The sequence below is a fragment of the Colossoma macropomum genome, unplaced genomic scaffold, assembly GCF_904425465.1.
Source record: "Colossoma macropomum unplaced genomic scaffold, Colossoma_macropomum, whole genome shotgun sequence".
Lineage (NCBI taxonomy): Eukaryota > Metazoa > Chordata > Actinopteri > Characiformes > Serrasalmidae > Colossoma > Colossoma macropomum.
The window spans coordinates 3,959,915-4,032,003 of NW_023494785.1; the positions used below are offsets into that span (position 1 = coordinate 3,959,915).

The 72,089-nt window shown below is 39.2% G+C and overlaps 2 protein-coding genes and 1 long non-coding RNA gene across 3 annotated transcripts in view; 1 reads left to right on the plus strand and 2 right to left on the minus strand.

Annotated features, from left to right (window-relative positions):
• Positions 1-6,623: 6,623 nt before the first annotated feature.
• LOC118815426 lies at positions 6,624-11,164 on the minus strand. The gene is made up of 5 exons (XM_036581539.1): positions 10,239-11,164; positions 9,991-10,041; positions 9,086-9,178; positions 8,844-8,936; positions 6,624-7,195 (listed from the first exon to the last, which is right to left on the minus strand). The coding sequence occupies exons 1-5, from the start codon at positions 11,134-11,136 to the stop codon at positions 6,987-6,989; spliced, it is 1,344 nt and encodes a 447-aa protein (XP_036437432.1). The 5' UTR covers positions 11,137-11,164; the 3' UTR covers positions 6,624-6,986.
• Positions 11,165-20,266: 9,102 nt separating this feature from the next.
• LOC118815436 lies at positions 20,267-23,859 on the minus strand. The gene is made up of 4 exons (XR_005007805.1): positions 23,450-23,859; positions 22,929-23,080; positions 20,946-21,081; positions 20,267-20,292 (listed from the first exon to the last, which is right to left on the minus strand). It is a non-coding gene; the product is annotated as an uncharacterized LOC118815436 (long non-coding RNA).
• A 41,149-nt stretch (positions 23,860-65,008) lies between these two features.
• Positions 65,009-72,089, plus strand: part of olfm3a (olfactomedin 3a) — a 9,846-nt gene continuing 2,765 nt past the window's right edge. The window contains exons 1-3 of the mRNA XM_036578589.1: positions 65,009-65,164; positions 67,526-67,745; positions 71,298-71,404. Coding sequence (XP_036434482.1) covers positions 65,018-65,164; positions 67,526-67,745; positions 71,298-71,404 — 474 coding nt within the window. The 5' untranslated portion in view covers positions 65,009-65,017. The remainder of the gene's footprint in view (positions 65,165-67,525; positions 67,746-71,297; positions 71,405-72,089) is intronic.

Here is a 72,089-nt window from a genome sequence, read left to right on the forward strand (position 1 = left end):
TTGCAAACCCCGGGCCATGAAAGAGGCAGGCAGCTCGCTGTAATTAACCAGTGGAAGAGATTGCAGCCTCAAAGTGTCAGAACAAAGTGAAGCTTCTCAGCCAATCAGAGCAGAGCTGCAGACTCCAGGACAACTGCTAATGCAGGGCACTGCTATTAAGATAAATGCTGAGAGACGGAGAGCGAGAAAGAGAGAGAGAGCGAGAGAGCTTTACTAATAGTTTTACTTATTCTGCTGTTGTTACACCTATTTGTACACAAATTGGGCACTTTATCAGAGACCCCTCTCTGGTAGCTCCACATTGCAGGTGTATAGTGAAAGACCGTAGCTCATCTGTAAGGCACGGTTTGTGTTAGTCCTCCTCAGTTTATTAGAAACATCTAACTTGTACCTCACTCACTGGCCATTTTATTGGAAACACCTACTTTGTACTTCCACTCACTGGCCACTTTATTGGAAACACCTGCCTTGTACTTCCACTCACTGCACTGTCCACTTTATTGGAAACACCTACTTGGTACTTCCACTCATTGGCCACTTTAATAGAAACACCTACCTTGTACTTCCACTCACTGGCCACTTTATTGGAAACAACTACCTTGTACCTCCGCTCACTGGACACTTAAGTAGAAACATCTACCTTGTACCCCACTCACTGGACACTTTATCAGAAACACCTACCTTGTTAATCCATTCACTGGCCACTTTATTAGAAACACCTACTTTGTACCCCACTTACTGGACACTTTATTGGAAACACTGCTTTGTACTTCCACTCATTGGACACATTTTTCGAAACACCTACCTTGTACCTCCACACACTGGCCACTTTATTAGAAACATCTACTTATACCGCCACTCACTGGCCACTTTAATAGAAACACCTACCGTGTTCTTCCACTCACTGGTTTTAATTTTACTGTTTATTTGCTCTGAACAACTAAAAGTAGTTGTAGACTGTACAGCTGAAAAAGCCAGCTTGGTGATACAGTAGCAAACACTAACGTATGTACTAGAACATCTGTCTCATGCTCATCAGTAATATGATCATTATCTGATTTCAGCAGTTATCCGATTACTGTGGTTATGTAATTGCATATGATTTCTTGTATTAGATTAAAGCTGTTATCAGATTTCAAGAAATGAGATAAAGAGACTTGGATTTTTGTTGAAAATCAGGTTTTTCAGCACAGGCATAACCTTTCTTTGATTTCTTTCATTTTTCTACATTTCCACATGCATAGAAACAGAAGCAGACTGAGAAGAGCTGCCGGCAGAAACAGCCATAACCATGAAATGGCAACAAATGGCCACATTATGCGCAATCTGGAGCCACATTAACTCCCAAATACATATTTACTCTGGGTTAAAAGACAACTGCAGCAAGAAGTTAGAATTTGGCAAAGCTTTCTTTTCTAGGTGTTTGAGGTGTTAACAAGTGTGATGTACAAACTCCAAAGTGCTAGATAATTTTATTTGAGTAACATGATAGTGTGTTTCAAGATTACTTAACCAAATTTGTAATGTGCAACAGGTTCTAGATATTACCTGGGAAAGTCAGTAGTACAATTTCTAAAGTGTTGTGCAGTTATTTTGAGTAAAGGAGCTGATAAAGTCCATAGTAAAATACTTCAAAATTATTTGAAGTAATAAGGTGTTAAATACAAAAATACTCTAATAACTGCTTTTGTCACACCTCAGTTAAACTCTGCTGCTACTTCTCAGACTCTTGTGCTCCCGAACTCCAACTCCCAGAGTTCAGAGGAGGATTACATGACTCAGAACTCTCGGGCACGAACCTGTCCTAGGTCAGCTTTGCTTGATTACTTATTCTCCTCACCTGCATCTAGCCCTATACACCACATATTCTGACCACCTCCTTGTTTCTACGCTCATTGTCCATTTAATCAGCTCCACTTACTATATAGGTGCACTTTGTAGTTCTACAGTTACAGACTGTAGTCCATCTGTTTCTCTGATACTTTGTTAGCCCCCTTTTACCCTGTTCTTCAGTGGTCAGGACCCCCATGGACCCTCACAGAGCAGGTACTATTTGGGTGGTGGATCATTCTCAGCACTGCAGTAACACTGACGTGGTGGTGGTGTGTTAGTGTGTGTTGCGCTGGTCTGAGTGGATCAGACACAGCAGTGCTGCTGGAGATTTTAAACACTGTGTCCACTCACTGTCCACTCTATTAGACACTCCTACCTTGTCGGTCCACCTTGTAGATGTAAAGTCAGAGACGATAGCTCGTCTGCTGCTGCACAGTTTGTGTTGGTCATCTTCTAGTCCTTCATCAGTGGTCACAGGACGCTGCCCACAGGACGCTGTTGGCTGGATATTTTTGGTTGGTGGACTATTCTCAGTCCAGCAGTGACACTGAGGTGTTTATAAACTCCAGCAGCACTGCTGTGTCTGATCCACTCAGACCAGCGCAACACACACTAACACACCACCACCACATCAGTGTTTCTGACCTCACTATTACATTAAAACCTAAAACGTAACTGTAATAGAAAGCATTAGCTTGAATTTTGCATCACGTGCTGCTCTTCGTTGAGTTTATTGTACTGTTAAAAAATCTCTAAGGTTAAATTAGTCACTGAGCTGCCTTAAAATGTTTAGTTCATTGGTCTTTATAGAATAAATATAATATAAATGTAATTTTTGTTGTGTTATTTGAAGTTAAAAAAAAAAAAAACAGTACACTGTTAGAAATAAAGGTTCTGTTCAGGTACATTTTTCGTTCATCGAGGTACAAACAGTGTAAATGTTACCTCAAAGGTACAACAGTGGTTTTAAGGTCTGATTGTGAACCTTAAATAAGTTTCTCCAGGTGAAAAGTTCATATTTATACCTTTTCATAACCGAATGTTTTAAAACAGAACAGTAAAATAAAAGCCTGGAGGCGAGACGGGGTGTGTGGAGTCAGTACAGCTTAGAACATATCATTTCAGTGGATTATGGTTCAGTTATGTTCCCTGACTAAAGGTACTGAGATGGACCCTTGTGGGTACCACCCCAGTGACAGTTTAGTATCTTTTAAGTTTACCATATTCTTTTTACAGTGTGGCGAGTTGCTAAGCAACAGTGGAGATGCAATTTAGGCATGAATTTCGACATGAAATCTGATTAGTGAATGACTCGGTTGGACATGGAGTTTCTCCTTATCAGATTACTGAGGTGGTTGTGAATGTGTTGAACACATATTTGGCAAAATCAGATTTTCTGCAGCCATCAGATGTAAAATACTGATATTTATATGATTTATGGGGAATTTTGGTCTCTTCTATTCAGTTCCCACACTCTATTTTACCCTTGCTGGGTTCTACACACTTAGAACCATACACAGCACATTCTCCATCAGTCTGGAGAACGCTTTCATGATGCAAAGAGTTATTTGAGTGTTCTTACTTCTATATAACACCATGTTGCTTACTGAAGAACCCTTAAAGAACCAAATTTGATGGAGAAGTGTTTTGATGGAGAATGTGCTGTAGATGGTCCTATGTAAAAGCTTTTTGAAAAGGGTTCTATGTTGCACCAAAAACGGTTCTTCTACTGTTATGATGTCAAGGGGTTCTATATAGAAACATTGGTAAGACTTTCTATGAATGTCACCTTTGTAAGCATCTATAAACACATTCATAACATGTTATAATGCATTCATAAGGCATTATAAACATAGCTGTAAATATTTATAAAAATGCGTTATACCTTATAGCCATGTTTATTATGCATTATGAATTGTTAACATAATGCGTTATAAAAATACTGATCATAACAAATTATAAGAGCTCATAAGTCGTATTAGTCCGCTCTAAGTAAAGTGAAGCGTACTGTACTAAAGCCTCCTCCAGTGTTCAGAGTGAGGCTTCAAGTTGAAGTGTTTACTGAAGGATTTACTGAAACACTAAAACATACACAGTAAAGCTCATTACAGGCTTCAAATATCAGAGTTTAAACTAGAGCTGCCATCAGTGTTTTACCCAATGTGGGAAAGGTAATGTTCACCACCGTTAGCTTGGTATTTGTCTTTACTTTACGCTCTCCAAGCTGGGACTGACTTCTTTGGCACTGACAGTATAACATGTTATTAACACTATTTATAATGCATTATATTAACGATTCATAGTGTATCATAAACATGGCTATAAAGTGTAATTCAGTGTAATTCTTTTTTATAAATATTCATAACCATGTGTATAATGCCTTATGAATACATTATAACATGTTATAAATGTGTTTATAGATGCTTACAAAGGTGACATTCATAGAAAGTGTTACCGAAACATTTACAGCACATTCTCCTTCTATGTGAAGAAGTATTTCATGATGCAAAGACCTCTTTAATCATGCAAATGGTTCATGGTGTTTATGGTTCTATATGGAACCATTTTCTTTAGTAAAGAACCCTTGGAGAACCATTTTTTTCTGAGTTAGCTAGCTTAGATAAGCTTCTAGTGAAGCCAAACACCTGAAAAACATGCCTCTGTCTCTTTCACATGATGTATTCTTGGAAAATAAGCATCAGCTGAGTAAACCTGGATTTCACTTGTTGATAAATGATGAAATGAAACAGTTCTTTTGAACTCGGGCTGCTGGTCTGTTCAGGCAGAGCTCTCTGAAAGCGTTTCCACTCTGAGGCCCCTGCAGGCTCCGTGCGAGCGCAGGGTTTAATTAGTCCGCTGTGGCTATGCAATTAACTGAGAGTGCTTTAGAGCACTGCTACACCTCGCCAGGAACACAGGGGACTGGAAACAGCCTGAGTTCAAACACGTTCACCAGAAAAGTTCTGAGGCGGTCAGATCACAGGTCTGTTACAGGCTAGTTAGCAGTGCTGTGAATGGCTTCATTCAATTTAGTTCATTTTTAATGATATTGTTCTTTTATATATAAGAATGGCACACTGAAAAAGCTGTTCTCTGCAGTCCTGCGAAGGGCAACAGGTTGTCAGTGTAGTCAATCAATCCCTCCTGACTGTACACTGCAGATTCACACTGGATTAAAATCACTCCACAATTATTACTGTCAGACTGTAAAACTACACACACTGCAGATTCACACTGGATTAAAATCACTCCACAATTATTACAGTCAGACTGTAAAACTACACACACTGCAGATTCACACTGGATTAAAATCACTCCACAATTATTACTGTCAGACTGTAAAACTACACACACTGCAGATTCATACTGGATTAAAATCACTCCACAATTATTACAGTCAGACTGTAAAACTACACACACTGCAGATTCATACTGGATTAAAATCACTCCACAATTATTACAGTCAGACTGTAAAACTACACACACTGCAGATTCATACTGGATTAAAATCGCTCCACAATTATTACCGTCAGACTGTAAAACTACACACTGCAGATTCATACTGGATTAAAATCGCTCCACAATTCAGTCAGACTGTAAAACTCATTTGAAGTTGAGACATACAATCTTGTTTTAGACAAATAAAAAACATCCATTTTGCCATGTTTTCTGCATCAAAATTGGTGGAAAAAGATTTCAAGTGTTTCTAATTCTGTTTAAAGGTAAAATAGGGGAATTCCATCGAATTTTCAAATGTCCTGCCTCACCTAATCATTAAGGTGTAAACAGAGTCATTCAAGTGGTTTGGTGTGAAATGCTCTGTTCTAGAGAAAATTGTTCACAGTGGTGGTGATAGGAACCAGACGTCCAGCTCTAAAAGCTCTTGCACAGAAAATTATTACATGAAACTATTATGAAGCCACTGCCTGATGCCTGATACATTGTTTTATCATAGTTTTAGGATTTTTTTTTTTTAGGTTTTGGCCTAAAATATTTCTAATTTTTAATCCACCAAACAGGTACATGCAGGATGTAATAAATAAAATTGTCCCCAAAGAAAACTCATTTTTTGGGGTTGTGGATAGTAAATAAAATGTCTATATTAGTGTTGTAGTCATTGTGACCCCTGGTTCCAATCACCACCACTATGAAGAAATCAGGGTCAGTACGTTTCTCTGCAGTGAACCATTTCACATCAAAACACTTCACATATCAGTGACTGAATTATGCAGAAATTTTAAAAATTTGTCTTTGAAAAGTATAGCCAAACTGTAATACCTATACATTTCTATGGGTTCATAGCTGAGATTTAGCAACATAATTCAACCATGAATTGACCATGAATGTGTAAATGACACAATAGCTTGAATCTCTATCTTGTTTCGCACTTGAATCTGCATGCAAGTGCCCTTCAAATGCTCCTCGTTTGAGTTCCCTCCTGAGCACACTTCTCTTCAACAGCATCTTCAGCTGAGTGCTGCCTCTGGGGGCTACTTGCCGCCAAACCTTCGGCCTTGTAAAGCAATCTGTCAGTGGTGATGTTTAACCGCAGAAAACCGCACACACACACATTCACACACATACTTGTTTTTGTGAATTGTGGGGGTCACCTGGAGGAATTGTCACATTGTGGGGACCACCCTTTCCAAAGGTCCTACAGACTTGAAAAAAATCATGCTTTGTCAAAATGCACTTGTGAATCATAATATCACTTCAAATTTCAAATATCTCACCATAATGGATTCTGACCTGACCTGGAGGTCACTTGTGGGGACATTTCAGGTATTGAGTATATCTGAGGACCATCATTACACACATCACCCGTTTTCATTCTTTGTGAGGACCAGTTCCATGCTGAGAAGGAACATTGCTTTTTTCTTCTTAATGCAAACAAAATTACTATTCCAGATAGATGCATTAGTTTAGAGACGTATTTATTAGTAGCAGAATAGGTATTAGATGTAGAAAAGTTAAGAACATACTGCAGCAACTCTAACAAATATGCATCTTGCAATAAACCTTTTACCTTGAACAACCTTGTCCACATGACCAGATTAACCAGACCAAAGAAAACCATCAAAATTAACAATTTAAGTTAAATAATAAAGCTCTGGAGATTCTCCATTCAAGATACAGTATGTGTTGACCAAGTCTTACACCTGTCTCTGCAATGCTGTGATGCGATTTTTTACGTAGAACTTAACAGCTAACCAGTCTCTGTTTTTAAGTGCCAGTGGTTCAGCTTCTATACAGCGAACACAGTCAGCTTTTCCTGGAACTTTCCAGCTTTGAATGAACCTCATCATGTGGTTCTCCACAGCATGGATTTCATTAACACTCCAGGGTGTTCTCTTACAGGGACCTAAGAGATAAAAAAACAAACAAATCAAAAGAAATTTTCGTATGCATAAAATGTCATCAAAGCTTTGATCTTTAATCAAACATGCATTTGGCACAAACGGCATAATTTATTTCAGAATTGATTGCGTTTGCTGTCATTTTACAGGAATTTTTAAAAAATGACCAAAAAATGAATGAGATGACAGTTTAGAATTTCAACTTTTATTTTCTGATATTTACATCTTGATGTGTTGAACAACTTAGAACAGGGCACCTTTGATGGCAGACCACCCAATTTTTAGGTCAGCAAATTTATAGTAACAGAGTCTTAAAGTAAATTAAAGCAGATAACACTTTATATTTTGTTGTGTATCCCTTGCTTGCAGTAACTGCATCAAGCTGGTGACCCACTGACATCACCAAACTGTTACATTCTTCTTTTGTGATGCTTTTCCAGGCTTTTTACCACAACTTCTTTCAGTTGTTAATTTTTTGGGGGGTTTCTCCCTTCGTTCTCCTTTTCAGGAGGTGAAATGCTGCTCAATTTGGTAAAGGTCCGGTTAATGCAAGAAACACCTGTTAGTCACATGTTCTAATATGTTTGCTAACTGGAAAAATGGGTGGGTTCAAACAAAAGTTGCCATATTCTGACATCTAGATGTAAATATCAGAAAATAAAAGCTGATCTATGAATGAAAAATGAAATTCTGATCTATCATCTCATATTAATCTTCTGAGCAAAAACACAAAAGAATTGGCCTTTACATTCCAAAACTTTTAGAGGAGACTGTATGTGGAATATAGCCGCAGTAAACAGTTAAACTGGATCAGGGTTGTAATTTATATGTATAAAGTGGAATCCAAAAGTCATACCACTAGTGAAAATGCTTCTATTTTGCATTGTTTTGTAACTTATTGCCAAGTTTTTAATTAAAAATTTTATCAGCATGACTGTGTGAAAAGTATTTTGTACAGTATGTCCCCATTTGCTTTAATGACAGCATGTGTTGTCAAGCTGGCATGGACTCTACAAGTTTGTGTAAAAGCATCTGATGAGTAGATCAAATGCACCTGAGAGTCATATGAACACAAGCTTCAAGAGATAAGACTACAAAACAATCTGACATTTTATACAAAGACCTTAACACTGTAATAGTGACCAAAAAAAGTGCCAAACCTTGCATATTTCTTCTTCATTTTACTTAGTCATAGCTTTGCTTTGTTTTAAAATTTTCAAAAATCTTTTGTTCATTTATAATTTTGACTAAATCCCAAATTTCTAACGTGGTCTCAGACTCTTTGCTTTATGTTTTTATTTTAAAAAAAGTATTCACAAGCATAACAATAATAACAATAAACAAAATAAGTAAAAAAAATAAGCTGAAGTTTAAGATTCGTAAAATTTTTACCATTTGAGGCCGCTTGCACAACCTTTATCTTTAAAGCTGTTTTACCTAAGGTTGTTTGCGTGACTGTTCAGTCATGTTCACATGTGGGAATATCACTGTCTTGCTGTGGTTTGTATGAAATAAATAAAAAAAAAAAACAAACAACAGATTTGGTAAATTAACTCTGTTAACCATCATTACGCATAGGTCTAACCGACAGACTGTACACGTTCTGTGTACAAACATAAACACTAAAGAATCATCTTTGGATAATGACCTTACCTCTCTTTCTTTTAATTGACCTCAGCAATTGGCCTGTCTCACCGTCATTTAGCCCTGCACTGACTTGTGGTAAGGACAAAGTTGCATCACACTCTGAAAATAAGAAAGGAAAGAGAAGATTAATACATTTTTGGCATTATATTTTCCTTCCTGCCTTCCCTATTCTAATATACCTGATAAGTCCAATTCATCACATATGTAAACAAATATAAAAGTTTAAAATCTTTGGTTAATGACCTTACCTCTCACTTTTTTGTTTGACCTCAGCACTTGGTCTCCCTCCTCGTCAAATTGCCCTGCATTGTCTTGTGGCAATGACATGGGTGCATCACACTCTGATAAAGCCATGTAAATGTAAACACCTAGCATCATTCTGCCATATCCTGCTCCTGTAATGCTCCTGCCCCGTCATTTTTCTTGTTTGCTGTTGTAATACATTTGATTCAACTAATACTGAGTAGAAGTTGGTGTGTTACAGCAAGGAAAACACTAAAATTAGCAGACCAAGAGAACTCCCATGACCATTCTGTTTGTCAAAACAACAGAACAGACACCACACACATTACTTATTTCTCCCCCTGTCATTAGGCAAACAGTACTGTAGAATTCAGTCCAGAAATACCTGAATGAAGTTTCTAAACTCTCCTAAACTGCTATCTTTGGCATATTCACTAACGTGAAGCTTTACCTCACTCGTGCTGTTGAAATACTACTGCTCTATTACAGCATTTACATAACACACATATACCGCACAATACAGCTACGCTGTAATATACCCCAAGTCCTGTAAAAAGTGTAAAAATGTGCATTTTGAAATATACATAAATACACTGACTGTATGCACTTCATCATGAATTTGCTGCATTTTTGGTCAATCAGAAAAATCCTGTAACAAATGCATTTTAAAATACCCCTTCTATGTAAGTACATTCACAAGTTTTTCTGACGAGTAGTTTTAGATCAAATGTATAAATTAGCTTAAAAACAAGATTACTAAATTCAGGGTCAAGATCTGTCAGGCAAAAGTACTGAGGACCTTGGAATGCAATAAATCCAGAACTGTACAGAAAGTCATAAACATTTACTACCTTAATTCTGAGGATAATATTAAAGAAAAAAAAAAGATTGGGGTATGTTAACCACTTACCGGTCGTACTGCTTTCAGGCTCTTCCAATTCACTGTCCACTGTAACTTGCTCTAAAGGCAGAAAAAGAGAGTACAAATAAAAAAAGTTGTAATAACCATACTCTGAGGTATGCAAGTTATAGCATGTGTTCGATTCAAAAGATATCACAAATTATTTTACACTCAGTGTTCTGAAACTCTGTATGGCAACAAAAAATCATAAAATCACTGTGTGTTGTAAGAACGACTAATTGTGTGGTGTATTGTACCATCAGGATCAATGTTGATTTCATCAAGATTCCTCCCCTTGAATTCTGTCAAGCGACCCTTCTCAAATGCTAGGAGAATTTTGCTCAGTTTAGCCAGTTGGAGGGTGCCCTCAGGTAAGCGGTAAAACTGACGATGCACACGAATGTCATGGCCTAGAAAATCAGCCAACTGATCCAGCTCTGTGTTGCTGAGGTTTAACACTTCCGAGAGGGTTCCAATCTGTTTTCTTAACTTTGTAGAGGTGAGTGTGCTGGGATTTTTCACACCAGAAGCCTTTGCAAAATCCCGGATACAGTCTGAGCCTCGAAAGCAGGTCATTGCAAAAGGGCGTGCAAAGAGGTAGATATTTTCCTGAAGTACTCCACATTTACTTCGATTCTTTACGAGCACGTCAAGTGATTCTTGCATTGTTGGAGTTACAAGAACAGCAACCTTCCTGCCTCTTTTGCCTCTGATCTCTATTCGTTTGAAGTGTTGACAGAGCTTCTTTTCCAATTCTGAGAGGGCCAGGCAAACATCTGGATGAGGATCTGATGCATCTCTGGAAGTGTATGCAGACAAGGGCATGTGAGAAACTTCTCCTTCACGTCTCCGATTAAACAGCATCATTTGCGTCAGTGTGACCTTTGCTAATTGTGACCAGTGCTGAGATGAAGGCTCCGCTGACAGCATTTTACGGTAATGGTGCTCTTGCTCATCAAGATACAAGTGAAGACGTTTAACATCTTCGGTGAATGGAAGCAACTGAGGAGAGTTCCATTTGGCTTCCTCCAGTGTTCGCCGAGCTGTGGCTGAAATATACTCATGCCATCTGGAGCTATAGATTTTCTGGAAGCTGCTGGCCTCTTTTGCTGTTGCTTTGTCTCCTTCTATGGTGGCATTGCTTTCAACAAGCATAGCAATTCTGTTCAGGCTATGCCCAAGTTTCACGGCTACACTTGCTGATTCATATTTATTTGTGTCTTTGTTGTAACCAGCTGTCTGCTTAACTGCAGTGACTGTATGCATGAAGTTTTCAGGACGGATAAGATCTTTAATACACTTAAGGGGTGTGACCTCTTGTGTGCATATTTGGAGTCTTCCAAGCTCTCTCATCTTCTGACGGATGTATTCGTGCATTTTAACCTGCGATCCATACTTATTATACAGATGCTTTCCAAAATCAATTATACACTGGTCATTCCGGACTGCAAGAGCCACTCTATCTTGATTCATGGCACTTATAAGCTTCCAAACACCATCAGTTACACCTGGTGGGGGAGGTGTCGCGAAAGAGCACAGAGCCTGGACACGGGTTTTTCCAGGTTTAGGTGTGGAGTCACCAGGCTTGAATTTGCAGACTTTAACATGTCGCCACAATGTTTTCTTTAAAAACAATCCCTGACAGTGAACACAAGGAATAAACTCTTCACCATCTGAGAGTTTTTTTGGTAACTTGCGAGGAACTAGTTTTCCTTTGCCTGTTTTCAATACAACAGAATTGTGCTCAAAATTACCTTTGTTACGCAGATACTCTAACTGCATTCTCCTTTTTTTGGATCCCTTTGGATGACTTAGTGCCTTCGCTACCTCCACCTCTTTGGAATGTTTACGCTCCAGGTGTCTTGCAAGTTTGGAAAAAGCTAAGCCACAGAACAAGCAGTGCTGTTTTTTGTCATACACTCTCCCACCATCACTCTTTTTGCTTACAGCAGGAATAATCACTGAGTGACTTGTGCTTTCTTGGTCAACAAATGATGTGCTGTCTGGATTAAGTGTTTTATCACAGCTGCGAGAGTTCTGAGTGTCACTACTGCTCTGAAGTTCACCGTTTCCGCTGCTGCTCTGAATCTGAGAGGTAGAGCTGCTGATAATGTTCTGACAAAGTGGGTTTGGGCTTGTACTAGTGCTCTGAAGTGGACAAGCAAGGGGCCTTCTTTTGCACTTTGACGATGGAAAAATTGTGCTACTGTCTGAACTATCTTCTGAGGTATCTGGAATATATTCTTCCTCACTCCCTTCACTGTGATCAGACAGCTCCTCATTGGTGTCAATACACTCATCCGAGTTATCAGGACTCTTCCCTCTGAACTTAAAAAACAGTGACAATTTAACTAATGAAATCCTGAACCACATATAATCCTGTCTGATGAAATGTAAAATATGAAATGAGAAATTTAAGACTTACTTGACTGCTTTGTCGTTTTCTTAGTGTGTTCCCAGCCCATGTGTGTTCCAATTTTCTGACCTTATCAGCACCTGCATGATTATTGTCCATACTGCTTTTACTGGAGTTGTAATTATCATCAGTGGAGTCAAAAAGGTCATCTGAATAATCAGAAGTCTTCTCTTGTATCTAAGAAAAACAATACTGTAATTCATTTAAGGCACTCGATACTTATTGTTCAACTAATAATCCTAGAAAATAAACAGAAGATTTACACCAAAATGAATAAATGCAAGAAATAGAATCCACTGCAATTATCAAAAGAATATTATTTTAAAACTATAATGTGCTTATTTTAAAGCAGTTTAATTATAACGCAAGGATATTCAATTTCAACCATGTTCAACCTCTAAATCAGAATAAACGTGGAGTAATGGGTAACGCCAATTTAACAGTCAACGTATTGTGGAAAATCTGATATTTAAAATTTATATTTGTTGAGTAATACTGCCAGATTATTGATCCATTAGACATTTAATTGTGTGGTACAAAAAGAGTCAGGCCTAACAGAATGCTTTTATTTTTCTGAGAGTTCATACAGACCCTTAAAAGAGAGGTTAAGGTCAGAAAAATAAAACAGAAGAAATTGCTTCTATTTTTTTTCCAGTGTTTAACTACAGCATGCTGTATTCCACCATTACGAAAACAATACAAATATTATTAACGATATGTAATAATTTAGTGGGTATTGCTTATTAAGCTGACACCAAAAAAACTGATGTCAGAATATGAAAACACTTTTAAATACCTTTAAGGAAGTTCGAGCATTGGTCACAGGACCTGAAGCTGAGTGGCTTGATTCAACTACGGTCATCACGTTAGCAGCGTCCTCATATTCAGGCTACAGGAGTTTCAAATATCACAGTTAAACATTTCAATACATCTCAAACACAAGTATATCATTATTTAAAAGGCACTACAGAATTTCACACCATGTTTTATCAGTGTCTGCTGCTTCAAGTTAACCAGACACAGAGATACAACGTTATAGAAAAGAGTGTGTAAATGACATCAATCTTAACATGAATCAAAAATTCATATTACACCCATAATGGGATTAATTATGAGAGTAAAAACTGCTATTGAGTACAACAGACCATATGTTCTTTTATGTGTTCACTGCTCTGCTGGTTCACATTGACTAGACGTGGTCCCCACTATACTAAACCTGACAGTGTGTGTAACCAATACCAAACTTTCAGACTCGTGTACAAAGAGGAAACTATTACAAATTCATTTCAGAGACTGAATGACATTGCTCATGAGGGCATTTAAACTGTAATTCAGAAATAAAGTCTACATATTGTCCTGTGAGTCTACTGCTATAGTGCAAGGTTCTACCTAGACGTGGTCCCCACTATGGCAGACCTGACAGTGTGTGTGACCAATATCAACCTTAAACACTTGTATAAAAACAGAAAACTATTACCAGATCATATGAGACCCTGAATGACATTAATCATAGGGTAACCTACACTGTAGTTCAGAAATGTTGTCTATATGTTGTCCTGAGAGTCCACTGCTATAGTGGAAGGTTCTCCTTAGATGTGGTCCCCACTATGCTAAACATGACAGTGAGTGTAACCAAAACCATTCAAACATTTCTATCCTGAGATGGTCCCCACAATGCGAGACCTGAGAGCATGTGTAACTAATACAGAATTTCACACCATATTTTATCAGAGTCTGCTGCTTTAGTGGGTCAAGTTAACCAGACATGGAGCCACCATGTTATGAAAGACAGAGTGTTAATGACATCAATCTTAATATGAATCAAAAATTCATGACACCCTTAAAGGAATTAATTATAAAGAGGACAAACTTCTGTTGAGAACAATAGACCATATATTCTTCAGTGTTCACTGCTCTGCTGGTTCAGGTTGACTAGACGTGGTCCCCACTATACTAAACCTGACAGTGTGTGTAACCAATATCAACCTTAAACACTTGTTTAAAAACAGGAAACTATTACCAGTTCATATGAGACCCTGAATGACATTAATCATAAGGTAACCTTCACTGTAGTTCAGAAATGTCTATATGTTGTCCTGTGAGTCTACTGCTTTAGTGGAAGTCTCTACCTAGACGTGGTCCCCACTATACTAAACCTGACAGTGTGTGTAACCAATACCAACCTTACAGACTTGAGTACAAAGAGGAAACTATTACAAATTCATTTCAGACACAGAATGACCTTGCTCATAAGGGCATTTAAACTGTAATTCAGAAACAAAGTCTACATATTGTCCTCTGAGTCTACTGCTATAGTGCAAGGTTCTACCTAGACGTGGTCCCCACTATGGAAGACCTGACAGTGTGTGTGACTTATATCAACCTTAAACACTTGTTTAAAAACATGAACTGGTAATAGTTTCCTATGGGACCCTGAATGACACTAGTCATAAGGTAACCTACACTGTAATTCAGAAACAAAGTCTACATATTGTCCTGTGAGTCTACTGCTATAGTGCAAGGTTCTACCTAGACGTGGTCCCCACTATGGCAGACCTGACAGTGTGTGTAACCAATATCAACCTTACAGACTCGTGTACAAAGAGGAAACTATTACAAATTCATTTCAGACGTTGAATGACATTGCTCAGGAGGGCATTTAAACTGTAATTCAGAAACAAAGTATACATATTGTCCTGTGAGTCTAATGCTATAGTGCAAGGTTCTACCCCACTATGGCAGACCTGACAGTGTGTGTGACCAATATCAACCTTAAACAATTTTCAGTTCATATGAGACCCTGAATGACAGTCATAAGGTAACCTACACTGTAGTTCAAAAATGTTGTCTATATGTTGTCCTGTATGTCTACTCCTTTAGTGGAAGTCTTGACCTAGATGTGGTCCCCACTATGCTAAATCTGACAGTGAATGTAACTAAAACCATTCAAACATTTCTATCCTGAGAGGGTCCCCACAATGCGAAACCTGAGAGCACGTGTAACTAATACTATCCCTAAGGCCACACTTAAAAACAATTAACCCTCACAAATGTATACCAGACAACAAATGAAATCAGTCCTGAAGTAACTTCAATTGACCATAAATAGCTGCAGAACTACCAAGTAGTTCAATCACTACGTGCATACAAAAACATTTTTTTAAATACCTTTAAGCCAGAAGAAGTTCCAGAGTTGGTCACAGGACTTGAAGCTGAGCGGCTTGGTTCAACCACGTCCATCATGTTAGCAGAGTCCTTACATGCAGGCTACAGGGATTTCAAATAATACAGTTAAATATTTAGAATTGAACAGCATTTCATACAAAAGAAATGAGGCTGTCCCAGGCTACACCAAATAGTGTACATGTAATGCAAACTACACAGTCTACACATCATAACTACCTAATAAGACAATAACTTGCACCAAAAAATGCAGTATTACTAGGCCAGTAAAGTCATTCACTTGTCTAATAGTTCTAAAGAAACAATCTTCCGAACAACTGATACATGTGTAAACCAATGCAGTAATTACATGCTGTAACGCAAGTATGTCTACACTTTTTTAAATACCTTTAAGTCAGAAGAGGAAGCTCCAGCGTTGGTCAGAGGACTTGAAGCTGAGTGGCATGGTTCAACGTCGTCCATCATGTTAGTAGTGTCCTCACATGCAGGCTAAAGGGATTTCAAATATCACAGTTAAACATTTCAATAAACCTCACAAAACATGTACATCAGTATTTAAAATGCAATACAGAATTTCACACCATGTTGTATCAGTGCCTGCTGCTTTAGTGGGTCAAGTTAATCAGACATGGAGCCACCATGTCACAGAAGACAGAGTGTAAATGACATCAATCTTAATATGAATCAAAAATTCATATGACACCCTTAAAGAAATTAATTATAAAGAGGACAAACTGCTGTTGAGAACAAAAGACCATATATTCTTCTGTGTGTTCATTGCTCTGCTGGTTCACATTGACTAGACGTGGTCCCCACTATACTAAACCTGACAGTGTGTGTAACCAATATCAACCTTACAGACTCGTGTACAAAGAGGAAACTATAACAACTTCATTTCAGACGCTGAATGACATTGCTCAGGAGGGCATTTAAACTGTAATTCAGAAACAAAGTCTACATACTGTCCTGTGAGTCTAATGCTATAGTGCAAGGTTCTACCTAGACGTGGTCCCCTCTATGGCAGACCTGACAGTGTGTGTGACTTATATCAACCTTAAACACTTGTTTAAAAACATGAACTGGTAATAGTTTCCTATGAGACCCTGAATGACACTAGTCATAAGGTAACCTACACTGTAATTCAGAAACAAAGTCTACATATTGTCCTGTGAGTCTACTGCTATAGTGCAAGGTTCTACCTAGACGTGGTCCCCACTATGGCAGACCTGACAGTGTGTGTGACCAATATCAACCTTAAACACTTGTTTAAAAACAGAAAACTATTACCAGTTCATATGAGACCCTGAATGACATTAATCATAGGGTAACCTACACTGTAGTTCAGAAATGTTGTCTATATGTTGTCCTGAGAGTCCACTGCTATAGTGGAAGGTTCTCCTTAGATGTGGTCCCCACTATGCTAAACATGACAGTGGGTGTAACCAAAACCATTCAAACATTTCTATCCTGAGAGGGTCCCCACAATGCGAAACCCGAGAGCATGTGTAGCTAATACCATCCCTAAGGCCTCACTTAAAAACAATTAACTCTCACAAATTTATACCAGACAACAAATGAAATCAGTCCTGAAGTAACTTCAATTGACCATAATTAGCTACAGAACTACCAAGTTGTTCACTATATGGACATAACATTTTTTTAAATACCTTTAAGTCAGAAGAAGAAGCTCCAGAGTTGGTCACAGGACTTGAAGCTGAGCGGCTTGGTTCAACCACATCCATCATGTTAGCAGAGTCCTTACATGCAGGCTACAGGGATTTCAAATATCACAGTTAAACATTTAGAATTGAACAGCATTTCATACAAAAGAAATGAGGCTGTCCCAGGCTACACCACATAGTGTACATGTAATGCAAACTACACAGCCTACACATCACAACTCACAACTACCTAATAGGACAATAACCTACACCAAAAATGCCATATTACTAGGCTAGTAATGTCATTCACTTGTCTAATAGTTTTAAAGAAACAATCTTCTACACACTGTAATGCAAACATGTCAATCACTTTATGGATATAAAAACACTTTTTTTTTAAATACCTTTAGGTCAGAAGTGGAAGCTCCAGCATTGGTCACAGGACCTGAAGCTGAGCGGCTTGGTTCAACATTGTCCTTCATGTTAGCAGTATCCTTACATGCAGACTACAGAGATTTCAAAATATCACAGTTAAACATTTAGAACTGAAGAGCATTTGTTAACAACAAATACCCACACCAAAAAATGCCACACTATTAAGCTAATAATGTCATTCACCTGTCTTATAGTTGTAAACAGCATTTTTTGTTGTCCTGAGAGTCTGTGCTGTGTCGGTGCTACACTGTCCAGTCTGTTTACTGTGTCTGTCTGTTTAATTTATTGTATTCATTGTATTGTTTCTAGCTTAATTTTTGTTTGCACACTATGCACATTCACACTTTGTAATTTTGTACTTTTTGTTCCTTGTTGCACCGTGTTGTTCCTGGAGGAACGTAATTTTGCTCCACTGTGTACTTGTACATAGATGGAATGACAATAAAAGCCTCTTGACTTGACTTTATAAAAAAAAAAACCACAATCTTTAGAACAACTGATATTATCATACTAAAGACTCATACTAAACAGCTAATAATTTTTAATAGCATTAATAGTGTGGATGATTAATGTTTATGACCTCAACTGAATGTTTCCACTAAGATTCCATCAAAATCCTTATAAAATATGTAATTCAGGCTAAGCCATCATCTAAATGATTATCTAATCTATTTAATCTCTAGAAAATGTAACTTCCACTCCATTTCAAGGCAGCAATACACGTTGCAAGGGCTTTCAAAGTGTTACCTTTTGTTCAAATGCTGATAAGCACCCTGAAACCTCTTTCATTTCCAAAAGGCATGGTTTTAAAAGGACAATCATACTGCTAAGCTAGTAAAATCTATTTCAAATATTTTCCAAACACATCTTACAAACCTTTCTCCTCCAAGGCCAGTCACTTCCTCCATAGTCGTAGGTTATTTCCTCTCCAGGCATTATATCTCTAATTGCAAAAAGGCAGAGATGCGGTTTTCCCTGGACAATGATCTTTTTCATTTTACAGTTGGGGTCCTTGTGCTCATCGTTCACAAGTCGGCCAAGGGTGTCATCCTCTCTTGTTGCATCAACGCTTTAAAAATGAAAAAAACAAAACAAAAAAAAAAAAAATACATTTATTGTATTCTATGTATGAATTAGATTACTGCATATAGTTAGTAGTGCCACAACAATCAATAAGCATTAACAACACTACTGTTGAAATATACGGGTGGGCAACATAATACTAACACCGGTATATTTTTAAATGCGATAGGATTTTGCCATATCCCGCTATTGTGATGTAACCACACGTGACTTGTGCTCATGGTGCCTAAACAGGGCCAGTGATACAGAGAATAGTATCACTAGCACTGAGGACAACTTAGTTTTTAAAAGGGGAGATGTGTCAGTAGTGTGGAAGTTTTTTGGCTACATATGGTTAGACGCCAAACAAACAACAGTAATTTGCAAAACGTGCAAAAATACTGTGACCACAAAAGCTGGCAATTTATTCCATCACCTAAAGCAAAGACACTCACTTGAGTGTGAGGAGTGTCAGAAACTGCGTGAGTCTGAGAGCACATGAGCAAAGGTTTCTCAAACCAACAAACTAAAGATAGCCTCTCAGGCAACAATCGCTGGAGCATATGCAAATGCTGTGCTCTCAGAGTCACGCTCTGCCAAGCTAACTGCTATGTTAAAGTATGTTAACATTATAATGGTAAAAAGGTTTTACATGCACCTCGTCCATTCATTTTTATGGAGTGTTTTTTCTGCACTGAATTCAAATTTGCTGAACTTTGACCCATGCTGTGCTGACCTTGAAACACACAGCCAATGACACTAGACTATTTTTTGGCATAATGTCGCTGTAGAATAAAATAATCTGTTAAAACATTTGAGATGTTTGTTTGAACTCCTCTGACAGGTGGTTTGCTATCTTTATTTACCAAGAAAACAAGCATGTTCCCTGACGCTGGCTTCAAAAGCTACAATATTGCAAACAGTGCTAAATACTCTCTCAGCAGATGCATGGTGGCAGAGATATGCACAGATATTTACTGGCTAACTTGTTGACAATAAGAAGTTATGCAGCCTCCACCATGTAAGGGCATCACTCTCACTGTCAGTTTTTTGAAGGTTAATTTAGTGCACATTTATTGGAATTTGTATTTAAGAGTTCACTATCTGCAGCAGAATATAATAAAGTATTTCAAATGAACAGAAATAATTTCAGAGCTTTCTTTAGTTAATATTGTTACTGCAAAAATATCCCAAAATACTGACATTATTTCAAGGCCTTATCGCCCACCCCTACTGAAATCCAAACTATAATCTAGTATAGTTAATACTAATACTACAAAATTTTCATTTCATATAGTTAATAATAGTTTAAAACCACAAGCTAAATTTTTGACAAAAAAAATATTCTACAAAATACCTTCTATGATAATCACTAACATGTAATCTCTGAAACTTACCACCACTGTTTATTCTGCCAAAAGAAGTCAAACATAAATACAGTAATTCGGGAGACCTTCCTCCTTCTCTCTGATTCAAGGAAGTCTATCAGTTCCCCTCTGTATTCGACCACAAAATCTCCTTTATTCACAGAAGCCAGGGCAAATACACCACGACCTGTCAAAGAAGTAAAATAAAGATAAACAAATCATATGCATGTTGTAGCAGCTGTGATACAGAAGAACATCCTGCACTGTAAGACAGTGGATTAACTGTTTTAAAATGTATCGTGTCAGTATGGCAATTCATCTTTCTAATTGAATTTCTAATTTAATTAATACACCACCATTAAATTTAGTGTACATAATATTACATAAACCAGCTTCAGCACAGAGGACTGTGGAAATGGCAATCAAGCAAAATAGATGAAAAGAATTTTTTAACCTCACGCAAATGAAAAGTGAACTGTACCAGGGAGTGGCCAATTCAAATGTGGATAATATAATAAAACAAAAATATTCAAATGAATGTATCAAAAACATAACTAACATTTAGCAGCAGATAACCACATTTTATAAACACTATTAAGCTGAGTTTCACCTGCATTTCATTGGTACAAACAACTAGTCTACTACTATATACACTTGTGTTCTGGACAGCTGAACGGTTCGTATTTTAGTTGCATGCCCCCAAAACGACTAACATTTGGCAAGAGGAATTTTTTTCTTTATTTTAATGTAAATATGCAGGCAAAACCACAACAATAGAGAACTGATGCTTCTTACTGCTGCTTGAAGGCTTCACCACAAGAAAGGCTGCACCAGACCCACCTTTATAAGGGTTTACTAATTTACTCTCCAATACATCAGTCTTGTCAGTTGCACTGGTGACATGCTGAACTGCTTCATCAAGTGGTTTCACCCTCCTCCGTCTCATTTTATCTTCTCCTCCTGCAACTGAGAGTATCTGAAGCAGAAGGTTGACAAATCATACTCAAAGCAAGGCCACATGGAACAGCAAAAACATTTGTATGGCCAAGAATTTGCATTTTTCATATGAAATTTTAAAAAATGATTTTGAAAAGAAGCTAAATGGAATGACTCTTAAGACAAGATTAAACCAGTAAGAGGTCTTGATAATAGGCCAGTGCAAAGAAAAGAGTTCTAACCATAAAAAAAACAATGCTTGTAATATATTATTTTATTAAAACTTAATTCATTCATTTACTGTAAGTGTAGACCTAAATGCAACTGTGTGAATTAGCTCTTCTTATATTTAGAGCTCAAATGTAGATCAGTGCCTCACTCTCCCTCTTTCTTTCCACACGTCTTACTGTCTCCCTCTCCAAAACTGTCTGTCTCTCTCTACAACTAAACATATAGCGAGGCAGTGAGCCTTATAGTACACCTGAAAGATTAAATGATTTTCAAATCACAAAGAGTTACAATAATAATCATAGCCTACATGATGAACAACACTGTCTTAAGAATTTATAAGTGCAGAAATTGAACCTAACACAGAGCTTTTGAACCACCTCTACAGGACAACACAATCACCATTAACTGGCAGGTTGGCACACTACTTTCAGAGTTCAAGCCTCGGCCAAAAAAAATGGATGTGCTGGTCTTTTGGCCACAACACATGCCTTCCATTTACTGAAATCAGTAACAGATCAAATAGCAGATACAATCTTTTTCAGAACAACCTGCAATCAGATATTTTACCAAATATTTCAGCCCCACCTTGCAGTCAATTGTCATCCAGTTAAGCTCGACAGCTGTTTTCTCTCTCTCTCTGTGCACACACACGCACAAAACCCACAGCCCTTTTAATACTCCGATTATTTGAATTAATAAAATACCTGGTAAGAACAGTGAGTCTTACCCTGCTGTATTTTTCAACTAAGTTAGATTAATAAGATAATCTCCACACAGCTTCCTCTCTCTAAAATGTACATACAGCTTTTTTAAAAACTTTGATCACATGAAACCAATAAAATATCCAACACACTTTTCTCCCTAAACTACAAACATACAAACTAAGCTTGAGGTTACAAAAGTGGGCCTTATAGCTCATTACCATCACCATAACTACCATTACCACTACGCACGGAACACACAGCCCTTTAAACCTCTGACTACACAAAACCAACCAAATCTCTCTCTCTCTCTCTCTCTCTCTCTCTCTCTCTCTCTCTCTAAAGCTAAATATCACTGAAAAAGCCTCACGTTACCAAACAGTGGGCCTTACAGCGCGTTAGCGTCAAGCTAACTAGCTAACGAGTTATGAGCTCCTGAAATGTTGTGGTCGCTCGAGATAACACAGAGTCTAAGTCGAGAGCAAACATAAAACCTTCTCTTAGCGAGCAAAGGCAAATATTTAAGCTATGAAGAGTTTTAAAATCCGGCTTAATTTACCTTACTCATTAACATCCAGCTAACCAGCCCCCCCCCCACTTCTCTCTCCCTTCTCCCTCCCTTCTCCAGCCCCCCCTTCTCTCTCTCCACTACGCACGCACGGAACTCTCAGCCTTTTAAAACACTAATTACTCAAACCCAGCCTAATGTCCTCCACTTTCTCACCCTGTACAGCTAAACATCACTGAAAACGCCTCACGGTACCGAACAGCGGGTCTTACAGCACGTTAGCATCGAGCTAACTAACGCTAGCTAGCTAACGAGTTATGAGCTCCTGAAATGTTGTAGTTGCTCGAGATAACACAAACTGAGTCGAGAGCAAACATAAAACCTTCTCTTAGCGAGCAAAGGCATATATTTAAGCCATGAAGAGTTTTAAAATCCAGTTTAACTTACCTTACATCGGTGCTTCTTGAGTGCAGCTATCCTTCAGCTCTTTCGTGGCGTGACAGAGGGAATTATGGGAAGTGTAGTTTTTGTTCTTCCAAGTCCCATTCGTTCCATTCAATATAGAACGGAAAAAACTACAGGCGCCATTTTAGCTTCACCTCGGTATGCACACAAACAAAGCTATTAGGTTATAACATTAGCTTAGACCAGAAGTTCGACCGGAGTACTTTAAACCATTAAAAATTGACTATATATACACTTATATATGTATTATACTGAACGTATCGATGTTGAAGACCTTATAACGCTGATGCTTATATATTTTATATTTTCTTTGGAACTTTTGGTAGTTTATCTTTTAACTGACTCACTGTTATAATGCAGTGCATATTACAATGCAATATAATAGGAGACAATAATTTTTTATCTGACTGTAAACTGTTCACGTTTTGGTTTCTTGATTGTAATATTTATATGTTTAACAAAACTAACTATTTATTTCATTAATATGTCTTATTTGTGTTTACCTTGTAGTAGCAGTGATTAATTCAGCGTTCACAGCACTCAGTGACGTGTATCAGGGTTGCGCAGGCGCAGTAGTGAAAGTGTGCTTACGGTCCGCATCCTAAGCACACTTTTAGGGTAGGGTGCAGTACCACCAAGATACCGCCGGGGGCATCGGTGAGCATGTGTGTAAGCACGCTTTTACACACTTCTCATGTTTTTGCGTATGGTGGGGTCCAAAAAAAAAACTGCACCACCTATATCAGCATGGTCTCCTGAGTCAACTGGCGCATTTTGGCTGAAAACATTGTGGGGACCGGCAAACTGGTCCCCACAATGTTTTCGGTCCCCACACTGTGAGTGTGCTAACGTGTTGCGGCCCCCACCATGTAATAAAAACAAACACACACACACACACACACACACACACGCACATACAAACCGGCTCGTATCCGGCTGGATCTGCCTCTCTCTGCCACCCACCGGCCTCACTGCAAGCAGCCCTCCACCTGCTGCTATAAACAAACCCCACAGCCGCTAATCAAGCTCACTCTCTCCCTCAGAGGAAGCCCCCGTCAGTCAGCCAGCCTGACATTCCAGAAGCGTTTTACACCCCGCGTGCAGAGGGAGATGCTTGGACAGATGGGGTTTCTACTGTTGGAACAGCAGGCAAGCCACTCTTGGCTTCAGCTATGTTTAAGAGCAAACCTGCTGAGAAGCGTTCAGTCCGCCCCACGGCAGGTCAAAAGACCCTTTAAACTCTAAGGGTCCATATATGAGTCCAAACTTCAGTTCACTCTCATTACTACAGAACTTACGAGTTACTTATGAGTTTCATAGTTGTTCTGTGGACAGAGTGGACACTGAGAAATGTATACCAGACAATGAATAATTTATAGTAGCTACTGGATATTTCATAGTACATACTGAATACTTAACAGTAGATATTGACTAATTTTGGATTCTGAATAATTTGTAGTTGTTTTTAATAATTTATAGTAGTGGCTTTGTTTCATATCATATTTTAATCCCCACACGAACCATATCAAACTTATTATAACCTCCTCCACGGCTAGTAGTTTCAATGAAAACCGAGAATTATCAACTTTTATCAGCTCTCCATCTGATTCAGTCTTTTTTCAGAGTTTTATCATATGACTGAGTCATCTGATACTTATCATTCTACTTAATAGATAACAGTGAATTAGGTAGAAAAAGCTCACTCCACGCTGTTAGAAATGAAGGTTCTGTGCAGGTACGTTTTTAGTTCATCAAGGTACAAATAGTGTAAATGTTCCCTCAAAGGTACAACAGTGGTTTTAAGGTCTGTTTGTGAATCTTAAATAAGTGTTTCCAGGTGAAAAGTTTGTATTTGTACCTTTTCATAACCGAATGTTTTAAAACAGAACAGTAAAATAAAAGCCTGGAGGCGAGACGGGGTGTGTGGAGTCAGTACAGCTTAGAACATATCATTTCAGTGGATTATGGTTCAGTTATGTTCCCTGACTAAAGGTACTGAGATGGACCCCTGAGAGTCCCACCCCAGTGACAAGAGGGGCACTGACCCAGAAACAGTTTACTACCTTTATTTCTGAGATTGCATGGTGTGATTATTCTCATGCTCTAAAAAAGGCCATCTAAAAGCTAGAATATACATGGAAAATGGACTAAAAATAGAAATATTCCAGTCTGCAAAAGGAAAGCATTATAGACATTATAAAAAAAACATTGTTTCAGAGTCGACACTGAAAAAATTCAAAGTAGCTACTGAATCATTTAGTAGTTACTGCATGATTTATAGTAGATACAGAAAATCTCATAGTAGTTACTGAACAATTCATAGTAAATACCAAATAATCTATAGCATTTACTGAATAAATTATACATACATACATCATCTAAACCACTTATCCTTCTGGGTCGCGGTGGGGTGCTGGAGTCTATCCCAGCTGTCATTGGGCGGAAGGCAGGATACACCCTGGACTGGTCGCCAGTCCATCGCAGTGCTGAATAAATTATAGCAGTTACTAAATATTTTATAGTAAATACTGAATACTTCATATTCATAGTAGATTATGCATAATGTATAGTAGCTAGTGAATAATAAATCTTATGATTAATAACACAGTAATGAGCCTGCAGTGTAATGAGTTAGAGATTGGTCTTGCTCCATGCTGAGCCACACTGACTAAGAGGAAATGCCACCCCATGGTTCTTCCCACTAAGGTAATTTGACTCTGAAACAATGTCAGTAGTCATTATGTTTAAGGGCAGCATGTGTGTGACCAGCGGAAACCAACAGGGATAGCCATTCACCGAGAGATGGTCTAATGCTAGATAAAGGCTTCAGTTCTCCAGTTCTGGTGGGTCCATAGCATGGCATGGTTCAGTTTTTGCCTCAATGCACCAGACACAGCTCATCAGCTACTTACTTTCATTAACGAAAGACTTTATAAACCCATAAGAAAGTCCAAGGATTTATCTGCATGACTGTTACTTTATGTGTAAATTAAAAGGTATACAGTTATGAATGATAATAACATTAGCAACCAAGCAAGCCAAGATTAGCTTAACGAGATGTTTATAAAGTGCTAAGTCTAAAAGCAGCAATCAACACAAACATACCGCACTAGGTGACGTTCTAGTGCTGTAGTGATGTAATAGTACCGGGACACTTTATCTTCACCTGGAAGAGCGAATCATTCACTGAACCATGTTTCTGTAAGTGCCATGATTTCCTGATAGTATCAGTGGTCAGTGTCAGCAACAATAGAGGAGAATTTCCTACTGAAGACACAAACAGTTCCAGCTCAAATAAAGAAACATTAATCACTGCTGCCCCTAAAGGTGGGTTTTTACAAATGTCACTCAGCGCCGCCCTCTAAAGGCGTCATTAACAAACATCAACTAAACAAACGCCGCTCACCGCCGCCCTTTAAAGGCGTCATTAACAAACATCAAATAAACAAACGTCGCTCACCACCGCCCTCTAAAGGCGTCATTAACAAACATCGAATAAACAAACGTTGCTCACCGCTGCCCTCTAAAGGCGTCATTAACAAACATCGAATAAACAAACGTTGCTCACCGCCGCCCTCTAAAGGCGTCGTTAACAAACATCGAATAAACAAACGTCGCTCAGCACCGCCCTCTAAAGGCGTCGTTAACAAACATCGGATAAACAAACGTCGCTCACCGCCGCCCTCTAAAGGCGTTGTCAACAAACATCGAATAAACAAAGGTCGCTCACCGCCGCCCTCTAAAGGCGTCGTCAACAAACATCGAATAAACAAAGGTCGCTCAGCGCCGCCCTCTAAAGGCGTCATTAACAAACATCGAATAAACAAACGTCGCTCACTGCCGCCCTCTAAAGGAGTCATTAACAAACATCGAATAAACAAACGTCGTTTAGCGCCGCCCTCTAAAGGCGTCATTAACAAACATCGAATAAACAAAGGTCGCTCAGCGCCGCCCTCTAAAGGCGTCATTAACAAACATCGAATAAACAAACGTCGCTCACTGCCGCCCTCTAAAGGAGTCATTAACAAACATCGAATAAACAAACGTCGTTTAGCGCCGCCCTCTAAAGGCGTCATTAACAAACATCGAATAAACAAACGTCGCTCACTGCCGCCCTCTAAAGGAGTCATTAACAAACATCGAATAAACAAACGTCACTCAGCGCCGCCCTCTAAAGGCGTCGTTAACAAACATCGAATAAACAAAGGTCGCTCAGCGCCGCCCTCTAAAGGCGTCGTTAACAAACATCGAATAAACAAAGGTCGCTCAGCGCTGCCCTCTAAAGGCGTCGTTAACAAACATCGAATAAACAAACGTCGCTCACTGCCGCCCTCTAAAGGAGTCATTAACAAACATCGAATAAACAAACGTCGCTCACTGCCGCCCTCTAAAGGCGTCATTAACAAACATCGAATAAATAAACGCTGCTCACCGCCGCCCTCTAAAGGAGTCATTAACAAACATCGAATAAACAAAGGTCACTCAGCGCCGCCCTCTAAAGGCGTTGTTAACAAACATCGAATAAACAAAGGTCGCTCAGCGCCGCCCTCTAAAGGCGTTGTTAACAAACATCGAATAAACAAAGGTCGCTCAGCGCCGCCCTCTAAAGGTGTTATTAACAAACATCAAATAATCAAATGTCACTCACCGCCGCCCTCTAAAGGCATCATTAACAGACATCAACTAAACAAACGTTACTCACCGCCGCCCTCTGAAGGTCTTGTTTCACCTATTGGAAGTCACAACTTTTGTCATTTCCTATCATGAATGCATTTTTTAGCTTTCTTTCATTATGTGTATTTTAGCCTGATGTTAAGGGATGAAATTGCCTGAAACACTGGGGACTTTTTAAATCTTTCCAATCTAATTTTTTGATGGTGTGTGAAGTTGGGAAGCTACCCTCGTACCAGCTTGCCTCATTAAGCCCCTCTATGCTGAGCTGGCTCCTGCTCTACAGTGAGTCTTAGTGCTGGCAGGTGTCAGGAATCTTGGTCAGAGGACCAAACTGACAGGCGGGACTCAGTCTTGGCTCACTTGTGAGCTTCCAGACTGGCTACAAAAATGTACAGTCTGGTCCAGCAGCACCTCTGTCCTGCATAATTCAGTGCTTCCCCGCTCTTCAGCTCAGGAAGGGTTTATTAGTGAGCTGACTAATTGGCTCAGGTCTGTAAAAGCAGAGAAAAAAACGAATGTGTAGGACGGGCGTAGGCCGATATATCATCTGTACCTGTACATCGTAATATTGATCTGCCATGATGTTACTTTTGGTAATGCTTTTTTAATGTTTAGTCCTTCATATTTATTTTCTGTAACATGATGACAAGTTAAAGCACAGCTTAACTAAATTACACTGAAAAGCTAAACAGGTTCTAGATATTAACTGAGTAAGTGTGGGGTACCATGTCCAAAGTGCTGTGTAATTATTTTGGGTAAAGTCAGTATAACTAATCTACACTGACACTAACAGGTTCTAGCTATTAAACTGGTATAGGATGTGATAAAATTTCTCACAGGTGGTCAGTGGGTGGTCAGTACAAACATACACATTAAAATTTCATGTTTAAGCAGGAAAATAAACTACAAATACATTTTACCCAAAACAATTACACAGTTTGTACCTCATACTCACTCAGTTAATATCTACAACCTGAGCATGTTTAAGGTAGTAGTAACTTCACTCTCCTGCAGATGGCTCTGCACAAGGAAGATCAGGCTATAAATACCTGCAGCGTGTGTGAGGGGATTCATAGATTGAGAAGAGGTGGTACAGTGCAGTGAATGTCTCATTCAATGTGTGGAAAATGGGTCACAAAGCAGATGTTAATGATCGGCAATTCAGTGTAATTTATTTAGACTGCTGTGGAAATCACCTTAATGTTAACCAAAATAAGTATCTAGTATTTTGCAGTTTCTATCTCACACTAATCTGATTAACCTATAAAGATACTGTAAAAGAAAGCTTTTCAGTCTTTGGTGATTTATTTAATAGACAAAGGCCATTTCATTCATGATATAATGACCATAAATTAGCAGCATCTCAGAAAACAGTCATTTTGTTTTTAGTTTTGGGATTCAGTCTTGTGTACTTCACTCATTGTATTCAGAACCTGGCAGTTAACCACAGTGTAAGTCAATTACAGGGTGCTGATTGGTTTGAAACAACAGTTCAAAAGTACACTTTGTTTCTGTAAATGTGTGTTCTTCCCAATTAACAATTACTGTGTAAGGTTCCACTTCATGAAAACAGAAAACAGAACAAAACTGCAATACATTCCAATAAAATAGCATATTTCAGGTTGGTTAAACATTTTTTTAGTATATATATATATATATATATATATATATATATATATATATATATATATATATGTTGTCACTATCCAAAGAAAAACAAGTATCTCTTTACAGGAGACTTTCAATGTAAGTTAATGTGAAGAGATTTTATTCCAAGCATTTTTGGGAGCATTTCTATTGGTCCAAGCGTCATGAAATGTTCACGCAATGTAAATGATTAGAATGTAAATTAGAAAAAAATTGAGTTTTTCTTTGGACAGCACCCATATATATTATAGTATACACTCGGGAAGCATGGACTTCCCAAACATGTGTCCATGAAGAATTACCTTTGGATTGTTTAGCCTAGGCTTAGGATTAATCTGGTTCTGGAAAACCACCCCTAAGTATCATGTTATGTGGAGCCGCATTATATCCCTCAGCATGATTTTATACTGTTTTTATGTTTTCATTCAAAGTGTTCTCACACTACAATGCCCAGAATGCATTACACACAACCATTGGGAATCCCTGTGATGTCACCCAATCCTGGCTGCTAGCCTATCCACTTAGTTATAGGCTAGTAAATACATCCAAGCTGGTATTATCTTAACTACCTCGATCATCGAACAAAGTGATAAAGAAAACACCAGAGACAAGTTTTTAGCCTTTCAGTCAGAGAAAAGAAGCTAAACTGTGGGACGGATCTAGAAAGCCAGGTAACTTTAAAAAAATAACAAGACAAAACAAAAGAGTTTTCAAAAATTCCTCCCACCTTAAAGGTCATCATCAGAAGGGGATTTTCATGGCCTTTAAACCAGAAATTACCACTGCAGCGCCACTTTAGGGGTCTAGTAATCATGTTTACACTATAATGGTTGAAGGGGACCTTTTCAGAATTTCTGCATAATTTAATTGCTGAGATGTAAACAGAGTCATTCAGAGTGGTTTGGTGTGAAATGGTTGATTGTAGAGACTCAGATTTCTGTGCAGTGGTGGTGATAAAAACCAGGGGTCACCATGACTACAACACAAATATAGTCGTTTTATTTACTATCCAAAACCACCAGTGAACCTACACGAGACTTCTGAGTTTATATGTAATGTTGATGATGGTAAAATAGTGATATATCTGAAAAAAATACATTTTCTTAGGGGATTATGTTCTTAACAATGCTCTGCATGCACCTCTCCATCATGAATGGATTAAAAGAATTACATTTTAGCTCTAAAACTCATCTCAAACATATGTTTCGGTATCAGGCAACATTTTCATAATTATTTCAAGCTATAATTTTTTGTGAGCTGTGGCAGCTTCTAGAGGTTTGGATGTCTGGTTCCCATCACCACTGTTTTGAACAAATCTGACTTGGTGAATTTCTCTAGATTGGAGAACTTTAAATCAAACCACTCTGAATGACTGACTACATCTTAACAATTCAATAATAATTAATTTGTATAAACACTGTAACATCAGCTGTAAATGAGCTGCAGTTCAGACATGTAATCAGTCCCCTGCCTGCAGTGTTTGCACATGTAAATGTGCTTCAGAGGAAAGTTTCCCTGTAAAAATGTCTGAGTTTGTAGATAGCAGTGAATTTCACATGCAGCAGCTTCCTGGTTCAACATGGCAAGACAAACATATTTGTCGTAAGCACTATTAGAGAGAGAAAAACAGAATTTAAGCTGGGCACAAAGCCCAGTTTGGTGCACTGCTCCGTCTCACATGCATCCGGCTTGGTTAGTTGATTTTATTCATTTCTAGCGAGCTGGCTGAACCCAATCATACACCAGACAACTGGATCTCTGTGGATGCGCACTTGTTTGATCATCAGGGGCTTCATTACAGAGACATGCTAACTCTAAAATCTGTTTAGTCACCATGACAACTTCAGTAAAGGCTGAATTTAGACGGTAGCTATACAGAATAAACTATACAGATCTAATCCTAACTTAATTTCTTTACAGTGGTGGTGATAAGAATTAGGGGTCAGAGTGTCTGCAACACAAATATATACATTTTATATACTATCCAAAACCACCAGTGAACCTACACAACTCTTCTAAGCTTTTATATGGATACTAATGATGGTAAAATTGTGGTTAATTTGAAAAAATAATTTTTCTTTGGGAACTTTTTTGCCTTACAACACACTGACCTCTCCACTGATATGCCAAAATATTATCTCAAAACTATCATAAAACAGTGTCTCAGGCATCAGGCAGTGAATTCATAACCATTTACTGTAATAGCTTTCTGTGGGGGAGCTTTTAGAGGTGGACGTCTGGTTCCTATCACCACCACTGTGAACAGTTCTGCCTCTGTAAGTTTCTCTAGAACAGAGCGTTTCACACCAAACCACTCTGAACGACTTTGTTTACATCTTAACTATTAATGTATGCAGAAATATGGAAGAAAAATGATGTAGGATCTGTATCAGAATCAGAATTGCCTTTACTGGCAAAATAAAAAACTATTTCAAAATAATAGTTCCTAACTTCACTGTGTTATCTTAATTCCACATGGGTAAAAGAGTATGACAGAAGTATCCTAACTTACCAGAATTTTGTAAATACCACGGGCCATTCTAGGATTTCACCATATTTCACCCAAATAGTAAAAAAAGATTTATTTATTTGTTTGTTTGTTTGTTTCTTTGTTTATGCATGTATGTATGCTGCCCAGACAAAACATTTGTCACCTTGCATGTTTAATGTAGTAGTAACTTAACTCTCCTGCAGATGGCTCTGCACAAGGAAGATCAGGCTATGAATACCTGCAGTATGTGTGACAGGATTCATAGATTGAGAAGAGGTGGTACAGTGCAGTGAATGTCTCATTCAATGTGTGGAAAATGGGTCACAAAGCAGATGTTAATGATTGGCAAAAAGGAGTGACTGCATTTGGGCCAAAGGCAAAGTGTGAAAGAAGTAGCTGAATTCACAGGTGTATTGAAGCGTACGGTCATACGGGTCGACCAGCAGTGGAAAAAATCACAGTCTACAGGAAATTCTCATCAGAATTGTGGCTGAACGACGAAACTGACGGACAAGGACCACCAGCATGTTTCACGTTTTGTGAATAAAAATTGCTTCGAGGGCAGGAATTGCACCTAGAAGTCAACGCAGGTTCTTCACAACCAATTTCTGAAAGAACTCTCAACAGGGAACTGCATACCATGAACATGTGGAGCAGAGTGGCACACAAGAGGCCTTTGCCCACTTCTGCTCACAAAGTTGCCCGGTTACAGTGGACGAAGAGACACAAAAACTGGACTGTTCATGACTGGAAACGTATGGTCTGGTCAGATGAATCTCGTTCATCAATTCTTTGATGCAAGAGTGGCTGAACATTGATGTCGCCTACATCCAGAAACTTGTCCTGTCCAGCCAAATTGAATCGCAGCTGTTATTTGTGCTTGTGGAGGCATTACATGCTATTAAATATGTTTCTGTCACAGGGTTTTCATGAACATACACACACAAAAGTATTACGAGGGAACGTGCAGTCCAGAATTTTTGAACCATGGAGTCAGAAAAAAACAAACAAAAAAAACAAAATTTCTTAAGTGAAGTTATTTTGCAATATAAGTAAATGTCATTATCATTGTGCTGCTGCCCATCACAGTTGCTTAAAAGTGAATGGTTAAAACAGAAGTTGGGGCTCTGTTGGGGTTTATCCTAAAGTTGGAACAGTATTTAGGAGGTTTAGTCTGGTTAGGATGTTTGTGAAATACTGTTTTCTTATCTGGAGTTAATGGATAAATTTATGAAGTTAAAACTGCTATTCTATAATAGCTACAGTCCAAAATTCAGTTCTAACTGAAGTCGTCATGGTGACTAAAGAGATCAGATTTTAGAGTCAGGACATTTCTGTAATACGGGTTCCCATTTTCCCCAGACAGCCCATAAGACTCTGCAGAACAGGAGATGAGGCAGAATTTGTATCACCCAATCACAGTTGTGTAGATCGTTCTCAACCAGAATTTAGTAGGAGTGCTACAGCTACATGCTCACGGTGACCCTGGAGGAGCATAAGCACCCTGCCTATTTGCTCTCAGACTGCACCAGTTGGTTGATGAGTGTAATCATTGTGTTTTATGTGGTGTACGCCATTGTTGAAGATTCATCGAGGCACAATTGACTCAGCTTTGCTTCAGAAATCGCTCACACAGCTAAATAAAATGCTCCTCTAGTTGGCTCAATGCGTGTCACTAAAGCTAAAGCTGCGTTTTTAAGTTAAAAACCGTCAATTTATCTGCTGAGCGCCCATGAAAGAGCTCCATACGTCATCCACAGCTGACCAAATCAATACTGAGACTGCCTGCTGTCTAGTCTCTCATCCAGCATGGAGGAAAAGCTAGTTTTGGCTGTTTAGGAACATCTGGAGTCGTACAACTCTCCACATGAAGATTACCTCAATCTGAGCGTGAAAAAGAGCTTTCTGCTTATTGTTATATGTCCATTGTGAATTGTTTATCTTGGTCTTTTTCTTCCTCTCAGATCACTCATGGTCTCATGATGCACCTCCTGCTTAAAGAAAGCATCTTAACACCCTCTTTTAAAGCTGGGTCCAGGAGCACGAGTCCACTACCAAGAAATAGCTTTATTTCATCATTAATCAATAGAACCAGTGCAAAATCTGGCTGAGCTGGAACTTATTATTCAGGGATGCATTATTTAAAGCAATATAAATATTCTTTTATGAGTGGAAAAGGCCGGACGCCAGAGCTCAACCACACTGAGACTTTCAAAACGTAAAACATACTGTGACACCGCAGAACCCTCTCTGACCACTCTAACAGAACTTCAGTGGATTTTGGAAAAGCTTTGTGAGTCTTATAGGGCTTAAGCTGAGGGGCACAAGATGGAAAAACCAGATATAAAAAGAAATATTATTTATTTATTACATTTAAATTATTTGACCATTTCCTCAAACAATACTTTTTCGAACAGATGAAAAATATGTATTTTATGTATGTATCTGGATAGATAGATAGATAGATAGATAGATAGATAGATAGATAGATAGATCATCAGATCGATAGATAGATCCTTCTTTCTCTCTCTTTCTGCTTCTCTCTTTTCTTTTTCTTTCTCTCTCTCCCTTTCTATCAGTTTTCTTTCTGTCTTTGTTTCTTGCTCCCTCTCCTTTTCTATCAGTGTCTCTCTCTCTCCCTTTCTAACTCTCTCCCTCTCTCTCTCTCTCTCTCTCTTTCTATCTATCTATCTATCTCCCACTGTTTCTCTCTCTCTTTCTTTCTCTCTCTCTCTCTCTTTCTATCTCTCTCACTGTTTCTTTCCTTTTCTATCACTATTTCTCTCTCTCTTTCTGTCTTCTTTTCTATCTTCCTTTCTATCAGTGTTTCTCCCTTTCTTTCTCTCTCTCTGGAAGGTGTAGGTAATTTAGGGAGGAGGTGGGAGGAGGTGGGAGCCCCCCCCCCCAACTCTTCCTCACTTTCTCATTCTACCTTTCTCTCTCTCTCTCTCTCTCTCTCTCTCTCTCTGGCGGAAGGTAATTTTGAGAGAAGGTGGGGGTAGCCCCCCTCTCTTTCATTATCTCTCTCTCTCTCTCTCTCCCTCTCTCTCTCTCTCCCCCTCTCCCTCCCTCTCTCCTCCTCTCTCCCTCTGTTCTGTGGGCAGTGTGGGTAGAGCGTGGTTCCTCCAGCATGCGCTCTCTGCTCGCTCCGCTCTTCTTCATCGTCGCCTGCGGATCCTACCCCTCCATGGTGAGCGCGCCTTCATCCTCTCTCCGCTTTCTGCATTAAACAGACGCTCTGAATGCCAAATCAGGAGCCGCTCGGAGTTGCGCTGCGATGTCGGGAGCGGTGCTGAAGCCGGCGGGCGAGCGCGCGCGTGTGTGTGTGTGTACGGTGACGTTATGTTTGCTGCGCGAGATTATTCAGAAAAAAGCGTAGCATTCATTGAAAGATTAGCGCGAGTGTGTGATTGAGCTCTGCTGTCTGCGGCGCTGATGGAGCCGCGCTGTTTATTTGTTTCGGTTGGTTGAAGAGAATCGCGTGATGCAAAGCAAATGAAAGAATCCGGGAGAAAGTTTATGTTTTATCCTGTTTTTTAAAGTGTGCTTCCTTCAGTCCCTCCATCCCTCCATCCCCCCATCTCTCCATCTCTCCATCCCTTCAGCTGCGCTCTTGCAAGGCGTTCCTTTTAAAGTTGTCAGGCTCCGCTGGTTTGCATCATTAACAAGCAGCAGAACGCCTTTTTATTACCATGCGCGTGCCCTAACGCGCGTGCCCGGTCACTTACAACAGATCATAGCTTCAGGGAGTTCGGGAAAGCGGAGAAATGCAGCGTCACCCCGCGTGTTTCAGCCCGCAGGTCCGCTGAAATTACGGGCTGAGGAACGAGAAAAGAGGTGCTGTGCGCTGTGCGCGTGCTCTTTCCCCCCTTCCTAAGGAGCCTCGTGCATCCCGTGCAAACGCAGCGCATCGGTTCGGTTCGGTTTGGCTTCACCAAGCGCTGGCGCGAGGCTCAGTTACAGACCATAGGCTAAGGAGGACCCTCCAGACTGCGTAACAGGTGGTGGTCCCTCAGTAAGCAGCACTGCGCGCTCTGAGCAGGACGAGGGGTTCTTCTACAGAGTCCTGGTTCCTCTAAGTGTTCCTCGTGCTCTTAGAGAGCTTCTCTTTTTGAGTTTGGTTCCTCTCCGCGGATCCGCTTTTTAGAGAGCAGCTCCTTTTTTTCCTGTCAATGGTTCTTCTTCATGTTCTTTGAGTTTCTCCTTTTAGAGTCTTGGTTCCTCTCAGGGGTTCATCTCATGATCTTAGGTAGCTTCTTCTTTTGAGTCTTGGTTCCTTTCAGTGGTTCTTCTCATGCTCTTAGGTAGCTTCTCCTTTTGAGCCTTGGTTCCTCTCAGTGGTCTTCTCATGCTCTTAGGTAGCTTCTCCTTTTAAGTCTTGGTTCTTCTCAGTTGTTCTTCTTAATGCTCTTAGGGAATTTTTACTTTTTGGTCTTGGTTCCTCTCAATGGTTCCTCAAGCTCTTTAGAGTTTTGTTTGTTCTCAGCCGTTCTTTCTCATGTTTTGGGGAAGCTTCTTCTTTTGAATTGTGGTTCTTCTTCATGCTTTTAGGGAGCTTCGCCTCTTGAGTCTTGGTTCCTCTCAGTTGTTCTTCTCATGCTCTTAGGTGGCTTCTCCTTTTGAGTCTTGGTTCCTCTCAGGTGGTTCTTCTTCATGTTCTTAGAGAGCTTCTCCTTTTGAGCCTTGTTCTTCTCAGTGATTCTTCGTAATGATCTTGGAGAGCTTCTCTGTTGTTCCACATGCTCTTTGGGAATTTTCCGTTTGAGTCTTGGTTCCTCTTAATGGTTCCTCTTGCTCGTTTGAGTCTTGGTTCTTCTCAGTGGTTCTTCTTCATGCTCTCAGGGAGTTTAGTTTTTAGTGGAACTCATTACAGTGCTGGACTCACATTTGGTACAATGTCTGCTTGAGAAATCTCAGTGCAAAATACAATCAAATTGTATTAAATTAATCAAAGGTGAACTGAAATCAACTGAGTTGGATAGGATTGGATTGAATTAGGGAAAATTTGCATTTGATTAAATCGAACTAAAGTGAGCTGAACAGGACAGGGCTGAAGTGGATTGAGTGTTTCTTTGACCTAACTTGAATTGAACTGCATATAACTGAACTGAATTGGATTGAACTGAACTGAATATGAGTGAACTGGGTTGAGCTCCATGAAACTAAAGTGCATTGGATTTAATTGGATTGCATTGCATTAAACTGACCTAAACTGGACTGAATAGGATTATGTTGAAATGGACTGAACTTGACTGAGTTGGTTACACTGGATTAACTATAACTACACTGAATTGAAGTGGATTAGATTGAACTGAACTGAACTGAACAGATGTGAACTGGACTGAACTGCATTGTTTACTAGAATGCTTGTGCATGCTGAGGGCTGCTGGGGAGCTGTCCACTGTGTTGTGGTGCTGAAGAGTTTCTCAGGAACAGGACAGATAGAGCAGCCCAGCAATGGTTTTAGACAAAACCCACCTTAGAGCAGACAGGTATACATGTATTTTCAGGGACACAAAACAGGTGGAAGAACAAACAAAGCTTAAAAATCCTGATTCTGAAATAAACCTGTACCTGTTTTCTATATGATGATCGCACAAGTGTTTCTAATGTCCTGCTGTTGATGAAGTGGTTGATATGAGTGATTTATGATAGTCAGTGTAGATGAGGGCCTTTTATGAACACATATTATGGTACACACACAAGAGGACATGATTGATTAGATGTTTGGACGTTACAGCAGGCTGTGTTTGGCGTGCGATTGTGCTTCATCTTTCTCTGTTTACTACGTTAGCCTCAGTGAGAGCTGCAGCCAAGACAAACTCCATGTTTGAGACTTATTACTTGGCCAGTAGAGCCAATTCTGATTTGGATACAGATCCTACATCATTTTTCTTCTGAATTTCTGCATACGTTAATAGTTAAGATAAACAGAGTCGTTCAGAGTGGTTTGGTATGAAACGCTCTGCTCTAGAGAGACTTAGAGTCAGAACTGTTCACAGTGGTGGTGATAGGAACCAGACGTCCACCTCTAAAAGCTCCCTCACAGAAAGTTCCTGCATGAAATAGTTATTAATACACTGGCCCTTGTCTGAGACACTGTATTATGATAGTTTTGAGAATATTTTGATCTTTCAAATTAACCATTATTTTACCATAATTAATATTCCATATAAAACTCAGAAGACACATGTAGGTTGGCTTTGGATAGCAAATAAAAAGGCTATATTTGTGTTGTAGACATTGAGACCCCTGGTTCCTATCAACACCACTGTAAAGAAATTAAGTTAGGATTAGAATATGAAGTTAGAAACTGTTATTTTGTAATAGCTACCACTTAAATTCAGCCTTTACTGAAGTTGTCATGGTGACTAAACAGATTTTAGAGTTAGCATGTCTCTGTAATGAAGCCCCTGATGATCAAACAAGTGCGCATCCACAGAGATCCAGTTGTCTGGTGTATGATTGGGTTCAGCCAGCTCGCTAGAAATTAATAAAATCAACTAACCAAGCCGGATGCATGTGAGACGGAGCAGTGCACCAAACTGGGCTTTGTGCCCAGCTTAAATTCTGTTTTTCTCTCTCTAATAATGCTTACGACAAATATGTTTGTCTTGCCGTGTTGAACCAGGAAGCTGCTGCATGTGAAATTCACTGCTGTCTACAAACTCAGACGTTTCTACAGGGAAACTTTCCTCTAAAGCACATTTACACTGCAAACACTGCAGGCAGGAGACTGATTACATGTCTGAACTGCAGCTCATTTACAGCTGATGTTACAGTGTTTATGAAAATTAATTATTATTGAATTGTTAAGATGTAGTCAGTCATTCAGAGTGGTTTGATTTAAAGTTCTCCAATCTAGAGAAATTCACCAAGTCAGATTTGTTCAAAACAGTGGTGATGGGAACCAGACATCCAAACCTCTAGAAGCTGCCACAGCTCACAAAAAATTATAGCTTGAAATAATTATGAAAATGTTGTCTGATACCGAAAAATATGTTTGAGAGTTTTAGAGCTAAAATGTAATTCTTTTAATCCATTCATGATGGAGAGGTGCATGCAGAGCATTGTCATGAACATAATCCCCTAAGAAAATGTATTTTTTTCAGATATATCACTATTTTACCATCATCAATATTCCATATAAAACTCAGAAGACATGTGAAGGTTCACTGGTGGTTTTGATAGTAAATATTTTTTTTTTCATCATTCCCTTTTTTTCCCAGAAGCCCATGCTTTGAACAGGTGACTGCTTTGGTGTCACATTTTACCTTCCGGTGACTCCATGATTCCTTTTCCTGCTGCATTTCCATCACACTGGATTGAGCTGGCTTTCACCCACACATGTGCACATCTTCCTCCCTGTTGTTAAAGATACAGTCCAAAGGTCAGAGCTCCACTGTTTGAATGGCAGAGCTACATTTATTAAATATCCCAAAGTGATAGAGATGGTCCAAAATAGAGATGCAATTATCCAATTACAGTGACAGAAGGTCACTCACCCTAGATTAGCTCTTATTCTTATTATTGGAAAACCACATTTTCTTTGCTTTGTTACAATAAAATAATTTGAATTTTTAAGTACTAAAAATGTCACTCACTACCCAATCAGCACAGTCCATATATATAAAACTAAACTGGAAAAAACAGCCCATCAAAAATGGAAAATCATATACATTTATATATTTATATATTTAGCCCCACCCATTTCTGCTGAAATTATACAATAATATCTGTCTGCAAAGTTGCAGAGCCACAGTTTGATCCAGCAGTTTCACAGCAGGAGGTTCAAGCCAGTGGCATTCAGCACATTTGCCGGCACTTGTTTTGTTTTTTCTTAGCGAGTTTTAGGCTGATCAACATTTCAGTCGTTTTATGTAGGTTTACAATAAATTTGTGATAAATCTGCATTGGGCTAATGTTATATTTTAAGCTTAAGGCTAAAACAAACTTAGGTTTATATGCATATAGAGACTTACAGGGTAAATATTACACAAACTACAGCTTATGTGGCCTGAGTAAGCTAACGGGTTATGTAGACACATAGCTCAATTAACTTACCCTTAATACGGGCCTTTATGTGCACACTTATATTACATGTACAGGAATAAAACATTACCTTAAACATGCTTAAACTGAGCACAATATTAAGCTCTAGGCTAAAGCAACCTGTAGTTTTGAACGTATCCCTGCTGTAAAAATCCACAGGAACCATTAAGTGTTTTTTTTGGTTTCTGATGGTTTTGTAATGTGTGTTTCTTTATGGTTTAACTGGTTAGCAGTGGTTGATTCGTATATTGGCAGCGGTCTCCCTTCCTGAATATATATGTATATGCATGGTGACACATACAACCAGCATAAACAGTCGCTGTTCACATCAGAGACGTTATTAATGAGGAGAGCAGCCACTGGTTGAAATATTAATGTGATGCTCGTAAGGCTCAACTTTCCTATAAGGACTTTGTTTGCATTGCACAATTGCGCTGTTCTACTGCGCATGAGTTCCACTGGCCTGAAACCACTGAAGGGAAACTGCAGGTGTAAATCTACAGTTCTGCAGCTCTGCAGTCAGACCTTTCTCAAAATATATGGAATGTTTCAGCCTGGATTGCTGTTTGAATGAGATGCAATTACGGCAGCCAATTAGATCAGAGCTCATTTACACATGTCAGTCCTAAGCCCTGTTTGCACTGGATAGGTTTTACTAGAGGATGTAATTAATGTAATTTTTAAAAGACTTGACCGGCTGATTCATACAGGATAAAGTGTCTGGGTAATTTATTAAATGTTAACCTCTACAATGATTTTTCTCCTGGTCATCAAAAACTCAGAGGTGCCGATGTCGATTAGCAGGATTTGTTATTACGTTATGAGGTTGATTTGAACAGGACTACTGTTATTGAAGGGGGTCAGAGGTTGACAAATTTTTGAAGGTAATTTGCTCTTATAACCCTGCTTTCGGGACAAAACCTCATATCTCCAAAATGCTAACTTTACAGGAGAAGAACAAAACATACTTCACTTCTAATGTAAGTCTTCTAGACTTTATTCCAAGTATTTCATTTATTTTAGTCCATTCATTATGTAATTTACACACAATGTAAAGGGTAACAGGCATTTTCACATTACGTCGAAAACTGAAAACCACCAAAAAATAGAGATTCAAGGTTTTGTTCCGACAGCAATGATATGCTGTCATGACAGATTATGTCTGTAATATAACAGTGTTGTGTCATCATTAACAGTAATTGTTATGACAGATGTCATAGTAGCTGCATTCCAAAGCCTAGGCTGCAGCCGAGGTAGGGCGGGTCCTCGATAGGACTGTCCTATGAAGACTCCTCCTTAGTAGCCTATTGGTCACACAAATGGAACAGTCCTAACGAGGCTGCGTGGTGACATCACCTGAGCGGCGTGAAACTCGTGAGGGAACCCGTGAGAGAAAATGGAGCCTGTTGCTTTGCGTCTGTTGCTTTTTTATTTCTTCACAGAAATGGAGGAGATGTTCTAATGTAGCATGATAAACTACATATAAACAAATAGTTCTAAATAAAAATACGATATATGGACGAATCCTTTAATTAATCAATCATTTTACACTTTATAAGGTAATCAAGACGAATTCAAGGACATGAACAGCTTACATTTTTAAACAAGCTCTGCTCCAACGGTTTTGTTTTCTGCCATTTTCATGGTGCTGTTTTTCTTTCCTTTGCGTCTTTTGTGTGCAGAGAACTGTGGGTAAGGCCTGGAAGGATACATCTGATGCGTCCTTGAAGTCACTCTGAACGTAGGCTGCATTTCTAGGCTGTATACGAAGGGTCCTTCACTCTGGAACGGCCTTCTATGATGTAGCCTTGGCTGCAGCTTAGGCTTTGGAACGCAGCTACTGTTTGTTATTAATTTTATGATGACTATCTAGAGCAAACATTAGTTTGTGACATAAGCTGTCATAACATCATCTGCCATCAGTCATGACAATTACCAGTAATAGTGAAATGATACTGTTATATCACTGAACAAAATCTGTCATTATAACTTATGACAGCTTATAATGTCATATTTATGTCAATAGCAGAGTAACAGAGTTCAAGTTAAATGTTATGATGCAGTTGGAACATTTAGGCCATCTCCATGATGAAGAAGGTTCCTTAATTGATCTAGATTGAATGTTTAATTGAATAACATTGGACTGAATTGGTCAAATCTGAATAGCATTGGAGTGCGCTGACCTGGGATTGAGTTGAATTCAACTGGACTGGACTGGACTTCTATTTGTATTGGCCTGAATAACCTTACCTTAAGCATAAAAATCATTCATGTTGATACAGATGCGAAGATAAAACACTTCCACCTACTAATACTTGAGAAAGAACGACAGGGGGGTGTTATATGGTGAAAAAAGGATACATCAATACTTCCACGAGTCGTCCTCCATGATTCGAACACTAGTTTACCACAGGATGCAACAACCTCGATTTCCAAAAACACCATTCGCTTTTGTCATAGAGAAAACCAGCTCACACCTGGTCTTCCTAATATGGTCACGACGCCGACTACAGAATGAACAGAATCTGTCTCATATGCCATGTAAATATGCAAATAAAAATACAGGGTGTCCCAAAAAAGTTGACATCATTTGAGATGTGAATATCTGAGTAACTACATGTCCTGCGCAAATGAAATTAAATAGGCTTCATGTTGAACAATGAAGATTAATTTATCAAAATTCGAACAAGAAATTCAGAGGGAAGTAGATTTTATAACCGATTTCACAAATGTAGTATCTTCCGATACTGGTGGTCGTCCAGATCCCTTTGTGCTGCACAGGCAGCCTTCCTCTTCGAATTTTTTGTACCATGTCCAAATCTGCTTTCCAGTTGGTGCATTTTTATTGAATTTTCTCAAAAATGCTCGCTGCACACTCGTTTGACTGTGTTCGATCATATTCTAACAAACAAAATGCCTTTTCATTTCTAGTGAACGCCGTTCTTCAACCTGAAAAAAAAAACATTAAAAATTAAACTTGGTTAGTTTTTACACATTTTGTTAAAATTTGAGATCATTTGAGGGAGAATTGGCTGTTATTAGACTACGAAATGATGTCAGTTTTTTTGGGACACCCTGTACTTTTATTTTATTTCTCTTATACTTTAACTTATGTCTAGTTTTATTTTTTTATTTTCTGTGTAGTATATCGCTGTTGTCCAAAATGGTAACTTTACAGGAGAAGGAAAAAAACCTACTGTACTTTTAATGCAAGTCAATGGAACCAGAATTTTTCCCCCCAAGTCATTTTGGGTCATTTCTTTTTAGTCCATTCATCATGAAATTTACCGACAATGTAAAGCGCAACACAAATTTTCAAATTATGTCAAAAACTGAAAAACGTCAAAAATAGAGATACAAGGTTTTGTTCCGACAGCAGCGACATGTAAGTTTATGTGCAATTATATGTCTTGCTACTGAAACACTGCAGTTTCCCTTCGGGATCAATAAAGTTCTATCTATCTATGAAGCACATCTTCAGAGATGTACACCAGTGAAGGTTCAGGTTATTGGCATTGGCGTTAAGACTGCAGCTCCGAAGTCTAATCAAAGGCGGATCCCGCAGCGGAGAGGAGAATTCAGCCTGATGGTCTGTTAGTGCTGGTCAGGTAGAAGCAGAGCATTTGTTTCCAGTCTCATCAGTTTGCTGGGCTGATAGCAGGCGCTTGTTCTACATCGGCGTGTTTGGCCAGATAATGCATTATGGGCTGTACTGCAGGGTGAATGGTGATTCGAGAGAGAGAGAGAGAGAGAGAGAGAGAGAGAGAGAGATAGAGAGAGAGAGAGAGAGAGAGAGAGAGAGAACAGATACATGGCTAAAGAAAACCAAATACACGTCTTGCTCTTATGATAAGTAATGAAAACGCTGGGTCTTCTGTCTCTGTAATGGCCTTTGTCACATATATGATTGATGACCAGCATGACACAACAAAATAAAGCCAGAGATGAAGAATTAGAATCTCTCTCTCTCTCTCTCTCCCTCTCTCCCTCTCTCCCTCTCTCCAATCTTCAGTAAGTGGGGAAAATTCCAGCCCTCATCTCTACCTTTCACTAACACTTTCATTCAGGCTCCTCTGTGGCTTCGTTGCTGAGCTCTAGATTATCATTCATCATAGTGATCTGTGGGTTCACTTAAAGTTCTGCCTTAGTGCAGCACCCATAGCTTCACCTTAACTCGTTTAAAAGACCTGGCCATCACTCAGAGACGAGACGAGTCTGCCACTGGAGCCTCCGGTCCACTCTTGTCCACTCACGTCCACCCGCCCTTTGTTTTTCTTTGGTGCCTCTTTCTCTTTGGACGTGAGATCAAGTCAGAGACCACTGATCATTTATTTCCAGCTAAAACAGCCTTTAAGTTATTAGGGAAAAACTCGTTTAACAGAAAATAACACAGAAGCATCAATAACTAAATATAATATCAGCATTTTCAGTGTTTAGCGTGTCACTCTTTTATTTTCATTTAATTAATTTATTATAAATTAAATTTTAATGTATTATTTTATTTTTTTTTATTCCCTTTATTAAAGCTTCTGAATATGGTTCTATATAACACCAAAAAGGGTTCTTCTATTATTACAAGCTTGACATTGTAACAATAGAAGAACCCTTTTCAAAAAGGTTCTATGTAGAACCATCTGCAGCACATTCTCCATCAGTCTAAAGAACTCTTTCATGATGCAAAGAACCCTTTAAGCAAGGGTTTTTTGAGTGTTCATGGTTCTATATAGAAGCATTTTCTGTACTAAAGAACCCTTGAAGAACCATCTGTTTTAAGAGTGTTGTAACCATAGAAGAACCCTTTTTGGTGCTATATAGAACCATATACATTATTCTCCATCAATCTGAAGAACTATTTTACCATGCAAAGAACCATTTAATCATGCAAAAGGTTCTTTGAATGTTCATGGTTCTATATAGAAGCATTTTCTTTACTAAAGAACCTTTGAAGAACCATCTTTTTTAAGAGCGTTGTAACCATAGAAGACCTCTTTTTGGTGCTATTTAGAACCATATACACCACATTCTCCATCAGTCTGATAAAACCATTTCACCCTGCAAAGCATGCAAATGGTTCTTTGAGTGTTTATGGTTCTATACAGAACCATTGCCTTTACTAAAGAACCTTTGATAACCCACCTTTTAAGAGTGTTAGTGTATTTAATCAATCCTTCGTTAAAGTAAATCAGGTGCTGTTGAAGGAACTGAATAAATCCATGTGATGTTGGAGAGCAGTGAGACGTGAGGAACTAAACCTGACTGTTTTACCTCTTCAGCAAAAAGCTGTACAATTGCATAGGACTAGCAAAAGTTTTGGCACTCCCGGTTAAATGACGTTTGATGATTTTTATACATCCTTCGTTAGGGAACGCTCTGAAATATGACATTTCTTTTGTACATTTAACACACACTCTCAGAAATAAAGGTACTAAACTGTCTCTGGGTCAGTTCCCCTCTTGTCACTGGGGTGGTTCTCTCAGGGGTTCATCTCAGTACCTTTAGTCAGGGAACATAACTGAACCATAATCCACTGAAATGATATGTTCTAAGCTGTACTGACTCCACACACCCCGTCTCGTCTCCAGGCTTTTATTTTACTGTTCTGTTTTAAAACATTCGGTTATGAAAAGGTACAAATACGAACTTTTCACCTGGAGAAACTTATTTAAGGTTCACAATCTGACCTTAAAACCACTGTTGTACCTTTGAGGGAACATTTACACTGTTTGTACCCTGATGAACAAAAATGTACCTGAACAGAACCTTTATTTCCAACAGTGTAACAAAAAAATATGAAACAAATTTGCCACGTGCTCAATTTTTGCCCATTTTTTCCAATGTTTTAAGTTCAGCAAGCAGGAATTGTGCATTTAATTTGCAGAAATAAGCCAGATACATGTCATTCTCTGACTCCGTTTGTTTTATGACTTGGCTGATCCACAATATATGTCGTCCTCTGTGAGTTTCACTGGTTTATAGCGTCTGTGTAGGTTTTATTGTTTTATAATCAGTGCTGTCCTGGGTGTCTCTGACAGAACGTAGTGAGCTCAGGAGGAGAAAACAGTGCCTGACTCAATCTGCTGTAACCCTCACTGCATTCTTCTTCTCCTTCATCTTCTTTGCCCTTTTACTTCACACACAGGGTGCCAAAAGGATAACTAGCCAATCAGCAGTATGGTGTAGTGCAGCTAAGTTTTGAAAGCATTTAAAAAAAAGAAGAAATTGGAAAACTGGATCGACGTCAAAGGACACCAAACCTGGACTGAATGTTATATTGATGATATTGAAGGTACTTGGGAGTAATTGTTATAGAATCAATGTTAATGCTTTCCTTTATACGCTCCTAAGTTCTAGATATTTACCAGATAAGTGTAAGGAACAAACTCCAAAGTACTAGATAATTATTTTAGGTAACATGATGGGTAGGTGAATTACATAGTGGTATATACAACACCAGATCAACCTAATTAAATGCCAGGTTCTCTCTATTAAACAGATAAAGAAATCGCAAGGTAACTCCACAACATAGACCCCTGTTCGCTCCGTGTGTCTAGTATCTGGATTGTGTCCTGAAAAGACTTTAGCCACATGCATTTACACTTGGCAGTCAAATGTGTCTCCGGTTAGTCAGACTGAAATCTGATTGCTGTGTAGGACGGAATATGCAAATCTGCTTGTAACACGGCAACCAATTACCGATAGTTTGTTAAGTCATCTGCAGTTGTTTTGCACAGTAGTATCTGTCCATGTTATTGTTCAGCATTTCATTTCATCCGGTCCCCAGCCATGTGTGTCCTTTATGATTATCTTCCGTTCGGTTGTACTGGGAGGGGTTTCAGTTGTAATGGGAGGAGATTTGGTTGTACTAGGATGAGTTTTGGTTGTACTGGGAGGAGTTTCGGTTGTACTGGGAGGGGTTTCGGTTGTACTGGGAGGAGATTCGGTTGTAATGGTAGGAGATTCGGTTGTACTGGGAGGAGTTTTGGTTGTACTAGAAGTGGTTTCGGTTTTACTAGGAGGGGTTTCAGTTGTACTGGGAGGAGTTTTGGTTGTACCAGGAGGGTTTTGGTTGTACCTGGAGGATTTAAGTTGTACAAGGAGGGGTTTCGGTTGTACCTGGAGGGGTTTCGGTTGTACTGGGAGGATTTCGGTTGTACCAGGAGGGGTTTTGGTCATAATGGGAGGAGATTTGGTTGTACTGGGAGGAGTTTCGGTTGTACTAGGAGCGGTTTTGGTTGTACAGGGAGGAGTTTTGGCTGTACAGGGAGGAGATTTGGTTGTACTGGGAGGGGTTTTGTTTGTACTAGAAGGGGTTTCGGTTTTACTAGGAGGGGTTTCAGTTGTACTGGGAGGAGTTTTGGTTGTACCAGGAGGGTTTTGGTTGTACCTGGAGGATTTAAGTTGTACAAGGAGGGGTTTCGGTTGTACCGGGAGGGGTTTTGGTCATACCAGGAGGGGTTTCTGATGTACTGGGAGGATTTCGGTTGTACCAGGAGGGGTTTTGGTTGTAATGGGAGGAGATTTGGTTGTACTGGGAGGAGTTTCGGTTGTACTAGGAGCGTTCAGTTCAGTTTATAGGTAAGTAAGATTTATTTATACAGTGCTTTTTCCCACAATGTGCTTTACAAAAGCATTAAACAACATAAAAAGTACAAAACCCAAGTACCTAATAAAATACACACTACACAGTAAATACATAACATGCAGACCTGGAGCACAGATTATCAAATGCCTGCCTCAAAAGATACATATTTAATTTCCTTTCCAAAGAATCCACAGAATCAGCAGACCTTAAGAATGAAGGCAGATCATTCCACAATTTAGGTGCTACAGCCTTAAAAGCTCTATCAGCACGGGTCTGTAGGTGGGTGCGTGGGGCAGGCAGTAAATTTAGCTTATTTGACCTTAGAGAGTAAGCTAATGAGAGAGGGTGAAGTAGATCGTGACCGTGCAACGCTCGAGTTATGTGGGGCTGGGAGGGTTTTGGTTGTACTGGGAGTTCATTGGTTTGTGGAGTTCACATCTCATACTTACCCAGTACCTTTTGGACATTTCAGTTTAATTTAGTTAGACTGTCTTGGATCCCACCATCATGGTACCCCAAATAATTATCCAGTGAGCACCGTTTACTTTGGAGTTTTGGTTTTACTGAGAAGGCTTTGGTTGTAAGTGAAGGAATTTTGGTTGTACTGGGAGGGGTTTTGGTTGTACTGGGAGGGGTTTTGTTTATCAGTTGTACTGGGAGGGTTTTGGTTGTCCTGGAAAGAGTTCTGGTTGTACTGGGAGCAGTTTTGGTTGTACTGGGAGAAGGTTGGCTGTACGGGAAGGAGTTTTGGTTGTACTGGGATGAGTTTTGGTTGTACTGTGAGGGTTTTGTTCATCCTGGGAGGAGTTTTGGTGGTACTGGGAGGGTTTCAGTTGTACTGGGAGGAGTTTACTTCTACTGGGAGGAGTCTTGGTTGTACTGGAAGGGTTCTGGTTATTCTGGGAGAAGTTTTGGTTGTACTGGGCTTAGTTTTGGTTGTACTGGGAGTAGTTTTGGTAGTACTGTGAGGAGTTTTGGTGGCACTCGGAAGGTTTTGGTTGTACTGGGAGGAGTTTTGGTTGTATTGGGAGAAGTTTTGGCTGTACTGGGAGGAATTTAGGTTGTACTGAAAGGAGTTTAGGTTGTAATAGGAGGAGTTTTGGTTGTACTGGAAGGGTTTCAGTTGTACTAGGAAGGGTTTCAGTTGTCTTAGGAGGGGTTTTGATTATACTCGGAGGGGTTTTGATTGTACTGGGAGGAGTTTGTTTGTACTGGGAGGAGTTTTGTGGAGTTCACATCTCATACTTACATACCTAGTTAATGTCCAAATCCTTTTGGACATTTCAGTGTAATTTAGTTAGACTTGGTCAGTACCTAGAACCTAAGAGACTGTAAAAGAAAGTGTTACTGAATCAATTATAAAAACATTTAAAGTAGAAGCTTTTTAGTTCTTTGTAGTTATGTAATGAACCATCCCTTGAAAGGTTCCTCAGGGAAGCAAAATCCTTTTAGCACCTTTAATTTTAAGAAGGTAAAATCAGGTGTACTTAAAACACTACAGTTAGAGTGAGTTAGCTAGGCTAGTCAGCTAGCATAAAAGTAACTATCAGTGCCAATGTTAGGAGTTCAGAAATCAATGCCTTGGATTTTTTTTACAATGGTGGTGATGAGAACCAGGCGTCACAATGTCTACAACACAAATATAGACATTTCATTTACTATCAAAACCATCAGTGAACATTCACAAGTTTTTGTATGTAACATTAATTATGGCAAATTGTGGTAATTCTATAATAAAGAAAAAAGAAAAATAAGTTTTAGTCCAGAATCTGATCTCAAAACTATCATAACACAACATCTCAAACATCAGGCAGTGAATTCATAACCATTTCATGTAATAACTCTCTGTGGAGGAGCTTTTAGAGGTGGACGTCTGGTTCCTATCACCACCACTGTGAACAGCTCTGACTCGGTAAGTTTCTCTAGAGCAGAGCGTTTCACACCAAACCACTCTGAATGACTCGGTTTACATCTTAACCACTTAATTATTCAGAGATTTATAAACATGGTGTAATTCCCCTTCAAACTCACTTTGAGTGTGTGTTCATTAGGCCGATAGCAAAGCTGTACCTGAATGTGATTCTTTGTTTTTTGTGCAAATAAACATCAGCTGACGATCTGAAGTTTCAGGTTTGTGACTCTGCTGTATTTATAACAGAGAGAATGTCTTTGATCAGTCACTGTGACCGAGCGGCCGACTCCCTCATTCCCTTCGTTTCTTAGTAAATTATTCTGACGTTCAAAGACGGAGGACAGTCATTACTTTCCTACCGTGCGCCACACAGAGGGTTGAACTTAATTCAGTTCCGTTTGTAATCATTCTCTCTCGCTCTCTCGCTCTCTCTCTCTCACCGTCTTCACAGAGCTGGGCAGCTTTTTGTAAATATTGCACACAGGTGCGCAGTAGGGAGCAAATATGAGATGGTTTTACTGCGCTCAGCGAAGCGGCTGCTGATGTACATGTGATTGCACTGTGTTTATGATAGATGGTGTGTGCATACCAACTGATGAAATAGGCAGATAGACCAGGATAACACTAGGGAGTTAAGTCACTAGTCACTAGTGTTGATTCAGGCCTTGATTTGAGACTAGCTCATCTTGACATGGCACTTGATTTTGGATTAGTCTGTTTTAATTTGGGACTGGCCTGTCAAACTACATGTTTTATTGATTTTCTAAGCATAAATACACAGATCAGGCGTAACATTATGACCACCTCCTTGTTTCTACGCTCAGTGTCCATTTTATCAGCTCCACTTACTATATAGGTGCACTTTGTAGTTCTACAGTTACAGACTGTAGTCCATCTGTTTCTCTGATACTTTCTTAGCCCCCTTTTACCCTGTTCTTCAGTGGTCAAGACCCCCATGGACCCTCACAGAGCAGGTACTATTTGGTTGGTGGATCATTCTCAGCACTGCAGTAACACTGACGTGGTGGTGGTGTGTTAGTGTGTGTTGTGCTGGTCTGAGTGGATCAGACACAGCGATGCTGCTGGAGTTTTTAAACACTGTGTCCACTCACTGTCCACTCTATTAGACATTTCTACCTTGTCGGTCCACCTTGTAGATGTAAAGTCAGAGACGATAGCTCATCTGCTGCTGCTCAGTTTGTTTTGGTCATCCTCTAGTCCTTCATCAGTGGTCATAGGACGCTGCACACAGGACACTGTTGGCTGGATATTTTTGGTTGGTGGACTATTCTCAGTCCAGCAGTAACACTGAGGTGTTTAAAAACTCCAGCAGCACTGCTGTGTCTGATCCACTCAGACCGGCACAACACCGAGGTATGCAGAGAAACAGATGGACTACAGTCTGTAACTGTAGAACTACAAAGTGCACCTATACAGTAAGTGGAGCTGATAAAATAGACAGTGAGCGTAGAAACAAGGAGGTGGTCATAATGTTATGCCTGATCAGTGTAAGTTCACACATCCTCTACAGAGAATACACTCCTGTACATTTTCATGCACAATATCTGTTTTATCTTTGCTCAGTTTAATATATTGGAAAAAACATGCATAATCTGGCAGAGGCCACATTTTATGCTTTATTTTTTCCAATATGTTAAATTCAGCAAATAAACAGTATTGTGTATTAAAATGTGCAGGAGGGCGTTCCTGACATAATGGTTTTCATTTCATTTCTAAGTGTTAAAATAACCACATAACTGATCCCAGTTTGTGTTGGGGGATAGCACAGAATAACACTAGGGGAGTAAGTCACTAGTCAGTAGTCATGATTTGGGACTTGACTTGGGACAAACCTGTCTTGACTTGGTAATTGAATTGAGACTAGCTTATCTTGACATGGGACTAGCCTGTGTTGACTTGGGACTTAACTTGAGATAAGCCTGTCTGAATTTGGGCCTGTTTTGTCTCAAATTAGGACTAGCCTGTCTTAACTTGGGACTTGATGTGGCACTAACTTGTCTAGACGTGGGACTTGTCAATGTTGATTTGGGACTTTACATGAGACTAGCCTGTGTTGACTTGGAACATGACTTGGGGAAACTTTATTTGGGACTTTACTTGGAACTAGCCTGTCCTGACTTGAGACTTTTCTTGGGAGTTGATGTAGGGCTAGCCTGTTTTGACTTGGGACTAGCCAGTCCTGAATTAGGACTTGACTTGGGAATAGCCTGTCTTGACTTGAGACTTTTCCTGGGACTTGGTGTAGGAGTAGCCTGTCTTGACTTGGGACTAGCCAGTCCTGAATTAGGACTTGACTTGGGAATAGCCTGTTTTGATTTGGGACTTGACTTGAGACTTGACTTCAGACAGGTTTGTCCTTACTTGAGACTTTTCCTGGGACTTGGTTTAAGACTAGCCTGTCTTGACTTGGGACTAGCCAGTCCTGACTTAGGACTTGACTTGGGACTAGTCTGTTTTGATTTGGGACTTGACTTGAGACTTAACTTCAGACAAGCTAGTCCTGACTTGGGACTTTTCTTGGGACAAGCCTGTCTTGACTTGAGACTTATCTTGGGACTTGATGTAGGACTAGCCTGTCTTGACTTGAGATTTATCTTGGGACTTGACTTGGGACTAGCCTGTTTTGATTTGGGACTTGACTTGAGACTTAACTTCAGACAAGCTTGTCCTGACTTGAGACGTATCTTGGGACTTGATGTAGGGCTAGCCTGTCTTGACTTGGGACTAGCCAGTCCTGACTTAGGACTTGACTTGGGACTAGCCTGTTTTGATTTGGGACTTGACTTGAGACACTTGACTTGAGATTTAACTTCAGACAAGCTCGTCTTGACTTGAGACTTTTCTTGGGACTTGAAGTAGGACTAGCCTGTATTGTCTTGGGACTGAACTTGGGACTGGCCAGGCTTCTCTTTTGAGTAGACTTGTCTTGGGACAATCCTATCTCATCTTGTCTCGACTCAGAGATCTATTATCAGTCAGAGAGGAGATAGATGATGTGTACAGCAGTGACAGACATCGTTTGTTTATCTCACTGAATGTGAGCTCATGGCTTATCTAACTTGACTTGAAATTGGAGTGTCAGTACGTGAGACTCCATCGTTATTTTCAGTACAGTGACTTGTTTCCACCTGTTGAAGCGAGAGGGCAGAAACAGACAGAGAGAGAAAGAGAGACGTGATGAAGAGGTGAAGAGAATGAAAGAGGGGGAGGAGGGGAGGAATCATGAATGACAGTGGTGTATTGAGTTTGTGTATTTAGTCAGGATGGAGTGATGATGGATGGAGAGATGATGAGCTGTGTTTGTTTGTCCTGGCAGGTGCATGTAGAGGTGATAACACCTCTCTTTTCTTTCTCTCTATCTATTGTTCCCTATCTCCACTATTTCTCTCTCTCTCTCTGTTGAATCAGTGGCCGTTTTTCAGCCCCTGTTTGCTTTTGTTCTGCTCGGCGATGTGCCTCGCATCTCAACTCCACCTCAACTGTACAAATTATACATCAAAGCCGAGCAGGGAGAGAGAGAAAGAGATAGAGAGGGGGTGCAAAGGAGAGAAAGAGAGAGGGAAAGAGAAGGAAAGAGAAAGAAAAAGAGAGAGAGAGAAAGAGAGGGGAACAGAGAGAATGAGAGAAAGAGAGGTGAAAGAGAGAAAAGAGGGAAGAATAAAAAAAGGAAAGAGAAAAAGAGGTGAGGATGGAGAGGAGAGATGGGGATAGTGAGAGAAAGGGGAAAAGCATTAAAGAAAGAACTAAGGAGAGGAGAAAAAGGAGGGGATGGGGAAGAGAAAGAATGAGAGAAAAAAGAGGGGAATAAAGAGATGGAGTAAGAGAAAAAGAGAGAAAGAAAGATGGCAGAGAGATAGAGAGAGAGAGAGAGAGAGAGAAAAGGATGGATCTGTCAAACTGTAGGTGACCGCATGCTCTTTACTTCCACTCTCTCTCTCTCACTGTCTATCTCACTCTCTTTCTGTCTATCTCTCTCATTCCCCATGTCTCTCTCTCTTTTAGTTTATCTCTCTCTCATTCCCCATGTCTCTCTCTCTATCTCTCTCTCATTCCCCATGTCTCTCTCTCTCAGTCTATGTCTCTCACTCAGTCTATCTCTCTCTCTCTCTCTCATTCCCCATGTCTCTCTCTCAGTCTATCTCTCTCTCATTCCCCATGTCTCTCTCTCTCTCTTTCATTCCCCATGTCTCTCTCTGTCTCAGTCTATCTCTCTCTCTGTCTCTGTCTCTCTCTCTCTCTCTCTCTTGTGTAGTTATGCTGGGGCTCCAGATTACAGCACGTTTCCAGGCAGGTATATTAGAGCTGCTGAAGGCCGTGAGAGCAGAGAGTGATCAGTCATCACCACACACACACACACACACACACACACACACACACACACACACACACACTGAGCTGCAGTCTCAGATGCTCCGCCCACATGTAAATAGAGAGTCTGGTATCTATCACTCATTCACCTGTGGTCTGCGTTCTGATTGGCTGTCTGCTCAGGTCTTCAGTCTGACTGTAAACATGTGTGCAGGCAGCTGCCGCTCTGCGCGCCGGGACTGAGCCTTTCAGAGCGACACATGATCACTGGATCGGCACGTGTGTGATGTCATTGCAAGTTTGCTGACTAATTTGTTTACTGCTGGTTTGTTTTGGTTGAATGTCATTGGTTATTCTGTGTGTCAGTCAAACGGCCACTTCCTATCAAAGTAAGCGGTTTTTATCCACATTAAGAATCTCTGACACCAGGCAGCAGGAAGAAGAAGAAGGAGTCTACTGCTAACTACTGACTCAATCACACAGAGAAGGAGAGAAGGACAGAGAGAATGAGAGAGAGGGGGAGAGGGGGAGCGCGAAGAGAGACCAGAGGTAAGAGAAAAGGGTGAATAGAAAGTGAGAGAAAAAGAGACAGAGGGGAGGATAGCAAGAGAGAAAGTGGAAAGAGAAAGAGACTAAGGGAATAATTGGGGAGGATAGTAAGAGCGAAAGAGAGAAAAGATAGAAGGACAAAAGAGCGAGAGAGAAAGGGGAAGAGAGAAAAGATTGACAGGCAAAAAGTAAGAGAGAAAGGGGAAGAAAGAAACAATAGAAGGACAAAGAGCGAGAGAGAAAGGGGAAGAATAAGAGAGAGAGAGAGAAAGAAAATAGAAGGACAAAAAGCAAGAGAGAAAGAAGAAGAATAAGAGAGAAAAGATAAAAGAGCAAAGAGCGAGAGAGAAAGAAGAAGAATAAGAGAGAGAAAAGATAGAAGAACAAAGAGCGAGAGAGAAAGAATAAGAAAGAAAGAAAAGATAGGACAAAGAGTGAGAGAGAAAGGGGACGAGAAAAAGAGAGAAACAGAAAGTGGATAAGAGAAAGAGAGAGAAACAGAGAAGAAAGAATAGAGAAAAAAGGGAGAAAGAGAAAAAGAGCAAGAGAGAAAGAAAAAGAGAGGATGACAGTGAGGAAGAGAAAATAAAAAAGAGAGAAAAAAGAAAGAATAAGAGAGAGAGAGGAGAAGGAGAGAGAGAAGTATACATAGAGAGAGAGTGTGTTATGTGAGACTGAAACACCAGTGTCTGAGTGTGAGCAGGTTTCCAGGGACGCGTTGTTGAGGGACAGACAGTGTAGCCGTATCACTAACTAGCTTGTTGGCCACGTCCAGAAACAGTATGTTTCTCTGATGGAGTGATGTGTTGGCACATCGTCCTCCGAGGAGAAAAGACCTGAGTAGAAGAAAACGAGTCCTCATCAACGTCCAACACTGTACCGGTTTGCTCTGTTAGCTCATCTGAAGGGGCAGCTTCTGTTACTCATTCAACACAGAACCCCCCCCGATGTCCCTCATGTTCCTCTGAGCACCTCTTAGTTCATCAAGGAGAATCTTAGCACGAAGAACTTAAAAACCTGGGAAATGTGAGGCAAAAGAAAAAGAAAGGGGTAAGTCTTTTATACTGCAGTGAAAGAGGAGAGACAGAACGAAAGAGATAGAGGAAAAGAAATAACAAGATAAAGAAATAAGAGAGAGAGAATGTAGGAGAGAAACAGAGAGAAAGAATGAGGAAAAGAAATAATGAGAGAGAGAGAAAGAGAGAGAGAGAGAGAGAGAGAGTGAGAGAAAAAGGCAGAAAGGGAATGAAAACAAGGGAGAACATTAGAGACAGAATGAGAGTGAATGAAAGAGAGAGAGAAAATGAGAAAAATAAAATAATGAGGTAGAGGACTGGATGCATGTATGAGCACAAGCACAGTGCAAAATGTGCTGGAAGGAATTATGGAAGAAATAGAAAGATATAAATAAAGGAATATAAAGAAAGAAAAAATAATATATAACAGGAAATATTTAATGAACATTGATATATATGGAATGAACTTTGATATATATACAATGAACATTGATATATATACAATGAACATTGATATATATGGAATGAACATTGATATATATATATACAATGAACATTGATATATATGGAATGAACTTTGATATATATACAATGAACATTGATATATATGGAATGAACTTTGATATATATACAATGAACATTGATATATATACAATGAACATTGATATATATGGAATGAACATTGATATATATGGAATGAACATTGATATATATATATACAATGAACATTGATATATATGGAATGAACTTTGATATATATACAATGAACATTGATATATATACAATGAACATTGATATATATGGAATGAACATTGATATATATACAATGAACATTGATATATATGGAATGAACATTGATATATATACAATGAACATTGATATATATGGAATGAACATTGATATATATATATACAATGAACATTGATATATATGGAATGAACTTTGATATATATGGAATGAACTGTGATATATATGGAATGAACATTGATATATATACAATGAACTTTGATATATATTGAATGAACATTGATATATATATATACAATGAACATTGATATATATGGAATGAACTTTGATATATATATAATGAACATTGATATATATACAATGAACATTGATATATATGGAATGAACATTGATATATATACAATGAACATTGATATATATGGAATGAACATTGATATATATACAATGAACATTGATATATATGGAATGAACATTGATATATATATATATATATACAATGAACATTGATATATATGGAATGAACATTGATATATATATATATATACAATGAACATTGATATATATGGAATGAACTTTGATATATATGGAATGAACTGTGATATATATGGAATGAACATTGATATATATACAATGAACTTTGATATATATTGAATGAACATTGATATATATGGAATGAACTTAAACTGACATGTTCATTCCATATATATCAAAGTTCATTGTATATATATCAATGTTCCTTCCATATATATCAAAGTTCATTGTATATATATCAATGCTCATTAAATATATATCAATGTTCCTTCCATATATATCAAAGTTCATTGTATATATATCAATATTCATTCCATATATATCAAAGTTCATTCCATATATATCAATGTTCATTCAATATATATCAAAGTTCATTGTATATATATCAATGATCATTAAATATTTCCTGTTTGGCTTGCCATAATATACATATACATATATATATATATATATATATATATATACATATATATATACATATATATATATATACATATATATATACATATATATATATATATATATATAAGGTGCTGCTGCTGTTGTTTACTGTCTATTGTCCTTTACATTGTGTGTAAATTTCATGATGAATGGACCAAAGAAACGACCCAGAATGATTTGGAAAAAATTCTGGTTCCATTGACTTACATTAACAGTAAAGTGTGTTTTTGTTCTGACAGCAGTGATATATATATATATATATATAGAGAGAGAGAGAGAGAGAGAGAGAGAGACAGACAGATAATAAGAAGGTGAATGAGATAGAAAGCAAAAAAAGAGAATGAGTGAGAGAGACATCCAGTAATAAAGAAAGATAAGCATGTGTGAAAATCATCATTTTATCCATTTCAGACTTTTAACCGTCTTGAACTTCAAACTAAAATCCTTTTGCTTTGAGTGATCCTTTACCTTAATGATGTTTATAATCATAAAGAAAGAAAGAGAGAGATAGAGAAAGAGAGACAGAGAGAGAGACACAGAGAGAGAGAGAGAGAGAGAGAGAGAGGGAGAGGGAGAGAATTATCCAATTAAACATGTTTTCTGTATGAACGTGAGATGATGATCGCACATAAGAGTTTCTAATGTCCTGCTGTTGATGAAGTGGTTGACGTGAGTGATTTGTGATAGTCAGTCTAAATGTGTGCTTTTATGAACACATATGACAGACCACACACGGGGACATGATTGATTTGATGTTTGGACGTTACAGCAGGCTGTGTTTGGGAGAGATTGTGCTTCATCTTCCTCTGTTTACTGCGTTATCCTCAGTGAGAGCTGCAGCCAAGACAGACTCCATATTTGAGACTTATTACTTGGCCAGTAAAAGCAATTCTGATTCTGATACAGATCCTACATCATTTTTCTTCTAAATATCTGCGTAATTAAGTCGTTATGAAGTCAAAGTCATTCGGTGTGGTTTGATGTGACGTGCTCTGTTCTAGAGAAACCTGCCAAGTCAGATTTGTTTTATTTGACCTCTAGAAGCTGCCACAGCTCACAGAAAACCATTAGTCGAAATGTCTAAGAAAATGTTGCCTGATATCTGAGACATATGTTTGAGATAAGCTTTAGAGCTAAAATGTCATTTTTTAATCCATTTATGGTGGAGAGGTACATGGAGAGCATTGCTGAGAAAATAAATGCATAAGGAAATATATTTACACTATTTTAACATCATCAACATTCCATATAAAACTCAGAAGACTCGTGTAGGTTCACTGGTGGTTCTGGATAGTAAATAAAATGTCTATATTTGTGTTGTAGTCATGGCGACCCCTGGTTCCCATCAGCACCACTGTAAAGACCTCTGAACCATTACACACCAAACCACTCTGAATCAATCTACGTCTCAACAATTGAATTATCCAGATGTTTTGAAAACCATTAGGCATATAAAAAGTCTCACCTCTCATTTTTCCTTAACACTCCCTCTTTTCCCAGTAACCAATGATTTCACCATTTGACTGCTTTGGCATCACATTTACCATCTGATGACTCAAGTTTTGGAAACTCCTGTTTTTTTTTCACTTATTTTTCTTTGACTTTCACCTTCCTTATGCAAGTAGATATCTAATCTCCTCAGAAATACACACACACACACACACTAAGCTGGTCCTCCTGGGGTGCAGGGGGTTGCTGGAGCCTATCCCAGCGCTCATTCAGTGGAAGGCAGGAAACACCCTGGACAGGCCGCCACACACAGACATACACCCACACACTTACACATAGGGCGATGTTGACCGCCCCAAAATGGCAGCGCCGTTCATGTGCCTGGCTGGACCCAACGCGGCATCTTGGTATGTGTATCCATGGGACTGTGAGAGGAGAGGAAACCCTCACAGACACAGGGAGAACGCTCAGAAAGGTCGCCCGGGTGGGGAATTGAACCCAGGCCATGTGTTCTTTCTATAAAGCAACTACACAATTGTGTATCAAACAGTAGTGTCAGCTTCAAGTGTGACCACAAGCACAAAGACTTTTGTGAATAACATGTTAAACGTGTGTTTGTGTGCAGACGATCGGGCCGAAGGAGGGCTGGCAGGTGTACAGCTCAGCGCAGGATGCAGACGGACGCTGTATCTGCACCGTTGTGGCTCCAGAGCAAAACCTCTGCTCCAGAGATGCCAAGAGCCGACAGCTCCGCCAGCTACTGGAGAAGGTGCCAGAAAACCCCACACACACACCAGAGGTGTAAAAATGTACACTCTTGGGAAAAAAGGTACTAAACTGTCACTAAGGTGGTACCTTCAAGCGTATGTCTTCAGTGGCTTTAGTTAGGAACATAACTGCACCATTTTCCATTGCAGTTATATTTTTATATTGCATTGACTCCACACAACTGCCCGACTCCAGGCTTTTTAAGTTAATTTTCTATTTAAAAGGAGTTACGTATGTAGTGTACTGTTAAAACTCATTTACAGGTACAATTGGGCATTAAGGACCATGTTGTACCTTCGAGGTTACATTAATATAATTTGTACCTTGATAAACAAAAATGTTGCCCTTTTTTTCGGACAGTGTACATTAACCCCTTAAAAGGCCAGGGGTCTGTCAGCAGGGCCGAAGTTTATATCCTAAGAATAGCTCACCCCCCCACCACCACCCCCTGAAGGCATATGATTCCCTAAATGTAACTAAAGCCCAGCAGTGAGGAGCTGAACGTTATTCTCCTCTGCAGTCACTGCAGACTGGCAGGGTCGCCTACAGAGCAGCGCTGGTAGCTGTTAATGAAGTGATGCTCTTTTTTATTTTTGAGGGTTGTTCCATTTCGTAGGGACATTTTTAACCACTACCCTCAGTTCCAGGGAGCAAGATGACACTCAAAAACAAGGGGTAGGGGTAAAAAATAAGAAATAAGATTTGACTGAAGAGCAATGGTGCAAAATCTGATTCAGTCCAAAGATGTCCCCAAACTTTTGATGGGCAGCCTGCACAGAAAGGCAGCTTCTCCACCACTCATCCACACACGGTCTGTGATGTTATGAATAAAGTACTGTATCAGTGGATGACTAATGCGTTATTTCGCCCAAGGGTTCCACACCTTTCAGGAGAAGCACTACAGCTGAGCTCAAACACAGAGCGCTGCACTGACACACATTCATCCATCCAAGCTGTTCTCCTCAACCCATAACCTACTCTCTCCAACCCATTACCCCCCATTTCCCCTGCTCAGTCTCCCCTCTTTATCAGCACTGGCGCAGTCACTAAGCTCTGACTGCCGATTCCTCTGCTGCAGTAAAGAGCTCTTTCCAAGCAGTGTACTTAATACCTGTATTAATGATTAATGACATATGCTTAATCCCACGGGACGGCACAAGCCGCTAACATTAATATGTAGATTTATTAACATCTCCGTTCGCTTTACTGCCTTTGAACCCGCAGAAGACGTTTTCTTGTTTGTGATTTATGCGTTTTCCTCGCTCTCGTGTACCGCGGCTGGTCGGACTGTGAGATAAGGAGGAAACACCCGAGATTAGAAGCGCACCTCAGTGGCCAAAGGCTGTTCATCATCCAACTTTTTAAACATTCATTACTGCAGGACGGTCTGAGGGAGAACCAGTGGCGATGCCAAATTAGGCGAGGGAACAGCGTAACTTCCTCAATCAGACTGGCCCGCTGACAAAAGACAGCTGAAGTCTGGACCTGGAGGGCCGCAGAGCTGTACCAGAGAAGGCGTAGAGTGGAGAACTGCCACTTAGTTATGTCTTCTAGAAAGTCCAAAATAAATGGGTTCCTATGGAGCTTTTGTGTATAATTGCTTTTTGGAAATTGTATTTTTTTCTATCCTCATTTTAAACACTTTTAACCAGTTAAAATCCAGGTATAGGAATTTCTAACTGCAACTTATGTGCATTTATGCCAGTGAGTGTGAACAACTTTACTCAGCCAACCAGTCAGTGCTCAGTACACTCTCAGAAATAAAGGTAGTAAACTGTCTCTGGGGCAGGGCCCCTCTTGTCACTGGGGTGGTGCCCTCAAGGGTCCATCTCAGTACCTTTAGTCAGGGAACATAACTGAGCCATAATCCACTGAAATGATATGTTCTAAGCTGTACTGACTCCACACACCCCGTCTCGTCTCCAGGCTTTTATTTTACTGTTCTGTTTTAAAACATTCGGTTATGAAAAGGTACAAATATGAACTTTTCACCTGGAAAAACTTATTTAAGGTTCGCAATCAGACCTTAAAACCACTGTTGGACCTTTGAGGGAACATTCACACTGTTTGTACCCTGATGAACAAAAAAATGTACCTGAACAGAACCTTTATTTATGACAGTGTAGCCACAAAACTAGAATTCTGCTGTAGCAAAACAATTCAATACTGGTACGTTTCCATTGATCTGTTTAATAATAATGACAACAGTGATACATGATACTTGAAAATGTTCTTCCAAATAACTCAGAAACCGCTATAAAATAATTCAATTGACTCCAAAAAACGGTTGAAACTGTCCAAAGCGGTTTTGCCATAACGATAAAAAATTATGCGCCCTCAACTTCTGCAACATTCGGCAGCATGCGCTTTAGAATAGCTGAAATCAAGCACTTCCTATAGCCATAAATGTGTTTCTTACACCTCTCTACTGCAATTTTGGACCACTCTTCTTTTGCAATTTGCTGCAGGCCTCCCATATTTGAAGGGTGCCTTCTGCTGCATTGAGATCTCTCCATGGGTGTTCTATGGGATTGAGATCTGGACTCACTAAGTGTGTTTACATGCACTAAATCATGTAATCTGATAACTGCAGAAAATCAGATTTTGTCAGTAATCTGATCATCACATTTATTTGCACTTGAGTAATCAGATAATGGGGAAACTCCAGGTCTACATGAGTCGGGCAGTAACCAGATTTCTGCTTTGTAACCGGCCAATAAACTCACAGAAGAAGACGTGACGTAAAACTCAAACTTCTCGCCACGGCTTCTTAATTGCGCCATTTTACCTGGAAATATGAACATACATCCTTCATAAATCCTTCTTTTCATCAAGCATGTATTCAGTTTCAGCGTCACTCCAACACTGTTTTGCTGCGTCTGACGGCGACTCTGCTCGCTTATTTCCAGTAGCTCAGTTTGTTTTCACACATGCGCAGACTGAGAAATCCGAAAGAAATCAGAGTAAGAGTTCACATGCACTGAGAAATCTGATTACTGAGCTAAAATCCAGCCTCTTTATCAGATTTCTTAATTAGATTTCAAGACCTTCCTCCGATCTAAAAAATTAGAGTATGCTGTTCACACGACCATTTGAATAAACAGATAACTGCAGAAATCAGATTATGATCGGATTATTGAGTGCATGTAAACGCACTCACTGATGGCCTCTTCAGAACAGTCCCGCACTTTGTCTTAAACCATTTCCGAGGGCTTTCTGATGTATGCTTTGGGTCATTGTCCTGCAAGACCCAGCTTACTGACACTGTACCTACAATGTGTTCCAAAATTCTTTGGTGTTGCTCAGATTTCATGATACCATTCGTACATTTCAGGCACCCGATGCCAGAAGCAACTAAGCATCCCAAAACAACTGTGATCCTCCTCCATGTTTGACTGTAGGGACTGCGTTCCTTTCTTTAAAGGCCTTATTTCATTTTCTGTAAACAGAGCAATGATGTGCTTTATCAAACAGATCTATTGTCTCATCTGTCCACAGGACGTTCTCCTGGTGGAAGCTGACACTGTTGTACCGTGTTTCTGTAGCTCAGCTTGAATTTGTTAAAAAGTTGATAGAGGTTCTTTCTGCACGATTTGAACAATCCTTCACTGCTTTCTCTCATTTCTCTCATCTCTTCTTTCTACGTCCAGAGAGGTTAGCTACAGTGTTATGGGCTGCAAACGTCTCGCTGATGTTGTGTACAGTGGATACTGAAACATTCAGATCTCCTGAGATGGGCTGTGTATTGCCCAAGCTTTTCTACAATTTCTGCAGTCCTCAGACAGTTCTTTCCTCTTTCCTCTTCTTTTCTCTGTGGTCAGTGTGGTACACACGGACACGCAACACAAAGGCTGCCTCAACTTTTCTCTATCGAAACTGGCTACAACTTTTTCTTTAAAAGAAAAAAAAAAAAGAGAGAAACTGTTCAGATTTTGAAATTGTTTGGAAAACTATGATTTCTGTATTTTCTACACTTGTAACTCATCAAAAGTGTGTTTATTACAAATTAAATAAGGTTTAAGATCTCTTACCATTTCTAAAAGGTGCCAACAATAATGCCCAGTCCATTTTCAGAGTTCTGTATGGAACAAGATCAGATTTAACTTTTTTTTTTTCTTAGCTTTTTTGTGTTGTTTCAATGAAAACAAAGGAAATACACACATGAATAACAAAGCTTTTTATGGAAGAATTGGTGCATCATCTGGAAAGACTGTAAAAGTGCTAACATTCCTGGCCATCACTGTATATGACGCTTTTCAAAAACCCAAAGGTTTCCATTATAATAATACAGAGAACCTCAGAAGACAAACGAGAAAACAATAACAAAGTAGAAAATGGTGAAGAAGTCAAGGTAGGGATGTAATGAGAAGGTGGGATTAGTTCAGTGTGTTGTAGGCTACAGAGAAAAGGTTTTGAGATTTGATTTAAATATGGAAAGAGAGTCCGACTGCCGGAGTTGTGGAGGAGGAGTGTTCCAGGGACAATGTGCAAATCTAGAAAATGCCTGATCTCCAAAGCTATGGAGGTTGGATGGAGAAATGATTAGATCAGCTGAGGACGACTTGAGAGAACAGGTGGAAAATGAAGAAATGAATAGGGTGAAAAATTGCATGATATTCTTTCTTCCTTTATTTCCTTCTTTCCCTTTCTTTCTTCTATTTATTTCTTTATTTTCATTTCTTATTCTTTTCTTTCTTTTTTCTTTGTTTGTTTGTTTGTTTGTTTGTTTCTTTCTTTCTTACTTTCTTCCTTCATTTCCATTTCTGTTTCTTTCTTCATTTCCATTTCTTTCTGTCTATTTCTTACTTCTTTATTTTATTTCTTCTTTATTTTTTCTTCGTTTCTTTCTTTTTTCATTTCATATTTATGTTATTTTCTTTCTTTCTTTCTTTCTTTCAATTTTATATATCCTTCTCTCTTTCAATTTTATATATCCTTCTCTCTTTCAATTTTATATTTCTTTCTTTCTTTCTTTCTTTCAATTTCATATTTCTTTCTTTCTTCCTCTATTGTTACAATGGCCAGCTTTCTATTATATAGATCAGTTGAACTAGTAGAACTAGTAGAGTAGTGAACAGGTCATACTTGGGCCTGAAGTGATTTAACCCAGTTGTTGTCAGACTCAGTTTATATCACAATACCTACATTTAGAGTCAGTTATTCATTCAGCCTAATGAGAAACTGTAGAACAGACTCAGTTTATATCACAATACCTACATTTAGAGTCAGTTATTCATTCAGCCTAATGAGAAACTGTAGAACAGACTCAGTTTATATCACAATACCTACATTTAGAGCTGGTTATTCATTCAACCTAATGAGAAACTGTAGAACAGACTCGGTTTATATCACAATACCTACATTTAGAGTCGGTTATTCATTCAACCTAATGAGAAACTGTAGAACAGACTCGGTTTATATCACAATACCTACATTTAGAGTCGGTTATTCATTCAACCTAATGAGAAACTGTAGAACAGACTCGGTTTATATCACAATACCTACATTTAGGGTTGAATATGTCTCACAGTCTCTTTGTAGCTTGAATGTGACTTTTTGCAACATCATGCACAGCTTGACCAGCTTGGCAATGGTAGCTATAATTGAACACACTTGTGGGAGGAGCACAGATAGATTAATTAGCTGATGAATTTAAGAGTGTGTTAAATCATGGACTTTAACTCACCAGACTTGGCTTGAAGGCCAGAGCATTAAAAGCTATTCGATCCCCTTGTGGAGAATTTAACACCTCTTAAACGTGAGTGAGTGATGGAGTTATAAGCCAGGTCCATTAGGTGCTCCGCAGCTAAAAGTGCAGTACATGGAGAATGAGGGCCAGTGCAGCTTGGTAACTCAGCTGTTTGCATGATGCAGGTGCAGAACATGTCCCAGTCCATTGAAGTCCTAAACCTGAGGACACAGAGGGACTTCCAGTATGTGATGAAGATGGAGAACCAGATGAAGGGGCTCAGGACCAAGTTCAGACAGATTGAGGAAGATCGCAAAACCATCATGGCCAGAAACTTTAAGGTAAATTCTCCTTTCCATTACTGATATTTCTATGTATTCTATGGATCTTTGCTGTCATAAATTTTCACATCTGTAAAATGACAACTAAATTCAATGTAGCGAGACTTTAGTGGAAGTAATTCTGGATCATATCTATTGGACCATTCATCTTGAAATGTTTAACATGTGTGGGGAAACAAGCATGCAGACACTTTTGTTTTTGTTATTTAATATTCTTCCAGTGTGTGTATGTATGTACATACAGGTAACTTTACAGGAGAAGGAAAAACACTCTTAACTTTCAATGGAAGTAAAGGAGAAATATATTTTTCCAAGTCATTATGGACATTTTCTGTTGGTCAGTTTATCGTTTATCATGAACCTTCGACACATCGTAAAGGGCAACAGGCTTTTTCAAACTAGGTCAAAAACTGAAAAATGAAAAAAGGAGATATGAGGTTTTCCCTCAACAGCAGGCATATATATACACACACATATATATACACACACACACACACCCTGATCAGGCATAACATTCTGACCACCTCCTTGTTTCTACTCTCACTGTCCATTTTATCAGCTCCACTTACTATATAGGTGCACTTTGTAGTTCTACAGTTACAGACTGTAGTCCATCTGTTTCTCTGATACTTTGTTAGCCCCCTTTTACCCTGTTCTTCAGTGGTCAGGACCCCCATGGACCCTCACAGAGCAGGTACTATTTGGGTGGTGGATCATTCTCAGCACTGCAGTAACACTGACGTGGTGGTGGTGTGTTAGTGTGTGTTGTGCTGGTCTGAGTGGATCAGACACAGCAGTGCTGCTGGAGTTTTTAAACACCTCAGTGTCACTGCTGGACTGAGAATAGTCCACCAACCAAAAATATCCAGCCAACAGCGTCCTGTGGGCAGCGTCCGGTGACCACTGATGAAGGACTAGAGGATGACCAACACAAACTGAGCAGCAGCAGATGAGCTATCGTCTCTGACTTTACATCTACAAGGTGGACTGACAAGGTAGGAGTGTCTAATAGAGTGGACAGTGAGTGGACACAGTGTTTAAAAACTCCTGCTGTGTCTCCTGAGAATGATCCTCCTGAGAATGATCCACCACCCAAATAGTACCTGCTCTGTGAGGGTCCATGGGGGTCCTGACCACTGAAGAACAGGGTAAAAGGGGGCTAACAAAGTATGCAGAGAAACAGATGGACTACAGTCTGTAACTGTAGAACTACAAAGTGCACCTATATAGTAAGTGGAGCTGATAAAATGGACAATGAGCGTAGAAACAAGGAGGTGGTCATAATGTTATGCCTGATTGGTGTAGAAATATACATAATATATATAAAATTCCACACTGCTGGGAATAAAGAGTTTTGTGCAAAAATTTTGGCGCTCCTGGTCAAATTACATGTTTTATTGCTTTTTTTCTGAATTACAACATATAAAATAAAACAAAATATCACATGTGCAAAAGTAATGGAAAGTGTTTTTAATATGTTTATTTTTTCCAATATGTTGAAAAATAAATTAATGGAAAATGTTTATTAAAATGTGCAGAAAAGTGTCATAAATACATTTATTCCCTGTAAATGTTAACTTATTTTCACTTAGACAATCAACAAAATGTGTATTTTGATCTAAGGTGTTCAAACTTTTGCATACATTGAAATGGAATCTGTTTTCTAGTGAATATGGGCCAAAATAAACCCTAATTACTGCACTGCAGCCAGAGGAAGCACTTGATTCCTCAATTTCCACAATTACTCAAGTTTAATTAGGCAATGGTTATTACATTCCACAATTACTTAGATTGTTTAACCCCTTAAAACCTCAGGTTTATTACATATTAAGTCTTATTATTCAGTAAATACAGGGACTTCAGTGCAAACTGACTGAGCCCTTCTTGGGTCATAGAAGGGTGTAATATAATTTTGGACATTTAAGGCATTAAAAACCATTGATCATATACAAAGGCGCTGTTGGAAAGAGAATATCTTGATTTATTATTATGTCCAAGATAAACATTCATGTTTTAAAGCACCATTTATTCAGAAATCCTGATAATATTTATAAATCCAGATATTTCAAATACTTCACTTTTTTTTCACACAACTAGATGGACAGTTTGACAGACAGACAGACAGACGGACAGACATCCATTTGTCAAGCTGCTGCATTTGAAAGCCTCTGCGATGTGCTGACTGTCATTGTTAATGCACAGCTACACTTGTTTGTTGAATGTCACTTTTTTCCCCATAAACAAACAGCAGTGAAGCTCAGAGGCTCGTCCAACAAAGCAAATCCCTCCTCAGCTGCCTGCTGCGCGTGTATGTATAAGCGCCTGTGTACATGTGTTTCTGCTGTGTGTGTGCGTGTGTAGGAGCTGAAGGACCGGATGGATGAACTGCAGCCGCTGATCCCCGTGCTGGAGCAGTACAAAACAGATGCTAAGCTAATCTCCCAGTTCAAAGAGGAGATCCGGAACCTGTCAGCTGTTCTGACGGGCATCCAGGAGGAGCTGGGGGCCTACGATTACGAGCAGCTCTACCAGAGAGTCATCAGCCTCGACAGCCGCCTGCGCAACTGCATGAGCAAACTCAGTCAGTACTGTTACAGTCATTACCGCTACTGTTAGAAGTACATTTATTAGCACTTAACAGTACCTGTGTCATTACTATTATTACTATGTTTAAACTAAGCATTGTTGGGGCAAATGATAACCCAAAGCAACTCAGTGAAACACGGTCTCAGTCTCTGATCTAGCTGAGCAGTTTCTCTTGATGATAGGTCGGGGTGAGAGGGGGAGGTGAAACATGGCTTTATTGGTTAATATTATTTCGCCTCTCCCGCTCGTACAAGGTCACATAATTTAAAAATCAGGGGCCGCATTGCAGAAACTACCTATCTTTTTGTCTTAACTTAAGATCTGACAGGTCAAGATAGGATTTTTCACAAATTCGTATTACAGAAGCGAATCTGATCTTAATTTAAGAATCTTATCTTACAGCATCTTTTCTTAAAAAAAGTTAGGAAATCTTAACTTTCTTGATTGATGTCGACAATCAACTGTTGTGTCTGTTACCTAGTAACCGACCCTACGTGCACAGCTGACAGGTAAACACGTAATCAAGTTAGTTAGCCAGTCAGCTAACATTAGCTACCGTTACTGAGGCAGAAAAAGGTCAAAAACTAAGTTGTGATAACCTGAAAGTTGAGAATATTGTGTCAGCACTTTGTGCTGTTTATCAAAGCGTCGCCAATCTCCACTTTCAGTTTCATTACACAAACGATTTAGCCGGGGGCGCTAACGTTATTCCTCTTCATAAACAGACACGTTCAGCTCTGTCTCCTCATTATTCACCACCATCACTGTAATATTTTATCTGACGAGTTTTCATCAACATTAATACGTGAAGGTAATCAGAGGGACGGTGGAGGTTGTGTCTGCAGCGTCCAAGTTTTTAAAAAACGCTGTTCAAAAAAACCTCAGTCAAAGCACCGTTTTCAGTGTAGATAAATGTAGCATCATTAGTCTGGTTATAGTGAACTGTGCTGCCTGACACTGCATAAAACAGTAGAAACAGACAGTTAAAACAGAAGTTCTGGGGTTTATCTTAAAGTTAAGAAAATCTTTAGGATATTTTGGCAACTTAGGATGTTTCTGTAAAACCGTTTTTTTTATCTGGAAATAAGAGAAGATTATAGACTTAAGAACTGTTGTTCTGTAATAGCTTTTGTCCTAACTTCAGTCTTAACCGAAGTTACTATGACAAAAAAGCAGATAAGATAAGATCTCAGACTTAAGAATTTTCTGTAATACGGCCCCAGATGTTTTAGATTGACAACAGTCAATATATTTTGCCTAAAATACTGCAGTAAAACAAGAATTTAGTCTTTCAACTGAACTCAATCTTTAAACATGACAACATCATGCCAGAAACAATAATGAGAACTAAGGAAAAAAAGGTCCATGTTGATTACAGGTTGACTTTAATCAGTACTGTTACATTCATAACCACTGTCACAGTCATTTTAATTAACCTTAGTGCCGTTATGATGACTAACACAGCTGCTATCATCATGATTAGCGTTAGTCGTTACCGTTACAACAACTAACACTGCAGTTATCGTTATAATTATCATTAGTCAGCACCATTACAACAACTAACACTGCAGTTATCGTTATAATTAACGTTAGTCGTTACCGTTACAACAACTAACACTGCAGTTAGCGTTATAATTAGCGTTAGTCCTTACCGTTACAACAACTAACACTGCAGTTATCATTATAATTATCATTAGTCAGCACCGTTACAGCAACTAACACTGCAGCTATTGTTATAATTAACGTTAGTCAGCACCGTTACAGCAACTAACACTGCAGCTATTGTTATAATTAACGTTAGTCAGCACCGTTACAACAACCAACACTGCAGTTATCGTTATAATTAACGTTAGTCGTTACTGTTACAACAACTAACACTGCAGTTATCGTTATAATTATCATTAGTCAGCACCGTTACAACAACTAACACTGCAGCTATCCTTATAATTAACGTTTGTCAGCACCGTTACAACAACTAACACTGCAGCTATCGTTATAATTAACGTTTGTCGTTACTGTTACAACAACTAACAATGCAGCCATCGTTATAATTAACGTTTGTCAGCACTGTTACAACAACTAACACTGCAGCTATCCTTATAATTAACATTAGTCAGCACCGTTACAACAACTAACATTGCAGCTATCGTTATAATTAATGTTAGTCAGTACCGTTACAACAACTAACACACACACACATATACAAACATGCTATGTTATAGTGGACATTTTAGGCAAAGCCTACTCACTAAAATTTTCAACAATAAACACACGACTCATCTAAATAATTACATTGTAGAGATGTATCGAACATAATCGTATGCCACCAAAGTTTAAACATCACTTTTTTTTTTAACTTTAAGCATTGTTGAAATCAACTCAAAGTCAGCGTGAACGGGAAATCATAACTCATGTTTCAAAAGCGTTACAACTAAACCACAAACACTAGTAATGACTGTCATTATCCTGACCACCATATCATCAGTGTTATGAGCAAATTCAGTCAATGTCACAATCATTACCGTCATCGTTATTGGTATGGCCATCATTTTCCTATTACGATCATAACCATCACAATGACCATTTCCCTACTGCGCTACCAGCTATCATTACCAGGATGACTGCAACTCCTACAAGCACTGCTAATGCTTAGCACAGAGGCCTATCATTCCACGTTCTTGTTCCCTGTACCAGTAATAAAATTAACTATCCTGAGCGTGTCTTCCATTCTGGCCTGATTCTAATTCATATTCTCCGAAGCAGCTTTCAGTCAGACAGGTTCTGCGAAGGCTGGTATTAACATAGAGCAGGGGTCAGCCCGGGGGCGCTGAGGCATCACCCTGCAGGAATTGGTTTTGACAACTCATGACACCTGAGACAGGACGCAACAGCTCACTGCTCCCTCAGATGCATTTCTGTTAGAGCAAAGGTTCTGCCACTTTCAAACCTTCACCACTTTGTTTCCGCAGCATATGTATGTGATTAGTGGGAGAGCAAGTTCATTACTGGGCATTACCTCCAGCATGCTGCCGTGTTTGCCTTGTAACTGGATGAGTTGGGTCATGTTTTAGCCCAGTTCGCTCTAATACGCTCCCATTACGCAGGCAATCAGAAACTCAGGAATATGTTCATACCCATTCCACTGATTAGCCTCGGGCTAATAAAGATAAGTACATTTCTGATGCACATTTTCCTTAAATGCAATATAGCAAAACTCAATACTTTCAGAATGACACAATGTTAAATACTTTTAAATACCACCTTTGGGCCTGAAACAGATTTGCTAAAAACTTACCAGCATTAATAAGCTGCTCAAAGCAAGTCGAACAGATGTTTGAATTCATTATTGATAGCTGTGCTAATTGTGTCCCAGTCTGGGGGGGTAGATGTGCTAAGCTGCTTCATATTTCGGTGGCAATACTCTTTTAATATGCAGAACACAGTAACACGCATCATCAGAGCAGCCATGAAATTGGCTTCAGGAATCTCGTTAGAAGGAGAAAAAAAAAATTGCCCTACATCTTATCGGTGTGTTTCGTTATTACAGCGTGCGGGAAATTAATGAAAATCACAGGACCCGTGACTGTAAAGACATCTGGGACCCGGTTCGGCGCATGGATGACTGACCCACTGGCGTCTCCGAGAAACAACAGAGTGAGTTCTGCAGGGATTCGTTTGCTTGTCTTCTCTCTCTGTTCCTGAGGAAAGGCTTTTTTTCCCACCCATAATCGTTTAGACCAGAACTAATCTGAGATAATTAATTAGTGGAGGAAATATGATACGCCGTTGGAGGATTGCACCACAGTGTATGATGGTCATTTTGTGTTTAAATACATGCTGGACGCTGTGCATGCATAGTGGAGTGTCCTTCTACAGTGCAAATTTTATGTTGATTATTTCTCACTTGTGGCTCACAGTTCGTAGAAAATTATCATGTGCTTCCACCAGTGAGATTTCCCATGGTTGGTTCCTATGGTACGGTTCCACCAGTGGGTTCTCAACACAGTGTTAGAATGTTAAATGTTTAATGCTGAGGCCATAACCAACTTTAGTTCTACCCATTTTTCAAAATCTGTATGCTAATTTGTACAGCATATCTCTAAAATGCAGCTAAAAGGCTGCAACACTTGCAATTATGATGGAAGTCAGCCCTTTATACCGATAACACAGCAAGCAATACAGCACTGTGTGTTTACACTCTGATTGTAATTTAGAAACACTCATAACATTTTTCACTCGCAAAAAAAGCATTACGGAAATGTGACGTTTTGCCAACCATGCTGGGCTCTTCTGTGATGAAACAAGCTTATTATGTGATGTTTTATGCTCATTAATATGC

Bases quoted from the DNA above. Each gene is read 5' to 3' on its own strand.
- LOC118815426 (XM_036581539.1), bottom strand. From the start codon at position 11,136: ATGCTTGTTGAAAGCAATGCCACCATAGAAGGAGACAAAGCAACAGCA. The intron at 9,179-9,990 runs GTAAGTGGTTAA...TGGCTTTATCAG, and splicing joins GCCTGAAAGCAGTACGACCG to AGTGTGATGCACCCATGTCA. The intron at 8,937-9,085 runs GTAAGGTCATTA...TCTTATTTTCAG, and splicing joins GTCAAACAAAAAAGTGAGAG to AGTGTGATGCAACTTTGTCC.